The 72,089-nt window shown below is 41.6% G+C and overlaps 1 protein-coding gene across 1 annotated transcript; it reads right to left on the minus strand.

Annotated features, from left to right (window-relative positions):
• Window positions 1-1,229: 1,229 nt before the first annotated feature.
• LOC135320592 (anoctamin-6-like) lies at window positions 1,230-53,871 on the minus strand. Its single transcript, XM_064483757.1, has 9 exons — window positions 53,455-53,871; window positions 51,385-51,579; window positions 50,324-50,610; window positions 49,001-49,088; window positions 47,658-47,772; window positions 42,611-42,710; window positions 14,922-15,019; window positions 8,207-8,330; window positions 1,230-1,601 (listed from the first exon to the last, which is right to left on the minus strand). The coding sequence occupies exons 4-8, from the start codon at window positions 49,014-49,016 to the stop codon at window positions 8,207-8,209; spliced, it is 453 nt and encodes a 150-aa protein (XP_064339827.1). The 5' UTR covers window positions 49,017-49,088; window positions 50,324-50,610; window positions 51,385-51,579; window positions 53,455-53,871; the 3' UTR covers window positions 1,230-1,601.
• Between the last annotated feature and the right edge of the window lie 18,218 nt (window positions 53,872-72,089).

Consider the following 72,089-nt stretch of genomic DNA (forward strand, 5'->3'; position numbering starts at 1 on the left):
ACACACTGTCAAATTCTTGTGCCTGTAGCTTTGATACCTGGCCAAGTCTGGGCAGCCAATTTTATTGATGGTGCATAATGAAGATAACTAACATTCCCTGAGGACCAGGTTGTGTGACTTCCATGCATTGACTCACTGAATTCCCTAAGCACCCTTTGTGGTACATAACAGTCTTAAAATATGCAGCAGGGGATTATTCTGTTTGCAGATGATAAAATGAAACTCTGAACTGTTGAAGCCTGGCCCGAAATAATGCAGATGGGAAGACGCCGTGCTGGGAGCTAAGCTCGGGCCAGGCTACAGAACCTGAAGCTTCCAGCAAGTCCCCTCACCCAGGAACCTGGCCCACAGCCACTGCCTGGCCCTGTTCTATTTCTATGAGTGCTCATAGGAAAAAGCCAGGTACTCAGGGTCAATGCGACTTGATTAAGAAATTCAAACTGGGATAGCCTTTTGTTGGGGACTGTAACCTGGGAGTGAAACTGGCAGTGAAGTAAGGGAGGAAACATCTCTGGTTGTAAGAATATTTCTAGGGAAGAAGGTTCCCTGATGGGCTGGCATGGGAATCGCTGTGGTTGTGAGCCCCGTGTTGCACTGTGGGGTTGTGGGCAGGGAAGGAGAGAGGCTGTTCATACTGGTCAAAATCAATACAGTTTGTAAACAGCTGAGTTCTGTTCCCTCACAGCTCAGACACATGCAGGACATGAGGATGCTTAGCAAATGACCAACAGTAGGTATCAAAGACCAAGAGTGGGGTGGGGAGGAGAGATGGGGCCACCTTCTGGAAGAACCGCTGCCCCAGGGGACCAGGAAGGTAGTGAATGATTGGGGATGCACAAAGGGTTTCTATGGCCTCATGAGGTATTTCCTATTTTAAACTGATAGTCTGGAATATATGGTCAAATGCGGTGGAATGTCTGCTCTTATTTTAAGTTCTACAAACACTTAAACGGATAGATTTCTATCTCCATTATACAAGCACTGCTGGGTGACCTTTATAGTCAATGTGAGGATCAAAAGAGTGAGTACTTATTAATGCTATTACCATGCTTCTTCTGAATTAACACTTCAGCAACAGTATAACGGCCACGCTCCTTAACAACTGCCTCTGTAAGGGTCTTGTAAGTCACAAATAATAATTATAAAGAAAATATATTAAAAATAATAACAATTACAGTTACAACAACTATGTTGTTTATAACGATGATAGTGTTAGCATCTCCCTCTCATATTAAACAGTACCCAACACTAGATTCCTTAGGAAACAACGCCAATGCATTTTTGTACTTTTCTAAGTCTTCACCCAATGAAGCCTTTTTATTCACATTGGTCCACCACAGCCAGAATTGCTGTTCCTTGCATGGTGGGCTGCCATGCTGTGATGTTCTGGGCTTTTTCTGGCACAATGCGTCTATACTGGGTAGTCAAGGTTCCACGTACCCACTCTGATTTCCAATATATTGTTCTCCAGAGCCAACAGAGGGGCCACTGGAAAGAGGCCACATATACTGTGGTGAACCCAAACTGAATACCTGTTGAAGGAATGGACACAAAACATGGAGTGGTGGATGGATGGAAGGACAACATAAATTCTTTTACTCCTGTAAAGAGAGAGGGGAAAATGGTGAAATAAATCCCAAAGAGAAAAGACGTTCATGGTAATAATAATTTTCAACAGTGAAAGAATCCAAACAAAAGGCAAATATAAAATCTCTGGGAAGAAGACTCATTACAACCTGTTTCTTTCACATATATACCCTTAGTAGGAATAACATACTTAAAAATCTTCAACCAACCATAATTATTTGCTCATAATAAACTTGGGAATCTTGAAGCATATTATTCACTCTCAGTGTTGAAATAATACAATCTTGGAAGATGATTTGTATTTGAGGATTAAAAAAAAATATTGTGGATGTATCTAACAATTTAAATAGAAATAAGAAATGTACCTTTGGGAAAGCTATGCATAGAGAATGTTGGAGGAAATACACTGAATATAGGCAAGTGAGCAAGCTCCCTTGAGTCTGGGAAAGTGAGTGCAGCACATTCAGAGAGTCTATGAAGTTATTACAAGCCACAGAAATGTATGCAATTAAAGTGTCTTCCTAAGCAAAATATTCTTCTTCAGGAATTTTTATCTTGATATTTCTATGGTCTGTGTGGTCACAGGAAGTCAAATTTATGGTGGTGGCTTAGAAGTTCTTTTCTCTCTGTGTGTAATTTACAGGGCAATGCTACAGATGGGGCAGCAGAGATCTGTGGTAAGCTGTTCCATAGGGTGGGGGAGCGGTTAGAAATGATAAGGTCAGAGATCTAAAAGACTTTTAGACCCTCCCCTCCTAACTGGCAGACCTTTAAAGTAAACTAGCACAGGTATGTAACTAAGACAGTGGATGAGAGGCAAATTTATAGTCCCTTTAGTGTTACTGCTCAGTCAAGGGGTAGGGACCACTCTGGCCAGGAACGGCAAGACCGTGAATGGGGTGGATGCGTAGGAGGAGCTGACATTTGCTTCTGACCTGAGAGGCAGGCGTGTGTTGCAGAAAAGCCGACAGTGCTGGAAAGATGCAGTAGGTCCACAGCCCAAAAGGAGCTGTCATATTCAGGGAGGTCAGAGAGCAAGAACCAGAGTTAGTGATGCCACAGGGTCAGCAGCGTGGCAGCATTGATGTCAGTATCTGTGTCCATAATCCACCTAACCCTACATGAGCTCATCTGCCTACGGGGGCAGGTAAGTAGCAGAAATGCTTGGAGTGGGTGCAGCCACTGGCAAATTGGCAAGTGGACATCCTAAGGAAACGCAATGCTCAACATCACCATATTGGAAATAGGGCCTCACAGTGTCAGATCTCCTTCTCATTCAAGAGAAGCCAGAAATTAAGAGTTTATTAGCAATCAACCCAGATCAAAACCCAGAAAAGATATCATTTTATAATGACAAAGCAGGCACAGACTATTCAGAAATAAATTAATGAAAAATATTAAGAAGATTCTGATAAATGATTTAAAAAAAGAAAAAAAAAAGATGATTGAATGAACAGTAGAATGCACCACCCTCTTCAGTGGGCAGACTCAAATTTGGGGGACATAGAACATTTTTTCTCCAAAATAAATTTAGTATCTGAATGCAAATTTAGTTAATAATCCCAAATGGATTTAAGAAAAAAATCTGAAAGGTGATCCTAAATGTATTCCAGAAATATACCTATATATACAAATAAAGTAATGAGGAGGGATGTTTGAATTTGTAGTATTAGGGATATTCTGGAAAAGGATAAAACAGGACCAACTCTAGGAGGTATTAATCTATGTTCATGGAAACAGTATAGAAATAGTGCACTGAGAGTATGAATGAAATACATTACATTTCAAGAATAGACGTGGATATTTATGAGATTTTAGTAATATTATAAAACTGACACTTCAAATCAGTGGATTCAAGTTCTGCAGTAATTAGCTAAATCATTGGAAGGCCTGGTAGACTGTCCTCATTTATGACATTAAAATAAATTCCAGATAATTTTTTAATTAAAAAATAAAACACCAGAAATAACCCAACATGATTTAATCTGTTCAGATTTTCAAGCGAGAAGAACTTTCTAAAAAGCTTTTGGAACAAAGACCAAAAAGAGCGAAGGCCTAGCAACTCAGCAAGGCCAGAAACGCCCACTGTAAAACAAAACTAACCCTCGCCCAACCATCTCTCACGGCCCTGTATTGCTCTCTGATATGTTCTACACTTTCTTCTTCCCTTTAAAGTCCAGTTTCTTGGAGAAGTACCTGCGCTGAAGACACCTCAGGGCTCAGAGCCCTGCATCCCCCACGGCCCTCATCGCAGCACTGAGACAGGAGTTGTACTGCCGGTGGCTGCGTGTTTCAAACTAGTCAGCATTTTCAGCTCGTGTTTATTTGATTACCAGTTAGCTTTTGCCGTGGACAAATATTTTCCTCTCAGGGGGATGTTTTCCCCCCTTAATTTTTGTTTTACTTAAATAAACTTAAAAAGCCCAGACAGAAAAGTTTGTGTGCACATATGCACACACACAGATACACACAGATCTGTTTTTTAAAGTCTACCTAAGTATAGTCCTCCTCCTCCTTTTCCCCAGGCTTGGCAATTAAAGGTGGGCTGTAGCTCTTGCTTTATTGCCCCACACACACACCCTTTCTCACTATGCTCCTTTTAGTCAGTGTTCAAATCCCTCTTAAGCCAGGTTACAGCCTTCTCTGTGTTGCCTCAACTAGTTTCTCCCAACTGCTCTGCTATTCTTCTTTCTCTTGGTGGATTTCTCTTCTCCCATGTGCCATGTACATGGCCATTTTCCCCAGGGCCTCGTCCTCAATCCTCCACTTGGCAGGAATGAATCGCCCCCACGGCCTCACCCGCAGCTCCTCTGAGCTCCTGACTGTTGAATCCAGCTTAACAACGGGCATCACTCCTCAGATGTCCCATAGACACTTTGCAATCAAAATGCCACACACAGAACCATCTCCTCGAAAGCATCTCCTCCCCTTACACTCCCACTGCAGATCCACTCTCCAGATGGGTCACTGGAAAGTCACCTCAGCAGCTCTGCAGCCCGCCGCCCCGGCCCTGTAGTCCCCTCTGCAGCAGTCACCACTTCTGCCGCCCACGACTCTCTCCCTCAGCCAAGGGCCTCTCTGCAGGCGTGTGTCACATGTCTGGATTACCTGGGGTGGCCCCCGAAATATCCTTTCCCCCCAAAATGTGGGCCTCCCCCCAAAAATGTTATTATCCATTCTGCTGCCAGTATAACCAGATATACTTTAACATAATCAATATGCAATTCTCTTGCTTACATATATTCCAATATAGCCCTGTTTCTTTAAGGATACATTCAAGTCTAATCACACAAGACCCATCGTGACAGTGGCCTTGTGCACCTGATATTCCCACCTGTGGATACTTTGTTCTAACCCTACTTGTTGTTCTTCAGTCTGGCCAAGCCGCTTCATGCCGTGTACTCATATGTCTCTACCTCTCTGCATGAAGTGTCCACTCCCTCTACCACAAATTAGAGAGCTAACTTCCTTTCACCTTTCAAAATTCAGTTCAAATATTCCCAGCTCTATGAAGTCCAATGTGTGTTCACCTGCTTAGCAATCCATCAACTACTCGCCAAGTCTCGCCTGCCCTGCGGAGTGCAGACACCAAATCTTACCTGTCTTGTTCTCCCCAGCAGTTGATACAGTGTTTGGCATAGCAGGTGCTCAGTGTTTGTTGGATAGATAAATGAATGAATCAGTAAAGAGATGAGAGGTCTACAATCCCCCCCAGTTACTCAGCTGCCATTTTGGAAAGTTCATTCTCTGGAGTTAAGGAAATGTCAGTGCAGGTGGTGGGCAGACAGAACAGAGGTGAGGGCGTGGGGGAGAAAGGCCTGGTCCTGGAGAGCGCAGGAGAGGCGTGGGTGGGATAACAATGGAGAGAGAGGGAATGGAGTGGGCGCATGCAAGGAGATGTTGAAGAACAACTGATATTAACTGCAGTAAATTAAATGGAGAACATAATATATGAAGGGAAGATCAAGTTAACACAGCAAGGGTGGAAAAGGCAGTACCAGAGACGAAGAGCTCTCACTTCATCACTCACTGCATTTCACTTACGGCACCCGCCCTCTGGGAAGGCAGCGCCAAGTTCTTGAGAGACTGGTGTTTGTGCTGTGGGTGCTCTAAGTACAAAACGGTATCTTATGGCTTCCAGATTTTAAGACTGATAGATTATTTCTCTTATGTCCCGTGTCTGAGTTCTCAAACAGCATGATCTTTTGCTTCTGGGGGTGAGTTATTGTGGTTAATAACTAAGGGTTACTCCAATAATCTCAAAGGACAGTGGGGAAATCACTAGAACAAATAAAAGAGAAATTTCACTCAGAAAAAAACATATGCCCTATAGAACCTTGTGGGGGCCTTGGGGGCAATGTTACCGCCAACTCATCTAACAGTTGTATGTGAGCGCATTAAAACTCCAAGCTCAAGTCACTTAAACACATATGAGAACCAGGGTCCAGGCTGTGGTGCTTCAGACATGCACGGGAAGATGAAAAGCCTGACTATTGCCTCCGACAGGATCAGTCCAGCCGGGGAGAGCAATGGACACAGACATGATCAAGCACCATCAAGACAAGAATCAACTGCAATTCATGCTTAGAGAGGAGAGCCTTAAATCTCTAAAAAGTTGAGGGTTTGCTGCCAAGGCTTGGCAAGAGCCCTTCCAGGCAGAAAAGCAGAGAAAGATACTTCTGGCGAAGGAGTCTAGGGATGGTGGCAGGGTGCGAGGCCTAAAGAAGCAAGGGTGGAGGGCTCCAGGGTCATCTGTCAGAAGCTGTTCCCCTTCAGCAGCTAAGAGGCCTAACTAAAAAGGCAGGTGGGGTGTCATTAATGATCATGGGGAAAACTGGGAGGAGAAAACTGAGGTCAGGAGATCACCACCAAAGGCACTTTATTTGAGAGGAACAAAAATAATTCAAAAAGCACTTGAAAATCCTATCTCCCATGAACGAAAAGAACACAAAATAAGTTTCACTCCAGCGTTGAATACAGAATAACAGACTGCCTACTCTCAAAAATGGATTGAAATTTCTAATTCATTAGGGATTATTTAGAGAATAGGAAAACGAATAAATCTGAACAATCTCTCTAGAATAGCTGTTACTCCATCCTGTTATGTAGGGTAGAGTTAGGCTGAATTATTTAATTAGTATTTTAATGAGACTATAAAGTTGTAAAAGTCCTATCAATTTCTCCCAAAAGCGTACAACTTTTCCTTTCAATGACCTTTATTTGACTTAACTAGAACAATAACTATTTTCCAAGGCTTTTTTCGTGTGTGTTAAAATACCAAATGATATGCTGCCCTCAGAATGTTGTTGTTATTATTAATGCTGATAATAGCCCCAATAAGAAATATTTACAATTATGACTCATTTTGGAATAACAGGTCATTGGATTAAAGTCCTTTTGAAAATAAGCAAAAAAAAACGAACATAATTTCTACACCAGGGACAGGAGCTGCACCCTTAATCGAACCTGGTCACTAAGCACAACAAAAGCAAAGATGAAACTCAAATCAGACACCAGGCCACAAAGCATAGCTGACTGAAGATGCCACAAAATGACCTTTCATTCACCTAGGGAATCAGATGCGTTTCTATGTATATTATATATTTTAAAAGCAATTATTATATATATAGCATGTAATTTAGGAAAAAGAAAACTCCCTCTTTCTGTAGACTTATAAACAGGAAGCCCAATGGGGTGTCTTGCAGACATGAACCCGCATGCATAAATGCAAAGCCTATTGACAAAAATACTTTCCTGTCTCCTAAGCTTAAAAAAAAAAAAGTAATTCAAGGCAGTGGTGAGCTCAAAGGTCTCAGATACAAAACGTGCACATCATCAGCCTTCTAGTAGATAAAAGTGCGCCATGCATAATAGAAAAGATGAAGTTTCCTATGGAAATCTATTTTGAGATGCAACAATTTAAAGGCAACCGAGAGCTCAAAACCAAGTTCAAACAAAGAGAAACAAAGGCCAAGCAAATGTACAGAAATGGACAAAGACATTGGAGAAGGAGGGGATCTGTGTTCTACCAATACTCCAGATCAGCAAATTCATCCTGAATTCAAGCCAGTGATGTGCCATGAGGTCACTCAAGGAACCAGGCTGAAACCATCGGCCAGAAGAAATAGGAAAAATGTCAAAGGCAGGTGTGAGGTGTGGAAGGGGTGACCCTGTGACCCTTGCTGCCATGAGGCAGGATGCTCTTGCGGGCTTTCTGCACAGGCTGGCGGGCTCACATGACTCTGTTTAGAAGGATATCAGCCAACAGCTGTGCCACACGGGCTGCAGCCCGTGCTGAGTCACATCTAGTAACGGTTCTGAGTTCATCCTTAGACGACGTGACCAGAAGGATCTGAGAATCAATGATGGAGAATTACCTGAATGAGTATTCCATTTTATTCCATGGCAGTAAACCTTCAGCTTTGTACAACATAAATATTGACAAAGATATACACAGGCAACCTATTTGAAAGCCTGACTGCATAAGTGCATCTAATTGAGAAAAGCAGGCTCCGTTTCGGTATGCTAGGTCTTTGTTTGGCTCGGTAACCGATGCTTCTGAGACCCAAAGCATATTCTAGTATAACCGACAGCACAGAAATCCCCACTGATGACTTACTCATTTCAGGGTATTCATAAAATAACCCCAGTTTGCCCGTTGGATACAGATGGTTGTCCCATTCCCATCGTGGGGTGGTCTGTTCTGCTCCCGAAACTGTGGCATCATTAGATTCATGACCCAGCTGTCAAACAGATCAAATTATAAGGCAAGATATTATCAGACCAAGGTCATAAAAGTATTACTGACATTTCAAGCTGAACACATCATCTTCCCAAGAATTTAATTTCTTGTTCTCAGGATAAATTTCTTTTTATTGCTGCCTCCCTACCCTCAAGTATTGTGAAAACTAGTCCTGACTACGTACCTTGGGTTTACCAAAATTGTAACGACTACTACTACTTTATCTCCTACCTCCTTTTCAGGTGGGCACTTTAGCTTTTAGAAGATACCTACCCTCATTTGTTTTTTCCCGCATTTCTCTGCTATTATCCACCATGGCATTTTCAGTCTGTAAATTGTCAGAGAAAATAAGTAAAAAAGAAATAAAGGGTCGGTGAGCTGGTGATAAGTGCTGCAGAGGAAAATAAAGGAGGGCGAGGAATGTGTGGTAGGGAGGAGTGTGGATGGGGCAAGTGACCTTTGAATAAGGCAAAGACGGAGGCAAAGGGGTGGGCAGAGGGAACAGTGATCACAGTCCTTGAGGTCCCTCACGCTGGACAGACAGCATGGAGGCTGGTGTGGGCCAGAGTGAATAGGAAATAAGTGGTGGTTTTGGGGGGTGGAGCCTTAGAGGCTGCCGTGAGGATGTGGGCATTTTTCCCTCTGAAGGAATTGTGGAACAATGGAGGATCACTGAGCAGAAAAGTGATACTCTAACGTTGGATCGAACAGGTCCAAGACCCTAATTTAAGCTGAACAAATCAAGGGCCAAAGAAGTGACATGCCACCTCAAATTCAGTGCAGAGCTTGAAAGAAACAGCCTCGACTCGCAGCCCAGTGCTCTGCACCCTTCTGGATGTTGTCCCACAGAGATGTCTCTAAGGTTAAATTTTTTCCTCACTCAGAGGCTTGTGGGACAACTGAATGCTTCCCCCTTTTTCAAATGGCAATTTGTCATGAAAGGAATTCGGAGTTGGCAGTGAAACAAGGCATGGACCTGTAGACTACAGAGCTGTTTTTCCTGAAAGCAACAGCTGGCGCGTGGTTTACTCGTGGAGTTCAGCAGAAGAGACAGAGCAACAACAGACAACTTAGCATCTGGCGGAGCTTCGGCTGACTGCACTGCACGTTTGGATGGATTTCAAATTTGGACAGTGAGGCGGCTTCACACGAAAGGCAGGTGTATACATCATACATGCCCACACGTCTGTATGGACACACACGTGGACACACACAGAGTATATGATGTGACTTGTAAAGAGCTGCCCCTGCTAGGTTTCCCACTGCCTCTGATCTCAGCGTTAACCTTTCCCTGGCCATGCTCCCAGGGTTGCTACGAGAATTCTTTGCAATGGAACATGCCCTTCGCTTCACAAACTTTCCCCAATTCTTTCAATGACATTAGGGGAAGAGCAGGGAGCTCTGTGAGGGGGTGGGGATATGGACTCGAGATACCCCTGAATCTGAATCCACACTTCATGGCTTATTTGTTATTTAACTTTATTTACATTCAAAATGCAATTGTTGCAGATCTCAGAAGTTGATTTACACTCACTGCTGTGGCAGAATGTTGCGGTCAGTAGACCCACCACTGGATCCTCTTATTCAACACGTCCTTCCAATAATTCAGATATTACTGTATCACAAATGCCATTTCTATATTTTGATACATGCTTTTCAGTATAATTATCTTCCTTCTTTATTCTCTAAATCTTATGATTTTTAAACATTTTTCTGAGAAGTGTTCCACAGGCACTTTACATATGATAAGTTGATAAAGAGATCCTGGAGCTCAAAACCACATTTAAATCCTGAGATAAACTCAACTGTGCCGTATACATGGATAGGTTTAGTCTGCTTCCTTTGTTACTTTGTTTAGTAATTTTTGTTTCAAACAAGATCCTACTGTATAGCACAGGGAACTACATTCAATAACTTTTAATAGCCTATAGTGGAAAAGTATATGACAAGGAATATATATATATATATATGTATGTATATGTGAATCACTATGCTGTATACCAAGAATTAACACAATATTTTACACCAACTATACTTTCAACAAAAAATGTTGAAATAAAATTGGGAGGTGAAACTTCGACTGCCCAGGCTGCTGTCAAGATGAAACGATTCAAAGCAGGCCAGGTATTAGCAAACCCCCTAACACATCAAAACCCCATATGGGATCTTCTTTTTGAGCAGCACAGGCTAACCAGCTGTGGTCACCTGTAAATAAGGTTGAAGTCACTTAGACTCTTGGCTTGGGAACGCCGTGGCCACCGGGGTGGGGGTCACTGCAGCACCTACGAGAATGACGGGGACAGCCTGCTCCTGACGCCGCTCCCCAGGCCGCAGCCCGGAGCACTGCAGTCAGGTCTGAGGTCCGGCCGGGAGCGCACAGCTCCACAGCCACTCGGAGCCCTGCGGTGCGGGTGGAGCTGGGACCGCGCTCGTCCATCACCCTTCCAGGCACCCAGACTCGGGAGTCCCCTGGGGGAATTTTTCTCTGCCTCATAATTCCTGTCTCAGCCTCTTGTGGAATGCGGTCCATGCCCAACGGAAGCAGGGCTTTAACCCTCCGGGACCCAAATCCATCACGGTTTGGACCCAGGATGTAACTTCCATGTTAACTCACCTGGTGCTCGCTTCTTGTGCTGAACTGCCCTACCCCGTCGATGATATTAGGTCGTATTAGAAGTCCCGACTTGCTTGTCCTTAGCTAAGACTCTGAGCCTCTTGCTCAGTCTTCCTGACTGGAACCACTCTTCTGTGGCAGAAAAGCTTGGGCTGTCGGCAACCCATCATTGTCCTCGGTCTTTTGGGTTTTCTGTTGGTTTATGGTTCTCATGCAGGGATACCAATTTGCACATGAGAAACACCTGTAGACATTTTAAAAAATACAGACACTGGATCCTTCCCACTCTTCAGCCAAGGCTGGAAGCTTTCTCCCTCTAGCAGGGGTTACACAATAATTTGCTTGTGAATTGACCACACATATTGGCATAGTCATGGTAAATTGCCCTTTACTCAGTGCTTCCCACGTGGCATTTTCTACTTCATGTTGTCTTTGTACTTTCATTATCACATTTAATCCCTGAATTATAGATAATCACCATTTCTTTTGAGGACACTCCTACTTGCTAATCTTGAATACAAGTATCTTTGATTCTCTTAATCTATTTCATTCCTGAGTTTCCTGTTCCTGGATTTAAAGAGTGAATTATGGACACATGTATTTAAGATTCTCTTAATATATCTATCTGACTCATCCTCTAACCAAATCATATCTGGAGAAGAGAGATTTTCTCTTTTAAATATTTGCATTTTCTTACTATATAGTAGTGCGTACACATGGTGGAAAATGTAGAAAGCATATAAAGTAAGAAAATTACAGCCATACATTATCTAAACACCAAAGGACAGTGCTATGTCATGTTGGGCATTTAACCATTTTTCATAATATTTTATCATAAAATTTCCCTAGGGCAAGTTACTTAACCCTGGAATTGTACTAGACTTTTGTCAAGTACAGAATAACATTCCCAGAAATGACCCCAACATCAAAATAGTACGTGAGGCTGGGAAGGCCATAGGGCACTCAGCTTATTCTCTGAGTCCTACAAAGAATGCTGTTAATTCACTGATGTTACTCATTCGATGCCTGTGAGTCACTCACTCACTCAGCTGGCTCGGACTGAGACCTACTTTATACCAAATGCCGATCCAAGTGCTGGGGAGACCCCAGAGAGAGCCTGGATCACGGCATCACTGTCCTTCTTCATTTGCTCCCAGAATCCTACTCAACAAACCCACATGGGATTGGGGGGTGGAGGCAGGTGAGATATGGTAAAATTCATTTCATTATGTTCCTTTAGACATATTTAAATAGCATGAAAATAGTCACTAACTTTGATAAGTTTTCTTTTCCCTTCCTATGTATTTTTGAGGATGGGTATAGTTTTGGGGCAGCAAGAGTAATTGATAGGTCTATAGTATGTTAGGATTTTATATGAAAAATTAAGAAGGAAACTGGCACCTTATACAAAGAGAAGAGGCAGTGAGGAAAACACAAGCCACCCTCAAACTTGGCTACCATTCAGAATTTCTGGTATTCAAAAAAGGGAAACATAATTCAAAATATTTTCCCTAAATATTTTAGCCCAGATTAGAAATACATGTAGGCAAAGTTCAGCTAACTGGAACCTACAACAATGTGCTTACTTAAGCGAAGGTATAAACAGACCACAGATACTATAATGCATCCTTTACTTTAAACTAGTTAATGTGAGCAAGTTTCATTTCACATGAATTGCTCAGTACCAATTTAGGAAATATATCCTTCTTGATTGGTAAAAATAGCTCACTGATAACCAGATTCAACAAAATTTAGTGTTAAATAATTAACCTATTTCCTTCAGGAAATGCTTTTGAGTAATCTGAGTTAAGTATTTCCTCTATCTGATCTATTTCTTTTCACAGAGAAAAGTAGTATTATTTGCACATGAGCTACTTTTACTCCTCTGGAGAAATCTGATTGTGAGCTCAGGGTAAGAGTTGTCTACTGCACAGTAGGGAAAAAAAAGATTCATTTCACAGCAAAGATCAGAATCTTTTTTTTGAGGGGCATGGTGAGCTGGGGGACAAGGGAAATGCCTTTGTTTAGAGACAGACCACAGTAATCCATCCTGAAGCTGAAAGATGAAGACCTTGTGAAGAAATGTGGAAGGACACACTGACACACAAATGTGTTCACTCTGCAAAAACAGAAAGAAGGAAAGAAAAAATAATTTAACTGCCCTATAAAGAGAATGGACAGAAAATTGGTAATAAGGGAGAGTGAAGGAAAGTTAGGGAAGGGAGGAGAAACAGTGAAAGGGAACTTGGATGCGGTGGGCAGAGTAGCAGGTTTCTAGAGCTTACAATGAAGGATGATAAGAAAAAAAGTAAAGTTTAAAAAAAGTTACAAAGTTTAAAATAGTTTAAAAATTAAAAAATGAAGTTAAAAAATAATTTTTTTTATAGTGGCATGGAAGATTTTAAAATGATGGAGGTTTTTATTTCAAAATTCAAGTTGTTTGAGTTTCTCCTCCATGCTCCAAACAACAGTAAGAATTGCTTGTGTAATTGGTTTTGGGGGACACCACAGAGAGTGGTGAGCAATGCAGTTACGTTGGCCAGGAGCAGAATGCTTTTGTGGAAGGCAAGACAGAAGAGAGATCAACAGTTTCATGAGGACAGAAACTCAAAGCCAGAAATTATCTTAAAAAGCTTAGTGTGGTGGGCAGAAAAATGTTCCCCCCCAATATGTCTATGTCCTTATCACCAGAAAATAGGAAGAGGTCAGTTTCCCTTGCAAAGGGGGTCTATGATTTCAGATGCGGTTAACGTTGCTAACCAGCATTCTCTAAGAGAGACGAGCTGGATTATAGAGGTGAGCCCATTGTAATCACCAGGGTCATTAAAGTAGGAAGAGGGAGACAGAAGAGGGGAGAGAGGAGAGGAGATTTGACCACAGGATCAGAGTCAGAGGCACACAACCATGCTGACCTTGAGAGAAGGAAAAGAGGTCACAGGCCAAGAGACGTAGGTGGCCTCTGGAAGCCAGAAAAGTCAAAGATACAGTTTCCCCTGAGGCCTTCAGAAACAGCCGTGCCAATATTTTGACTTCAGCAGGCTCCTGCGTTCAAGAACCCTACGAGGTTAAATTTGTGTTGTTTAGTGGAGACTATTTCTTTTTTCTTCCTACTACCATGTCATTTGGGGATACTTGTTACAAAAGAAAGTGAATACACTAAGCTCCTTGAAATGTTCAGAAATTGCAGATAACACTGGAATGTCCACTTTGATATGGGATAGGGCTTATGTGAAAATCCAAAGGACAGTGTGACCTTTGCTAACATCTGCTTTTCTCATTTTTAGGAAGAGAACAGTAAGTCAAAACCTCTGTAGTTATTATTTTAGACAAGTGTCTCTTAAAACATTATGTAGCCCTGTGCCTTAGGACACCAAGAGAGTCTCTGTTCTTAGAAGAACATGAATTCCATGAGATAGGGTCTTACATCTGAGTCCCACAGTGGTCTCTTATTGGCAATGAGAACTTGGGCAAATCATTTACCCTCTTTAAGCCACAGGATCTTCATTTGAAAAGGAAGATAAGAATAAGGATTGTTTGGGTGATTAAATTGTACACACACACACACATATATGTACAACATTTAATACAGTGACTAACACATACTAGGCACTCAACAAATTCCTGTTATGGATTTTTAAATGCATGTATAAAAGGAGGAGAAAGTTGCGGGAAGTTGTGGGAAAACTTAGTTCACGGCCCCAAAAAGGGCCATCTCTCAACGGGCTCTGATCAGTCAGTCCCCAGTGATGGGCTAATAAGCAGAAACTATAGCACTTGAGGATTTAATTTAAACATAAAAAGGAAGGAATTTAAACATAATTATTAAACAGGAGGTATGTTTACACTGTTGGCTGGATCATCTTATCTGGAGAGCTTTAATAAGCAGAGAGTCTCCCCTGTTTTAGAGATGGGCATGCAGGAAAATTACTTGGATGGGTGGGCCGTTCTCACCCCAAGATCACATGACTTAGTACTCACGGAAGTAACACCTCTTGTATGTTATTCCAGATGGACTGTCCTCCCATGATTATTGTCAGCTGCATCATCAGTTCAAGGAGACAGCCACCTGGGTCACACTGGAATATTAGACAGAAAATCTCATTTAAATTTTAGATAGCTCTAACATGAAATAAAGTCATTATTTTATGCCTAAAAAAATCTAAGGAACAGAGAGTAAAGACACTCTTCATTGGGCAACTAAGAGAAAACATGAAACAGGTTAGACTGTCCGAACACAAAGCTGTATTCACACGTCTTCATTTCTGTATTTTCACAGCCAATACACCAGATCTCCAGGATAAGTCACAAATCTGCCCTTAAAGAATGTGATGTAGAAACACGAGGAGTAGTATTTGACAAACTGGAAGAAGAACACCTTCATGGCTAGGTTGTTCCCACAGTCAGTCTGGTCCTTGGGATCTCTGCAGCTAGAATAAAGAAAAGTTAAGTCTGTAAAACTGTGAACAGCTTTGAGACCATAATCAAAGCCACGGACACATGAGTTAACAAGCTAAATATGTATATATATATATATATATATATATATATATATATATATATATACACAATTCACACTTTTTTCATATAAGCTGTTTTGAATTCCTTAAAATAACTACTATGTTAATTCCAACTGTACACACTGTTGTAAGAGTTTCTCCCACTATGAATGCAATATCACACAAGGCAAAAAAAAACCAAAGTCACCCGTTCCTTAAAATTTATAAGCACAACAGTATCCAATGGGCAAGAACTGTCCTCTGTCAGGTGTAAGTTGAAAGAAAGCTACTTCTACACATCCTGCTAAGTGAAATTCTCTTGTCTCCCTGAACGGCAGGAAGGTAGGACTATTGAAGAAAACAAACAAAACATGGGGCAACTTGCTAGAAGCATTTGGGGAACATAAAACATCCTGCTAGTTCAAAATTTGAATTGGTCTTAGTGTTTTCAGAAGATGACCACTGAGCAGACAACTGGGAGAACGACCCAGCCACATGCAGTGTGTGGGAAGCAGTTAACTAGGGCCACTAAGCCGCTGGCTGGGATACAAGCCAGAGAGAAGAAACATTTGTTATAGAAGCCACAGCTGATGAGAATGGAGCTACACTAACAGGAACAGCATGGGGGGAGGACACATAACAGTGTGATTACTTGTCCTCTCCGTAACGCACAAGCAAATCTGCCACTGGAACCACGACCCTCTTCCACTTATTTGCAATAGAGAGACTATTTACTTTCAACAATAGGGTACATGATCTAATGTAATTGAAATTATTATTAAGCACTGACATATTTACACAGAGCTTGGACATTCTAAAGCTTTCTTTGTCCCTTTTACTAATGCATAGCTGCAGCTAATTCACTTCTCATATAGGCTAGAGAAAATACGTTTACACTTGAAGTTTTCTAAAGACTGTAATGTACTGGAATTGAAGTGCCTAAAAGATAAAGTCTCTGTTTTGACCTGGTTCTAAAACTGGTGTAGAAATGACCTCAGCTGCAGAAGGAGCTTAACAGACTCAGTCATCTTGATTGCCACTTTCTCATATATGGCGTTCAGGGTCACGATGATGTTAAAACTGATGAGGGAAGCAGTGATGGGCGTGGCCCACCTGCACAGTCAGGTACTTCTGGATTGGGTCTCTTCCATTCAGGTTCTTGGGAAGTTCTGCTGAAAATACAATGAACACTGAAAGTCCGTAGACAATGATCCCAATAACTGAAGCAATGGTCAACAGGACCTGACAACCCAAAAGCCCAGCAGCATAAGGCTCACTAATGATCATATTTTTACACAGAAAACTTGCCCCCAATCTACGCTTAAACAGACAACATGCACGTGCTGTAAACCTCACATAAACCTGAGAAGTGATGTAAATCGCATGTAAATGCCACAAGAGACGTGAATATCCGGCATGTTAAATTTTAGGGGAGGAGGAATGAAGGATGTCAAAAAGAATGAGTACGTCCACTAATGTAACATGCTGACAGCAGGAGCAGCTGTGTGCAGGGCATAAGGAATATATGGGAACTCCACTTTCTGTGAATTTTTCTGTAAACCTAAAACTGCACTAAAGAAGGAAGCCTGTTAAGTATATCTTTAAATGGCTGAAAATGGAGTAACTGGTGGCATGTTCTTTTGGAGACAAGTCTGTGATAGCAGAACCAATGAAAGTATCCCTTCTACATCTATAGAATTATTTAGATTATGAACTAGTTGTAACCCATGAAGGGGATATGCTTCCTTTCAAGGGAGAACCTATCACTGATTCAGGAGTCAGCAGGTGCAAGCTGTCATCTTCATTCTGAATAGGACCAGTGAAGCTGTGGACATGCCCTGAGGGAAATAGTGGAAGTGACTGCAGGTCTCTGGTGATGAAAGCTTCACATGCTTTTCATACTCCTTGAGATCTTAAAATGGCAGGTACTCCTACTCCCTGCATTTGCACAAGATTCATGTCCCTGATCCATTGTAGTTCTGACTGTGTGGACTCAAGGGCAACGGGAGTGTCTGAAGCATAATTTGCACGTGGCAGGTAAGGCTTCAGTTCCTCACTAGGCAGGTATTTTTCTGCCCACTGAAGAATGCACATTAAAGGTACCATTTTTAAACTGTTTTCCTTCCATCTACCTTCTTGGTCATAGTCCAGAAGCATGTACTCAGGGTCCCTGGCTGCTCCTGATGGCTGCCCCAGAGAGAAAGCTACAAAGAATGTGAATTTCAAGACTAGGTGTACCACATCATGTTATTTACAGTAACAGCGGGAGGCTGGCTTGCACCTGCAGGGGAGAGCAGATGGAGTGTTTACAAGCCCCTCCTGGAGCCACACTCCTGCATCTGGATCCCAGCTCCGATGCTAGCTGTGGGGCCTTGTGCAAATTTCTTAACTTCTAGGGGCTTCAATCTCCTCACCCATATAATGGGGGGATAATAATAGCAATTTATAGGACTATTGTGATGAGTCAATGATTTACTAATTGTGAAAACAATTAGAACATTAACCACAGGCATGTGAAAAACTATACCTAAGTATTAGCTATGAATATGGTGACCAAAGTCTTAAAAAGGTGTTTTTCTTAGTTTTTAAGCCATCACTTTGTAGAGAAAGCATTTTATTTTCTCCTCTACTCTCTTTCATCATCCTTTTCTTCACAGTAAGTCTTCATGATTGTGAAAGGAATAACTTTTTGGTGTGTGTGTGATTAAATGTGAAAATTAGTTAAGGCTGTGAAAAATGTATTATACAAGGTATATTAAGCCTTCCTCTCTTGTACAGCACATATAGGCTATTTAAATACTATGCATTTTTAAAAAGTCTGCATAATAATTTTTTAATTACGTATTAAGTAAACTTAATAGTTAAGATTCTTTAAATGCTTACTATTGCTTCAGCACACATCTATTTTTCTAAATCCTCACAATCACCCTGTTGGGAAGGTAATATTATATCTCTTTTACAGATGAGGAAATAGAGCCACATGGAGATGATGCAATTTGCCCCAAATGAAGCAACTATTAAGTGAAAGAACTGAAATACTCAAAGAGCCCAAAGACACACTAACTGTAGAGCACTGTCTACTACATGGTCTGTGAAATCAATTGTAATTCATTTCAGAACTTTTACAAACTTGACACATTTCCATTTTTCTTCCAAGCACTTAATGGGTTCAATATTTCTTATGAAACAGGAAAGCTTTCCATTCCCCTTCCTCAAGTTTCTTCTTTTTTATCATCTTTTCTGATCATAATTTTAACATTTGCTCATTAAAGATAATTTGAAAGTACTCAGTACTGGACAGAACTGTTGTCCTGGATCTGTCCCCAGTCTTAGAAGAGGGCCCAGAATTTGCTTTAGGATAAATAACCTCCCTTTTGTTTTTAGTCCTGTGATTTAAGCTCAATTAACCAACTCATTCTGAAGCACCAGAGGTAGATCTCAGTTGGTTTAAGACAAATAATACCCCTCATTGTATTGGCCTCACACATGATTGGAGAATTGGCAAATAACCCAGTAAGAGCCACTATTATGTGAGGAGATACGTGCTTGTGCCCATGTGAATGATAAGCTTCCTCTATCAAGAGAGGAAGCTGCCAAAGAGACCTCTCTTGGTTTGGATGGATGATCTGGGATGCTGAGTGCCTAGAAGCAGCATGCTGAGACATCATTGGACACAGAATGAAGACAGGACAAGACCAGCCCTTGACATCATCTGGGCTAGAGTATCTCTCCTTGACTGAATCCAGACCTCAGATCTGAGGTTTTCATTTACAGGAACCAATAAATCCCATGCATCCCCAATTTTGGGTGTTGTTTAAACACATTGGAAATTGATTTTGTCACCTACAATGAAAGGACTCCAACTCTGAAAATGAATAAAAAATAAAATAAGGAAAATGCTTCTACCTATAGACATAATTCCTTCAGAAGGGTACATTGTTTGTATATTACAAATCATTTTATATATTAATTTTATTCTCAAGCCTATCGTAAGTGTAACACATTGACATGTCATAAAATATTTTCATGGACACACTTTTTCATGGCTGCAAACTATTCTACTTTGTGAACGTTTGGAAGAATATTTTGGCTGAGATTTTATATATATATATATACATATAAAAGTATGTCTGTGACTTGCATCCGTACTGACTTTTCCCTGCCATTTTGAAATACTTCCTGATTAAAAGTTTTTCAAAGCTGAATTAGTTGATTAAAACATAGGAATATTTTTGACTCTTGATATCAACTGCCAGACTGCTTTCTAAGAAAGCTTGAGGAGTACACCAGAAATTAACACAGCATTGTAAATCAACCATACTTCACAAAAAATATCCAGTAACCTAGGCATGGGATTGGTGATCACTGGCATTTCATCCTCATAAACAGAGCTGTGTCACTTGAGAGGTGGAAAACTACTTCATTTTGATGTGCACTGAGTGAATTACCATTGGAGTGTGACATCTATTTTTCTTTGTGAATGTGTGTTCCTTTTCTCTGCCTTCTACGCTCCTGAGATTTTTTGATGTTACCTTTGAAGTGATCTGAACTCTCTATGTATTGAAGGAATTAGCCCCTTGTTGGATTTGTAAACAAATAACATCCTCTGGTGTTTTGTTTAAAATTAGGATGCTTCTGATGCATGGAAATCTTTGTATACTTTCCTCAGAAACTTACTGTTCATCTAGAGTTTGTGTAAACATCCATAATTATTCCTAGTTTTTTTCTAATTGTGTTACTTTTTAAATGTTTCTGGAATTTATCACAATATATGGTTCACTGTATGATTTCAATCTTTTCTTTTCCCCCCAAGTAGCTAACGAGTGTTCCATTCACTGAATAACCTTTATTTATCTCCCTGATTTGTAATGCCTTCCATCTCTTATATTAAATTATTATTGATATCAGAGCCCATATCTGGACTTCCTGTCCTATTTTCTAATCTGGCTATTCTTGAACTACTAAAAGTCTCATTATCTTATTAATTATTATATTACTAATATGATTTTATTCACAATAAACCCCAAATCAATTTTATAACTTCTGATATTTTGGAGATATGATCTTTTAATCTAGAATCATGTGATTAAAGCATCTTTTATATCTTTCAGTAGTTTTTACTTTTATTTTTTGATAGTTCCTACTATCCTTTTCTTAGGTTATTCTTAGACATTTTACCTTGGTTGTTACTCTTGGAAAATTTTAGAAATCTTAATGCCTCCATCTGGTCTCTTAATCAGACCCTGGAGAATCCTAAACCACTGATCTGATTTGAACAAATGAGGTGAAAAGAATAGGGGGAAGCACTGTGAGCAGAAGAGACTGTGGAACCTCCAGAGTGGCGCCCTGCATTGGCTCAGATGTTCTCTGGAAAAAGTTTTCTCTATGAGACTTCATAGTTCCCAGCTTGATTTTCAGTTTTCTCAGGATTTCACATTAGATTTTAAAAAGTCTGTGGCAGGTTCTTACCCAGAAAAAGAGCACTTGCACAAAGGGTTATATGTATAAACTTTCCCCAGGTGGTAAATGGAAAACTCTCTTCTTCCTAATTAAAAAAGCAAGTTAAGTCAATCAAGGGATTACACCAATGAAATGACTTTTCTCCTAATTGGTCAATAAATCCTAAACATAATTTAAAAAAAATAATTTTCAGACATAGCCTCATTATTTGTAATTGCATTGGTTTTTTCCTTTTTTTTGTTCTTTTCTTTTCCGTTAACGATGTCAAACAAACAACAAAATACGTACAGTGTTCATTTTAATACTATTTTTTGAAAATGCATATGTGAACAGTAAACTATTTCCCTGCCATGGTCTGAGCTTGGGGGTCTGGGTACCTGACGAGGCCTGAGCTTGCCTTAGATTTCAGAAGTGACGGTAGTGACAGCATAGAGTCCGTGCAGGACAGAATGTTTCACAGGTGTCGGCAGCTAACTGGTCTCCACTGTGTGTTTCTTGGTTGAGCTTTATGTGTTAATTAGCTACAACTATGAAGTTTTAGAGTTTACATTATAGAGTTTATATTTCGAATATTTTTAAGAGATGAAATCAGTAAGAATCAAGGTTTACCTGGATTATAAAAACAGATATAGTATAATAATAGCTGTCCCTAAGTATATGGCCCTTCCTCTGTGCCAGGAAGTCTTCCAAGTAGATTCTGTACATTACTTCGACCCGTCATTGCCACAGTCATGAAGAAGCAACCCTCTTATTCTTATTTTATAGGAAACTATGGCACAGAGAAGTTAAGTTGTCCAAGATCACTCAGGAAGCAAGCTGCTGTGTTCAAATATGAATTTAGGCAACTTCATTCCCAAGCTCTCACTACCACAACGCTGGCCTCTCTAAACAATGGAGCATACTTTCGCAAGTAAAGTAAAATGCTTCAATTAAAAAACTAAACAAAAAAATATTAGGCAATTTTTTAAAAAAGGAAGTACGATAAAGTGAAATGAGTTTTCACCTTCAATTTTTCAACAAGCATGTTCTAATGAAAATTTAAACTTATTAGCTGGCAATTTTAAATTTAAAATTGGCAGTTTAAATGACCAAAAAACTTTTCTTCAGTATTTTTTGTATGCTGCCAATATGATACGTTTTTGTTTTTCAGGACTCAAAAGCATTATGAACATCTAATTTTGTCTAAGTTTCAGCTTTCAACTCTGAATGTACAGTCTTTTACCAACATATGCTTTGACCCCCATCTTCAGTTGTAAACAATGGGAAATATTCATAATGGGGATTATTAGAAGCTTATTACATTGTAAAAGACAAATGTCACTTTCTATTGGTAGCTGAACCTCATTTTTTTCCATTTATAAAAAGAGGAGTTTTACCTGCTCCCTCCAGAACTTTTCAGTGCCAACATTCTGTAGATCTGTGATTCAATTTATTAAATCGATAGTTGGAGACGTTTTCAGATGCTCCTAGTAAAAGCATTTTCTTTCCAAGAGTTATTCATGTTCACAACATACTGTCCTGCTGCTGCTGACTGCAAGTACCATCAGCTCTAAATTATCTCAGCTGATGGAAAGAAGCAATAATACAGATGACTCAAAAAATCATCTTTTCATATCTCTGGAACGTTGATACAAAGATATATATTATTATTTTTTAATTTTGCAGCAGGAGTGGCAGCAATAAATTTACATTTCCAATTATATAAAATGCCTAGCTCAAACACTGCTCAAACACTGATGGCATCTCAACAAATGTTTCCCTGCTTCTCCTAACCTTTCTCTGACTTTAGGATGAGAGTCATGCTGCTTTGTGCACATCCCAACCGGAAGTGGGAGCAGTGACCGGGACTTAGTTAAAGACAAATGGGCACCTAGTCTACGATGAAAAGGAGGCGGCAATAATGAAGGCACATGTGAAAAAATGGGAGTCAACTATAAAAACCAATGTGTCTTTCCTCCTACATCTATGTCATAGCAGCTAATTTATATTTTGCATTTATTTATTGGTGTTATGAAAGGATAAAAGTCAATGCCTCTTTTCTTATACACTTATACAAGACTTTTTCTTTTCCCCCTTTTTACTGTTACTATGAATGAAGGACCACACTTCTCTTCTGTGTACACCATTCCAGTCAGTGCTCCTTCAACTTGGCTGCACATTAGAATAACCAGAGGAGCTTTAAAAACTTCCCTATGCCAGAATGCACCAAAGGCCACTAAGTACCATCCGAGTTAGCAGTGATGGAATCCAGGCACCAACATTTTTTAAGGTACCCTGGTGATTCCAACATGCAGCCAAGGCTGACAAGCCCAGAAGTAAACAGACTAAAGTGCATCTAAACAGCGCCCGCTTTTCCTGGGTAATCTCATCTGTCTCCACGTGGGGACACCGCGCCTCCTATTCTGGCTGGACTTGTTCTTCCTGTTCAAACGTGTCCCATTTTTACTCAAGTTCTGCCTGGCGCCGCTTCCAGAACTCCAGAAGTAAGGTGACTAACAGAGAGAGAGAACAGCAGAATGTGGATCTTCAGTGATGACTGATGCTTCAGAAACCAGTACTTAATATTTATTACCGTTAACACTTTGGTAAACGGTTAATAAAATCACATTTATTTATAGGCGATACTAAAGAGAAACATGAGTTAATGCCTTTTTTTAAGAAAAAAGAAAATGTAGATTATTTATTGAACTTTTGGAAACAGACTAGCTCTCTAGCTCAAGAAAAAGTTATTAACGTGATGGTCAGACGCAGGTGACTGTGTCTGATGCTAAAGTACCTGCTACCAGCACATTATGCCCACTAAAAACACAAATATCAGAGGGATGGGTATAGCTCAGTGGTAGAGCACGTGCTAAGCATGTACAAGGTCCTGGGTTCAACCCCAGTACCTCCATTAAAAAAGAAAATTAAAAAAAAGTAAAATTAACTGTCACAATTTAAAAGCAGTGCACGGTCCACCCTCCAAGCCTTCTCCTCACATCCCTGTCTCTTCTGTCCAAAGGACCTGAGGGTGGGGAAGGGGATAACAATGCTTTAGTAACCCTTGCATTTCTATTTTCCACCACCCCAGTCACACAAAATTAAAATAATATTCTTAAATATGGAAAACTGCCATTTTCCTCAATCTTCGGTAAAGTAATTTTTAGAAATCGTCAATCTGTTTTAAGACTCGTAACTTCAAATAGTAGACAAAAACAACATGAAATGTTTATTGAAAAATGTGGCTTCAGGGTAAATCCCCTAAGCCCTTCTTCCAACCAGACTGTTACCCCTAGGCCCTAACTCTAGAGAAATTCCAGAATAACCACTGTTCCCTCCACCATTATACCTGAGTCTCTACCATGCTCTGAGAATAAAGAGAAAAAAGACACAGTCCCTGCTTCCGGGAGCTCCTAGGTGCACAGGACTCATCATGAAATGATGGCTGAGGAGGCTTGTTAAGACGGCTTGGATAACAGTCAGCAGTGGGTGCTCGGGGCAGAGAGCCAGAACTGTAGCCAACGCTCTCCCAGAGGAGGAAACCACTGTGTTGAGTTCTGAGATGCCCTAGAAGTGATCAGGTGAAGTTATAATGTTAAGGCCATTTCTCCCTGGGGAGCTGCACATGCAAAGGAGGGAGGCCAAAGAGAGCCAGGTCACTTCCAGGAACTGCAAATAGTCTAGAAGTGAGAACAGGGTGTGGGAGGCAGGTGAGGCAACCAGGTGGAGAGATCACAGGTGCACATCACACAGGACTCTGTGTGCCTCCAAGGTAAAGGAGACATGCAAAGTGATCTAGAAAGGAAAAAGATAGAGGCAGGGAGACCTATTGGCAGGTTCATGTGAAGGCCTGCTGAGGCCCCGCTAGGAGGAGAGAGAAGAAAACATTTCAGCAGGTGGACGGATTGGCCACAGATGTGATGGAAGGGCAGGAAGAGGTCAAAGATGCCGGCCAGCTTTCTGGCTTTGGCAGTGTCCTAAATTATAGTGCCATTTCCTAAAACAAGAAGGGCAGGAAGAGGAGCAAGTCGTGAGAGGAGACAACTGATTCAGTTCTGGCTGGGTGCCTGTGGGCTCCAGGAGAGATGTCCAATAGGCAAATAAAAGTCTAGAAATCGGGAGAAAGTTCTAGGCTGAGCCAAGTAGTTTTCCTGCTTCAAGAGGCTAATGGTTGTGAGTGGACAAGCTCACGAGAAGAGATGTAGAGGGGTAGCTCTCACCGTCCTGCACATGGGAAGCATCTGGGAGCCTTTAAAACATAGTGCGCCCCAGCCTGGTGTGGGGCCTTTGTACTGTTTATTGTTTTTTAAATACTTTCCTTTTTTGGGGGGGTAGTTAGATTTATTTATTTTAATGGAGGTACTTGGAATTGAACCCAGGACCTCTTGCATGCTAAGCAAGTGCTCAGCCACTGAGCCATACCCTCCCCACCATTTTTTTGTTTTTAGACATTAGCTCTACTGAGCAGTCAGGGTTGAGAATCAACCTGTAGAGAGCAGAGAGCCTTGGGGTAGAGATCAAGGAGAAGCTTCCCAGAGCCCTGCAGACCCCAGCAAGGGCAGCCGGAGATGCAGGGAGCCTCGGATGGGCTGTGAGTAACGTGAACTCAACACTCCCCAATGACAAACATGTTTCAAGCACCCACTTCCCAGCAGTGTTTCTTCTGAGTTTACTAATTTTCCAGTAATACTGGGTGAGAATAGAAATAATCTGGACAAAGGGATCAAATTCAAATGCTCGTTCTGACCATTCTTAGGTGCGTGATTACTGATTAAAAGGTTACCGGTCTGCCACGTGTAAACTGGGGGACCTAGAACCGTGCTCGTGGGCTGCTGTGAGCGTAATGAAATGACAACTATAAAGGCACTCCTGACTCTCAGAGGTAATTGCTACTATTGTCCCCATTTGGGACACCAAGAAACAGAGTCACAGAAAGCTTCAAACATTTGCCCAAGATGAAGGTTAGTGTCTGGAATCAAGCCAATGACTTCGTGGATCCAGAGCCCAGGATCTTCTTATGAATAACACGGCACTGCCCAGGTTCCCTGCTCCAAAACCCGCCTCCCTTTGGCTCAGTTCCATGGGCCCTGCGCTGCACAGATGTCGTCACTGCCTGCCTGCCCGCCCGGTGTCTGACCCCGGCACTGCTCCCTCCATCTCACACACCGCTTCCTTGGGCACACCAACCCTCACGAGGCCATTGCTGTGGGTACTCGGATGTTTACACGGAAACGCAGGTGGCAGCCCAGCTTTTTGCTATAGATGCTGCTGTCAGTGGAGGCAAATAGCTCACAGTTGGTGGCGGAGGCCACTTCTGGTATCCTCCTTGGCTGGAGAGCTGGATGGAATCCAGTTTCCCTCTGCAACTTAGACATCCAGCATGAGAGTTATGTAAGGCCATCTGGCCTCTCAACATAGAAATGATGCCCCCGCAGTCGTACTTAATATTGTAATCTCCTGGCTCCACCAGGGAGCAGAGGCCATGGCCTGTTGTCCAACAAGTTTTGTTTCCTTACACGACAGCTACAATGGGGTGAGTAAACACCGGACCAGAAAATCTACAAAGCCCTCGTGTACTATTTCCTGACACTTGCAGGTCACCCAAATACCCCAGATCCTCCAAGTAAACAACTAGAAAGAGGAACTGAGCTGGCTCGTCTGTCAGATCCCTGATGGCAGGACGGATTTGTCCTCTCCTGCTCTCGGGATCTTCCGTTCTCCTTCTGTGTGCCCTTCCCCGATTGAAGGAGACTGTTCTTTGTTTATGGGCTATGGAGTATTTGTGGCTGTCTGACGAGAACCTTCGAAACTAGAGCTCTTGGTGAGAATGGAAGCATGGCACCCACGTCTCATGAGCTCAGCTACCGAACAGCCTCATCTAGCCAAGACTGTGGCCAACACCAGGGGTCCACGCTGTTGAGTGTTGGGTCTGGAGAGCAATGCCTCCACCACTGAGAAGCTGCCCCACCACTTGTGCCCTTGTCCCCATCCAGGGGGAGGTGACGCATCCATGGGGTGAAAGCCTTGAGGGCACTAGGTGACTGTGGACCAAGCTGTGACTGGCTGGTCCTGCCCCCCAAGTGACCCATGTTACCCTCACATGCAGAAAATCCCCAAAGAGACCCCTGCTTGAGGGAATGGGTCACCTATAAGCCAACTGTCCTAGGGCCACCTAAGAAGCAACACAGTATACACAGTGAGCCACCCACTCACTACAGTATCCAAGGCTCACAGTTCCCTCATGTGACACCATGTACCCCCAGCAAAAAGAAGACCGTTACTTTGTAATTGACTTGAGAATTCTACTGAAAACACTGCCTTCCACCTTCCACTTATGAAGTTCTTTCCACTGTGTCCCCTGCTCTGCAATTGTGCAATCAGTCCAGAGCTCCCTCATAAGAAAGGAAGGAAGGGGCCGGGCAAATCCAATAAAGGAATGGCACAGCCTTTAGCACCAAGATGGTGGAAAAGTCAACTCCCAGTAGATCTTGAGCTTCAATACACACTCACCGAAATACAGCAGGATGTTAAATGTCACTCCCACAGGTCCCAGGACAGGTTCAAGGCTGACCATAAAATGTCAATGTGTGAGTGGTGGCCCAATTTCTGGGAATCCCAACACCTTTCCCAAAGCAGTTGGAATATTCCTCCCACTTATTAGCATATGAAGATACTGAGTGCATAAAATCTAACAATCCCACACCTCGTGGTTGCTCTCTCTGCTGAGATAGACAGCCCACACACTGTCTGTGGAGTGTGTATCTACTTTTACTTTAAACTGGAGCACCCAACCCCCATGCCTCATGGCATTTCTGTTGCCTTCTGAAACAGCCCACTCTGTCTATGGTGTATATATCTCTCTGAATAAATCTACTTTTACTGAACTGTGGCTCTCGAATTCGTTGCTGGGCAAACCAAGGACCCACACTTGGTGAGGTGCATCCCAGGGACCCAAATATGACCTGGGATATGGCCATCCTCTCCCCCACATTTTCCTGTATCATACATTCCTTCCCAAAGGATCTCACCTTGTGCACTCCAAAATAGACAGCACTCATGTGTCCTGACCAGGATCTGCTCCTGTGTGTATCATTTCTTATTTCCACTAGAACATCAACTTCAGGAGGACAAGGATTTGGTTCTGTTCACAAAGGAAGCACCAGCACATCACAGGTGCTGGAGAAGTATTAGCTGAATGAATGAGCTGTGGGAAGTCCTGGGATTTCCACCTGGAACTCCTAGCCTCTTGGGTCCCAGCTGACTACAGGTGCTCCCTGCTACTCATGGCTGACCTCTTGCCACCACTCTCTGCTCTGCCATCACCTGAGCTGGGATGAGCTGAGATGGGCACACACCCCGGAGAGCATGGCGCATGGTTCATGCCGTTACAACACACTCGCCCCTTGACTGTTAGATGTTACTTAGGGTGGACAAACTGAAGGCAGCACCATGTGCACCGCCCTACCCCACAACTCACTTGAAGCACCAGGACTGCACACAGGGGAAACGCTGGCCCTTTGCAACCTAAGGAGAGGGACTATGGGTGAGAAGAGGGTCTCTGTCAACTAACAGTCTCTTTACAAGCCCAGTCTTAGGAAAGCTCTTTAAAGATACTTTTTGTATCATCCTTGTGTTTCTGTAATCCCTCTAGATTTTGTCATTTTAATCTACACATCAGAAATACAGATATTCTTGAAATCTCTATTGATTTTCAATGAAGAAAATCCTCAATTTCCTACACTGCTAAGAAAATTACTGCACTTTATTTAAAAAAAGCAGCTTCCTTTCATGACTTCCTATCTTCAAACACCTAATTTCACAAGAATCAGTGAAGCAGGACATGAAAATCATGCTATGCTTTATCACCTACAGGTGGGCAGGGATGAAATGAATGAGTACTGATCTCATGAGACGGGTGAGGGTGAGGAAGGACCAAGGATGAGAAACCAACATTTTCTAACCCATTACTCTTTTTCAGAGTCCCAGACAAAACAGTGTGATTGTATCAACTAAAACAAGAATATCTGCACCCTTCTAAATGCACGCTACAACTTTACTACTACACACGGCACTCTGTCACTGACCTAAAGGCTGATGACAGCCAAGAAATTTGCAGGGATCTTATTCTGTGCTCATCCCTTTTTGTCTTTGGAACCTCAGGATATTTGCCTCCTCTCCCTGAGTGTCATTTTCCTCATCCTTCAAATGGGAGTGTAACAGTCATTCATTTGCTCAGGGTCTATTCGACAACTGGAGACGGCTTATGAAAACAACAACAACAAAAAAAGCAAAACAGAAATTCTGATCTGTGCTGTCTTCCTCCTCCTCCCTGAACATGAATGGCATCTTTCACTGAATCCCGAACTTAAGGAGTAGTTCTGATGAGGAAGTCACAGGACTGCCGTTTAACTGAGAAATGACCTGGTGTAAAAGAATGAATTGCCAGCAAATCCTCAAAACCCATAAGGGTGGAAACCCTGGGAGCTACAGGCATGGGTGGGAGTTCCTTAGTACCCCATTTCACAAATGGGGAGAATTTTGCAGGGTCCATGAAAGACACAGATAGCCCAGTAAAACCACACCATGTTTTGGAGTACACCAGGGCCACGTCGATGCTGACCTGTACTTCTTCATGTCCCAGAGCAAGAGTCCTGGGCAGGGGTGACTGTGCTTGAGGCTGGACAAGAACTTTCTGTTCTGTCTCTTTTGCTCTCTCTCTTCCTGCAATAAAACAACTGGTAGGACTCTGGTGGGGAGCAATATACCCACATTCTCTGGCAAACCACACACCAGGCAGCTCTAGCTGATCTGAGAGAGGACTCTTCAATGAACATATATACATCAAAGTCAGGCAGAAGGCTGCCTGTGACCTTGGGAATCCAAACCAGCTTGTCCTCTTAATCAGGATATTAGACATCTAAAGAAAGTGTGCACCAGATGAAGACGATGCATTAGACAGCGTTGGTGGTTATGGCCAGCAGTATCTAAGGACAAGTCATGCTCTGGCAAATGGGAACATTTTGGTTGCTTTAAGAGTTTGCTACTGAAGGGCTGGGACATTTCATTGGGCCTTGAATCTCCAGACCTCTTTACTCACAAAGGCAGAAAAGTTAGGTGAGCCAGCTCAGCCTTTATTCCAACTTCCTAACCAAAATGCTATGAGGTTGAAAATATATTTCTCAGACTCTTCTGCAGCAAGGGTTCCAGATGTGGCTTTAAAAATGCCCATCAGAGATTGAGATTTACAAATATTAACTACTATATATAAAAATAGCTAAAAAAACTAAATTTCTTCTGTATAGCACAGGGAACTATATTTAATATCTTGTAATAACTTTTAATGAAAAATAATATGGAAAGGAATTCATACATATATATGTGTATATGAATGACTGGAACATTGTGCTGTACATCAGAAATTGACACATTGTAACTGACTATACTTCAAATAAAAAAAATATATATATATATATATATATAATGCCCATCAGCAGCTTCTGAGTGTCACTTAAAGCAGAAACCCAGATGATTGGAGGCAAAGGTGGGTGGAGGAGCTACGTTATTTTGCTGGGGTGGATGCAGCGGGCCTGGCAGAGATCTAGAAGGAATGCTCACAACAGCCACTTACTGATCTGCAAGTGAATTTTGGTAATAGCTTCCTGAAATCCTCCCCACCCCTCCTGATGAGCCAGGTGTCTGGCGTTTCTCTGGAAATCACTAGGCACAGCCTGGGACTCAAAGGTAAAAATTAAAAACTGCAGTAAGGTAGCGAAGAGGCTGGCAGGACGTGTTGGACAAAAGTAGGTCAGAATCAACAAAGAATGGGGAGGGGATACAACGTGGGCTGAGGACCCTGACTACAGTTGTGGATTGTCTGTGTTAAGGACTCTGAGTCAGTATGAGTAGATGGATTGGTGTGGACTAAAATGGTGGCCATTGTTCAGATAAATATGTGATTTGGACTTTATTAATTAGAGGAGGGATTTTTTTCCCCCTTCAACATTGATCATTCCTAGGGAGCAGAAAAATACTCTGCCACACAACATCTAAGTGCAAAAGAGATGCTACGGGATGGTGGTGGTGTGAAAAATTTTAGTCCCGCAGTTCCAAGGTTTCCTTAATGAGGTTCACAGCAGTTGGTACTTAAAATAAAATAAGGTACTTATAATAAAGACATCATCATATGTACATATCCTTAAAGATACACATATGGTGCTATAAGTGGGCCTGAAATGTGTTCTACATTCTAAAATCCGATGAAATAAAATCAGTAGCTCAATATGCCTCTCGGCTCTATAAACATGATGTAGCTAATGATCACAGAAAACAAGATCAGCTAGTAAATTTGAAATTTGTCTTTTCCAGTGTCAAAGATAATATTTTTTGCTTTACTTTAAAAGCATTTTTTTAATTAGGACTGTCAGTGTCCATTGGTATATGGGGTTCAGTAGATATGTTCAGATGTTCTAGACAGTGAATCAGAGCAAAGACTGAGGTTTAGGCAGTAGTTAAATGCCTCACCCGTGTAATCAGAATCCACATATTGCTATACTGAAAATCCTTAAAACTGAGAACTTCATTAAAACAACTGAAAGAAAGGGAAAAAAATAGCCACAGTCTAGTGGAAGATTTGTAACGTGTAAAAATGACAAAGGGCTATTCATGAGCATATTCTTAAAAACCCCTACACTTTAATAAGTAAAACAACAAACGGACAACAGGTTGCACACTTCTCCCTGTAGGAGAAGCCATGCAGATGGACTCTTATTTGAATGGGGCTGGAGCTGTAGAATTAGTTACTCTTGCAAGTAACTCAGTTAAAAACAAATGCAAATGGGATACACTTCTACAATATCTGAGTAAAAATCTTGGAAAACTTACTCCTCTGTTAAGCAATGACAATGGGAAAATTTGTTAAAATTAACCTCTGCAGAACTCTGGAAATTTAACCAAGGCTTCCAGCAATAAGGGGAATGTTTATTTGAGAAAAAATAACAGCTAAATCTCCATAAAGATAGTCAGTTTTGTCATATCGTAACTTGAACTACCCCCATCCCCGTATCCTCACCTAAATGGTGGCCTTTAAAAGCAACAGTCTCACAATCAAGGAAGGGGCAGAAGTGATTTGAAGTTACCCAAAAAATCCGCCCCCAGAGAGCTGTCACTTATTCACCTATCTCAAACTCATGCTGTGCAAACAGCCTGTCCCCAGAGTGTTTGTGGAAAACAATCAGCAGTGAGTAACTTTACAACTGCATGAGGCAGTGGTACCAGTACAGGCTAATTAGATGCTGACTAGGAAACTTAGAAGGCAAAATTGAGTATTGAGACTTTCTGGGGGTGGAGGTAGGGTTAAATAGCTCCAAAAAATTCTGAGAATTGTAGAAGTCCGTACACATGTGTGGCATATGGCAAGGAAAGATCTGAGAAAATCTTAAGCCTTCAACTCTGGCTGAACTTGAGGTTCTGCATAAGCAAGAACTAAAGGCTACAGAATAGCTGCAGACTGCCTGCCGGTGCTGAGGGCATCCCTCAGCACGCAGGCACACAGCCACCTGGCAACAGCTCAAACGATTGGCTCCAGGCATTGAAAGAATTCACTGTCCAATCATTATTACAGTGATGACAACTAGGCTTTCTGCACACATACAGATCTCATGGCCATGCATGATAAAGAATACAGACTTTACAGAATTTGTTCAGGAAAGTAACTAAATAAATATCTGCAGCAGCAATGACAATGGAAACAATGATAAACCCTGGAGATGAGGAAAATCTGGCTTTCAGATCTGCCATATTGTAATATTTTAAATGTCCAGTTTTCAACAGAAAATTACAAGATGTACAAAGAAACAGAAAAGTTTGGCCATAACACAGGGGAGAAAGTAGTCAATAGAAACTCCCTGAGGAAACCCAGACACTGGACTTACTAGACAAAGACATAAATAAGGAATTACACATATGATCAAAGAGCTAACCGAAACCATGCCTAAAGAATTTAAGTATGTGAACATCTCATTGTACAGAGAATATCAATAGATAAAATTTACATTAAAAACCAACTGGACATTCTAGAGATACAAATATATTGACTAAAATGAAAAATTCAATAAGAGATTTCTCTGTAGATATGAACTTGTTGAAGAAAAAGTCAGTTAATTTAAAACTACTGAGATTATCCAGTCTGTGGAACAGAAAGAAAAAGGAATGAAAAAAAATGAACACTGTGTCAGAGATAGGTTGGACACCATCAACAATACCAATACACATATAATGTGAGCGCCAGAAGGAAGGAGAGAAAAAAAGGGGTAGAAAAAGTATATAAAGAAATAATGGCTGAAAACTTCCCAAATTTGATGAAAACATTAATTTGTACATCCCAGCAGCTCAACAAACTCCACGTGGTATGAACGTAGAGACATCGAAAATAGGCACATCAGACTAAGTGTGTCAAAAGAGAAGAACAAAGAATCTTGACAGCAGAAAGAGAAAAGAGGCTCAACATATTCAAAGGCTCCTCAGTAAGACAGTTGATTTCTCATCAAAAACCATGGAGACCAGAAGGCAGTGGGATGGTATCGTCAAAGTGATAAAAGGAAAATACTGTCACCAAGTATTTTATAGCCAACAAAATGATTCTTCAAAAAAAAAAAAAAGAAGAAATTAACACACTCCTACAAAGTCTGAAAGGATAAATTGCTAGCAGGCCTGCCCTACAAGAAATACTAAGGATAGTCCAGCAGGTGTAAATGAAAAGACATTCACCTGAAAAATAAAGAGCACTACTACATGAGTAAGAAAATAAAACAGTATAAATACAGTATTACATGTACGTGTTTTCTTCTATTTGATGTAAAAGACAACTACATAAAACAATACTTATGAAACAGTGTAGATGCACTTATAAATGCATAAAGGTGTAACTTGTATGACAGTGACAGCATGAGGAGGGGGAGGGAAAAGATTGACATCAAAGCAAAGTTTTTGTGTACTATTGAAATTAAGTTGGCATTCATGTGAACTAGATTGCTTTAAAACAATATGTTAATAATAATCTCCAGGGCAATGGAGGAGAAGGAGGAGGAGGAAGAGGAGGAGGAGGAGGAGAAGAAAAAGATAAAATAAACAACAAATTAAAATGGCACACTTGAAAATGCCTACTTTGTACAAAAAAGTGTAGTAATAGAGCATTGGGGAAATAAAAAGTCATATAGAAAGCAGATAGCAGATGTAACTTCAACCTGATAAGAAATTACATTAATGTAAATGAATTAAATATTCTAATCAAAATAGTAAAGGCAGAAATAAATGGAATAGAGAATAGATGAATAACAGAGAATAATCAACAAAAAGAAAAGTTGGTTCTTTGAAAAGATCAAGAAAATTGACAAATTTTTAGCTAGTACTGAAGAAAAAAAGGGAGAAGGTTCAAATTACTAAGATGAGAAATGAAAGGAAGGATGTCACTACTGCCCTAACAAAAATAACAAGGAATATAAGGGAATACCATGAATACTTGTATAGCCAATAAATGAGATAATCTAGATGAAATGGATAAATTCCTAGAAGGATATGTGACTAAATCTAATTCAAGGAGAGATAGAAAACTCAAATAATCCTACAATAAGTAGTGACTGAAACAGTAATCCAAAACATTCCCACAAGGAAATGCTAGGCCAGTATGGCTTTGCTGGTGAATTCCATCAACTACTTAAAGAAAAAACAAAAACAAAAAACAAACAAACAAAAAATGCTTCACAAACTCGTCTAAAAATAAAGAGGTGGGCACACTTCCCAATTCATTCAATGACACGAGTATCACACTGATACCAAAACCAGACAAAGGCATCACAAGAAAACTAAAGACTATCTCTTATGGATATAAATGCAAAAGTCCTCAACAGAATAAAAGCAAATCCAATCCATTAACATATAAAATAGACCACAATTCAGTGGGATGTATCCAGGTATGCAAAGGCACTTCAACATACAAGTCAATTCATGTAATATGCAATATTAATAGAATAATAGATAAAAACTAGGAATAGAAGAGAACTTCCTCAACTTGACAGAGAACATCTATGAAAAACCTGGAGCAAAGATCATACATAATGGTGAAAGACTGAATTATTTCCTCCCAAAATCAACATTGTACTAGAGGTTCTAGTCAAAGCAAACAGACAAAGAAAATAAAGCCTCTAGATTAGAAAGAAAGAAATAAAACTATTTCAATTCCAGATGACATGATATTATACATTGAAATCACAAGGAATCCACAAAGAAAAAAGAGAGAGAGAGAGAGAAAAAAAAACTATTAGAATTAACAACATAGTTTGACCAAAATTGTAAGACACAAATCGATATATAAAAAAGTAATTATATTTCTATACAACAGCAGTGAATAATCTAAAAATAAAATGTAGGAAACATTTTCATTTACAATAGCATCAAAAAGAATAAAATACTTAGGAATATTAAGAAAAATATGTGGAATACTGAGGAAAATGTCTGAAACTTGTATATTGAAAACTAAAATACTACTGATAGAAGTTAAAAATGACCTAAAATAAATGGAAAGCTCTTCTGTGTTCATGGATCAGAAGCCTTATCATTGTTAGGATGGCATTTGTCCTCAAAATGACCTATAGATTCAATGCAAATCTGGCTTTTTGTGAGAAATGAGCAAACTGTTCCTAAAACTATGGAAATGCAAGATACCCAGAATAGTCAAAACAATCTTGAAAAAGAACAAAGTTTTGAAGTTTCCAAATTCAAAACTCAGTAACAAAATGGTAATCCATACAGTGTGGTACTTGCATAAAGGACACACAAATAGATTGAGAGAAAAGAACTGAGAGTCCATAAACAAACTCTTACATGTAGCCAGTTAATTTTTCGTAAAGGTTCCATGACAATCCAACGGGAAAAAGTAATTTTTACAAAAATGATGCTGGGACACCTGAACATACACCTGGAAAGAAAGAAAACTGAACTTTTATCTTAACACCATTTATGAAAATTAACTCAAAATAAATCACAGACCTGAAATTATAAAACTTTTAGAAAATGAACAATGAGAAAATCTTCAGGATTTTGAAGTACAAATACTTCTAAGATATGACAGCAAAAGCACAAACAACAAAAGAAAATATATCAAGTGAACTGGACTTCAGTAAAATTAAACACTTCTGTGCTTCAAAGGACTTCATCAAGAAAGTAAGAAGACAATCCACAGAATGGGTGAAAATATTTCCAATATTTTCCCTGATAAGGGACTTTTTATCCAGAATAGACAAAGGAGACTTAAAACATGAAAATACAAAGACAAATACAATTAAAATGGGCAAAGAATTTGAATAGATGTTTCTCCAAAGAAGACATACGAATGGGAAATAAGCACATAAAAAGATGTTCAACATCAGTAGGCATTAGGGAAACAGAAATCAAAAGCACAATGACATGCCACTTCATACCAAATAGGATGACAAATATATATGATATATGATATATAAATATGTATCTATAAACTCGGTAATAAAAAGTGTTGATGAGGATGTGGAGAAACTGGACTCCTCATACATTACTACTGGAAATATAAAATGGTGCAGTCACTTTAAAAACTACTTTAGCAATTCCTCAAAATGTTAAAAGTAGAATACATCCCAGCAATTCCATTTTTTGATATATCCTGAGAAGAACTGAAAATATGTGTTCACACAAAAACTTGTCCATGAGCATTTACAGCAGAATTATTCATCATCAACTGATGGATGGATAAGCAAAGTGGTGTATTTATAACAATGGCATATTATTTGAACACAAAAAGGACTTTGGGTACTGATATATGCTACACCATGGATGAGCCTTGACAACGTCACACTAAATGAAAGACGACAATCAAAAAAGGCAGCATACTGTATGGTTCTACTTATATGAAATGCCCAGAACAGGCAAATCCGTAGAGACAGAAAGTAGAGTGGTGGCTGCTGGGGTCTAAGGGAAAGGAAGTTTAGGGAGTGACTTACTAAAGGGTACTGGTTCTTTTTGGGAGTGATGGCTACAAAACCCTGAAATGTACTTAAAATCCTAATGCACAATTTCAAAGGCTGCATTTTATGGTATGTGAATTATATCTCCATAAAGCTGTTACTTTTGAAGCTGAGCCCACATATGGAGCAACTGGCCCAGCACTGACTGCAGCATCTGGAGGGGGAGTGACCCACCCACCCACCACAAAGGAAAGGATCACCTGACCCAGTGTTGGAGGGGTGCAATCTTCTTGCCGAAAGACACTGTGAGCAGCACAGACAAGGGGGCAAACAGAGCAAGGTGAGTTTGTGAAACAGGGCGAAGACACAAAGGCCTCTCAATAAAACCATTAAGAGCACACAGTCTCTAGGAGAACACATCTTTGTTTTTAAAATCTTTTTATATCTGTTTTATTCCTATTACATTTTTAATCTTTATTTTTAAACAGTCCTATATGTTTACAATTCTCATTTCATTTATATTCTCTTGGTTTTGATCTGTTATTTATTAGTCACAGGTTTCAAATATTGTATTTTGAATTTTCTCTTCTTTTTATTAAGATTCTTAAAAGATATCTCAACTCGATTCCTATTCTGCTTCAACTTGCTCTTCTATTATTGATTATACACTGTTTTCAAACCTTCTTTTCCTCCATTCTTTTAAAATTCTCTCTCTCTTTTAAGTTTTATTCCCACATAGGCTTTAGATAGATAAATAAATAAACTCCTTTAAGGACCACAATAGATAACTGATACTCCAAAAGCCACAGGGCCAGAGAGATATGAGCAGAATGAAGAAGCAGAGGAAGTCCTGCCAATTAAAATAGCAAGAGAAATCCCCTCAAAGAACGATCAATAAAATAGACATTGATGGCCTACTAGATCAAGATTTCAAAAAAGAAGTGATCAAATTACTGAAGGAACTAAAAGAGATAGTCTTTAGAGACATAAAATATATCAAAAACAAAATAGAAGCTATAAAGAAGAGCCAAGTAGAATTGGTAAATTCATTGGCTGAAATGAGATCTGACCTAAAGGCTGTACAAAGCAGGCTAGATAATGCAGCAGAACGAATAAGTGACCTAGAAGACAGGACAACAGAAAGAACCCAATCAGAACAGCTGAGAGAAAAACAAATATAAAACAATGAAAACAATATAAGGAACCTATGGGATAATATAAAGCATGCCAATCTATGCATAATAGGAGTTCCAGAAGGGGAAGAAAGAACAAAGGGGATGGAAAAGGTAATTAAAGAAATCATGACTGAAAACTTCCCAAACCTAAAGAAGGAATCAGACACCCAAGCACAGGAGGCTCAGAGGGTCCCAAACAGGAAGAGCCCAAAGAGAAACACGCCAAGATATATCATAAATCAAGATGGCCAGACTGAAGGATAAAGAAATGATCCTAAAGGCAGCAAGAGAAAAACAAAGAGTGAGTTACAAGAGAAGGCTCTCAGCTGATTTCTCTACAGAAACACTACAGGCCAGAAGGGAGTGGCAAGATATATTCAAAGTCCTGAATGAAAAAAAAAGATGCAGCCTAGGATACTTGCTCCAGCAAGGCTATCCTTTAGAATAGAAGGAGAGATAAAGAATTTCACAGAGAAGCAAATACTAAAAGAATTTAGCAACACTAAACCCATGCTAAAAGAAATATTGAAAGGTCTACTCTAAATAGAAAAGAAGCAGGATGCTACAGAAATGAGAATTCATGACTGTGAGAGTATTATTCCTTTCTTCTTTTTTTTTTTAAATCTTTTTCTCAGTAGGATGGGTTTGAGATTACATTAATATCTGTTTAGTACACACAGTTACAGTAATTGGTTAACAGACTTACAAAAAAGTGTAATCACAAACCAAAATCTTACAAGTGAGTCACAAAAACTAAATACAATACAAAGGAAAATTACCATACCACAAAAGGAAGAAGAAAGGAACCAAGAAGAAATACCAAATCAACTGCAAAAATAAGTTCAAAATAGCAATAAACTCTCATCTATCATTAATTACTGTAAATGTTAATGGTCTAAATGCTCCAGTCAAAAGACAGAATAGCAGACTGGATAATAAAGCAAGAACCTTCAATACACTGCATACAAGAGACACACTTTAGGGAGAAGGACACATATAGATTGAGAGTGAATGGACGGAAAATGATATTCCATGCAAATGGAAATGCCATAAAAGCAGGTGTAGCAGTATTGATTTCAGACAAAATAGACTTTAAAACAAGGGTCATAAAGAAAGATAAATAAAGACATTTTATAATGATTAAAGGATCAATACAAGATGAAGATATTACAATCATTAATATATATGCACCCAACATGAGCACCTAAGTACATTAAACAACTACTAACAGAGATAAAGGGGGAAATTGATGGGAATACAATCATTGTCAGAAATTTTAACACCACATTAACATCACTAGACAGATCTTCCAGACAGGAAATAAATAAGGCAACAGAGAAATTAAATGATACAAGAGAATAATTGGATTTAGTGGATATTTTCAGAGCATTACAATCCCCCATAACAGAATAAATAATCTCTTAAAATGTGTGTGGAACATTTTCTAGGATTGATCATGTACTTAGTCACAAAAGAAGCCTCAACAATTTTAAGAAGATAGAAATTATCTCAAGCATCTTTACTGACCACAATGCCATGGAAACTAGAAATCAACTTCAGAGAAACAAAGGAGAAAGAAAGGAAAGCATTGAGATTAAACAACATGCTATTAGAAAACCAATGGGTCAATGATGTAATCAAAGTTGAAATTAAAGAATACCTTGAGACAAATGAAAATGAAAACACAACCACACAAAACATATGGGACACAGCAAAAGCAGTGCTAAGAGGAAAGTTTAGGGTAATGCAGGCCTTCCTCAAAAAAGAAGAACAATACCAAATAAACAATCTAACCCACCAGCTGAAAGAACTAGAAACAGAAGAGCAAAAACACACAAAAGTCAGCAGAAGAAAGGAAATAATAAAGATCATGGAGGAAATAAATAAAATAAAGATTAAAAAAATAGAAAAAATAATCAATCAAACCAAAAGCTAGTTTTTTGAAAGAATAAATAAAATCGAAAATCCTCTGGCCAAACTCACAAAGAAGAAGAAAGAGAGAGAACAAATTTGCAAAATAAGAAAGGAAAATGGAGAAATTACAACAAATAACATAGAAATACAGAATATCATATGAGAATATCATGACAAACTACATGGAAAAAAATGGATAACCTAGTGGAGATGGACAAGTTTCTGGAAACATACAGTCCACTAAGACTGAATCAAGAAGAAACTATCCACTTCAACAAATGGATCACTAGGAATGAAATTGAATTAACAATAAAAAACCTCCCTACAAATAAAAGTCCAGGACTGGACAGCTTCACCGGGGAGTTCTACCACACATACAAAGAAGAAGTCATACCAGTCCTTCTCAAACTCTTCCAGAAGATTGAAAAGAAGGAATATTCCCAAACTCATTCTATGAAGCCACCATTACCCTGATACCAAAACCGGGCAAAGACACCACCAAAAAAGAGAATTACAGACCAATATCACTGATGAACACAGATGAAAAAAGTCCTTACCAAAATACTAGTAAATAAATTCCAACAGCACATAAAAAAGATAATACATCATGCTCAAGTGGGGTTCATCTCAGGGACACAAGGGTGGTTCAACATATGAAAATCAATCAATGTAATAATTCACATCAACAAGAGAAAGGACAAAAACCACATGATCATCTCAATAGATGCAGAAAACTTTTGATAAAATTCAACACCCATTTATGATAAAAATTCTCACCAAAGTGGGTATTGAGGGAACATATCTCAACATCATAAAAGCTATAGATGACAAACCTACAGCCAGCATAGCACTCAACGATGAAAACCTCAAAAGATTCCCACTAAAATCTGGGACAACTCAAGGATGCCCACTATCACCACTCCTATTCAACATAGTCTTGGAAGTCCTGGCCACAGCAATCAGGCAAGTAACAGAAGTAAAAGGGGTCTAAATTGGAAAAGAAGAGGTAAAAGTGTCACTATATGCAGATGACATGACAATATATATAGAAAACCATAAAAGGTCCACACAAAAACTACTAGAGCTGATCGAAGAATTTAGCAAAGTAGCAGGTTACAAGATTAATGTTCAAAAATCAGTTGCATTTCTTTACACAAATGATGAGTCAACAGAAAAAGAAAGTAAAGAAACAATCCCCTTTAAAATAGCACCCAAAGTAATAAAATATCTAGGAATAAATCTAACCACAGACGTGACAGAATTATACACAGAAAACTATAAACCATTGGTGAAGGAAATTAAAGAAGACTTTAAAAAATGGAAAGGTATCCCAAGCTCTTGGATTGCAAGAATCAATATTGTTAAAATGGTCACACTGCTCAAGGCAATCTACAGATTTAATGCAATCCCTACCAAATTATCCTGGACATATTACATAGAACTAGAACAAATCACAATAAAATTTATATGGAACCATCAAAGACATAGAATTTCCAGGGAATAACTTAAGAAAAAAAGAAAGAGGCTGGAAAAATAACTGTCCCAGACTTGAGACAATTCTATAGAGTTACAGTCGTCAAGACAGCATGGTATTAGTACAAAAACAGACATACAGCCAAATGGAACAGAATAGAGAGCCCAGAAATGAGCCCAAATACTTTTGGTCAACTAATATTCAACAAAGGAGGCAAGAATATACAATGGAATAAAGATAGTCTCTTCAGCAAGATAAACATAAGACAAGATACAATAAACCTCCTAGGAGAAAATACAGGCAAAATATCTGACATACATCTCAGAAATCTTCCCCTAGGGCAGTCTACCCAAGCAATAGAAATAAAAGCAAGAATAAACAAATGGGACCTAATGAAACTTACAAGCTTCTGCACAGCAAAGGACACCTTAAGTAAAACAAAAAGATAACATACAGAATGGGAGAACATTTTTGCAAATGAAACTAACAAAGGCTTGATCTCCAGAATATATAAGCAGCTCATATGACTTACTAAGAAACAACCAAATAACCCAATCCAAACATGGGCAGAAGACCAAAACAAGCAATTCTCCAAGGAAGATATACAAATGATCAATGGGCACATGAAAAAATGCTCAATATCACTAATTATCAGAGAAATGCAAATCAAAAGTACAATGAGGTATCACCTCAAACCAGTCAGAATGGCCATCATTCAAAAATCCACAAATGACATATGCTAGAGAGGCTGTGGACAAAGGGAAACCTCCGACACTTCTGGTGGGAATGCAGTTTGGTGCAGCCACTTTGGAAACAGTATTGAGTTTCCTCAAAAGACTAGGAATAGAATTGCCATATGACACAGGAATCCCACTCCTGTGCATATATCCTGAAGGAACCCTACTTCAGGATGACAGCTGCACCCCAATATACATAGCAGCACTATTTACAATAGCCAAGACATGGAGATAGCCTAAATATCCATCAACGGATGACTGGCTAAAGAAGTGGTATATTTATACAATGGAAAACCACTCGGCTATAAAAACTGACAATATAGGGCCATTTGCAGCAACGTGGATGCTCCTGGAGAATGTCATTCTAAGTTAAGTAAGCACCGTAACAAGGAATAAAGAGAAGTTACCTCTAAGTACAGTTATTTTGATTAAAATATACATACAGAAAGCAAGTCACCCCCACGACTGCTGCCAGGAGGAGCATCTGAATGTAATAGCCCAGCCCAAGCAAAGTAGATTCCGACCTTCTCTCCGTAGAATTTCCTGTAGAAAGACAGAAGGTAGTTTCAGAAGACACACATATTCACTCTGTAGCTTCATCCTCATGTTAATTTCTTTTTTCTTTGTTTTTAAGGTGGGGCATAAATAGGTTTATTTATTTGTTTTTTAAATGGAGGCATTGGGGATTTAACCCAGTACCTCATGCATGCTAGGCATTCACTCTACCACTGAGTTATACCCTCCTTCCATCATACTAATTTCTGATTCTAAATCAAGGGGGCTTTAAGTTTAAACCTCTGACTCAATTCACACTTAAAACATATGCGTTTTCACAGCAGCCCCCAAATTCTACCGTGAAATAAGAAGTATTTTACGTATCATAGAAATACAGATCACTGGTTCACCTGCTGAAGAGAGATAAATGAGAACAGAGCAAAGGAGGGGACGAGGCCGACTCCGGAGCAGATGCAGGGGATCATCACCACTCACTGGACAGTCTGGCACATTCAACAAATCCCACCAAAGATCATTCTTAACAGGCTTGACACAAGTGGACTTCAACTACTGGCTCAGTCATCTGAGTCTGCCTTATCTCGGGAACTTCCCTGGAGCAAATGCATCGTAAACCACAGATAATAAGGAAATGGCTGATAATGATAACAACTGGGAGTGCAATGTCTCTCTGACAAAATATTTATAAAACTCATGTAGGAATGGGAGAGGGCAGGAGGGATGTGGCTGAGTAAGGAACAGCCCTGTATTCTTTGTATCTAGCACGTCGGCTGTTCCTAGGTTTCAAAAACACTTCAATGTTACTCAGTTAAGCTGGAGTAGACGGAACAGGCCAGGGAGGCAAGATTAGAAGAAAGGAGGCAGGGCACGAAGCGGTGCCAGGCTGGTCCTGAAAGGGAGACAGACACAGACAGGCAGACACAGAGGGCTTAGGGATGAGGCGGAAAAATGAGGCAGCGGCTCAGGTGTGTTTGCTGCTGCTGCTACTTCCCTCAGCTGGAGCACTGCTGACGCGGCAGTGCTGGGTAAGACCTGTTACTTTCCTCAGCTCTGAGTTCTCTCGGAAGCTTCCGGCTCAGTCTGGAGCTGAGATGAGCTCCGAGGGCTTAGCCTAGGGGGGACTCAGCTCTGAGAACAGCCTGGAGTCCTGAGAAACTTCACGCAGGAACCCCTAGGGCTGGACCAGCGCTCACAGGGCTGCTGTGAGACCAGCTCCATCGTCAGAGACCTGGGCGTGGACTATTCCATGGGGAAAATGGCTGAGCCCGATGCCAAATCAGATAGGAGGGACAAAGTGTGTTCATTCTCATGTGACTGGTCTTTGTGGCCTGGCTCACAGATGGCAGGCTCAGGATGGTGTCTGGCAGAGAAAACCCTGGCAATGGGTTTGAGATGTTTTGGACTCTTTCTTGTTAAGCTTTTTGTAATACATTCTTATCAACTATCCATCCTGAAAATGCCACATTCAAAACTGAAAGAATGTTAGAAGTTGCTTGCTCCAACTGGCCAATGGTAAACACACCCTGCTACAGTTAGAGAGCTGGTCAGGTAGCCTCTGCCTGCATATTTACAATGACGGAGAGTTCATTACTTCCAAAGGTTACATGTCGGCAAGAATGTCAGAAAGAATTTTTGAACCTTAAACAGATGTCTGCCCCCTAGTCCTTGCTGAAAGGCTAGAAATAATGAGGATCCCTTCAAATGTAGTTTTGTCTGATTGTTATCTCTCTCTGTCAAAAACACCCCAATTCTTAACATCAATTTTTCAAAATTCAGCTTTGATTTCTTTTTATCAAACTTATACCATACATTCATTAAAGAGTCAAACAGTTCTCGAACACCGATTGTAAAAAGGAGCAGTTCCCAACAACCACCCCATTTCCTGGTCAGAAGCAACAATGTTCAGCTCCTACTGCTGACTCTTGGAATAAAAACTCCCTATTTCTGACTAATATCCTTGTAACACAGCCTACTGACTTTTTCAGCTTTATGTATCACCTATTTAACTTTCTATTTTGGAAAATGAATATTAAGCTCTCTTTCAAACCACATCTCCTCTACACATCCAAACCTTCATTCTTCCAACCTTTTGATACAAATACATTATAATTTTGATCAGCTCAGTATCCTTGCTTTACATTATTAGGACTCTGTACAGACTGTTCACAGCTGTAGCAAGTTGTCTGCTAGGCTTACTTTTTTATTCCCTACTTTGTTTTTCCTGGAGTTAATAATTGTCTTGGTGGTTCATAGCTTAGATTTCTCTGCGCTTAACAATTCAACCCCATACCTTCTCCTAATGAATAACTTTCTCAATACTTTCCAATTCATTGTCTACAAATTTCATCTCCTTGAATAAATCTCTTCAGATCTCCTTCAACCTGGATTAACGACATGCTAGTCTTGTCACAGAGCTCAAGGGGCCACTAGTGGGAAGCAACAAGGGAATACATGGACCAGGAGAAGGGAACAGATCAACATAATTTCCTTCACAAAACATACTTAAAATAGTGGGAAAATTGTTTTCTTTACAAACACAAACACACACACCAACCCCAAAATCCCATAAAGAATGATTAAATAGCCATCAAACCCATTGCCCTGCCATCAAATTCTGTATAACATAAAACAAAAATAACAGAAGGAATATATCATATAAATATGAATCTCAAGGGGGATGGGGTACACTCAGTGGCAGAGTGTGTGCTCAGCAAGCATAAGGTGCTAGATTCAATCTTCAGTACCTCTATTAGAAAAAAAACATTAGAAACAATAGAAAAATGTATCAACTTTAAATATTTACAAATATATAAACTTCCTCTTTTAAAACTGTTCTACAGGATAATCCGGGTTAATGAGAAAGTGCCTCTTCATGACTGTGATCCTGCTGATAATTGTGGGAGGAAATTAGAGTATGACCACATGAAATAAAATCCCTTATGAAATAATGATCCCGGGTGACAATCATTATTGGCTGCTGTCATCACAAAAAAGAGAGTCAACTGGACATTATGTACCTTATGACAGGAGTACAAAACTTCATATAACAAATATTCTTGCACAAATTTGAACCTCGTTCAGATCAAGCTTTTAGGGGAGGATCAAATCACTTAGCTAAAGCCAATACATAGGATGGAGAAATAAGTCTAACCACAGGGGAGAATGAAATCAACCAAACAGGAAATAGAGAAATCCCTCAGCAATTTCAAGGAAAATGAGAAACAGGAAAATTATAGATTAGAACCCAATTGAGAGATATGCTAGCTGCAATGTGTGAACTTAGTCTGGATCCTGATTTCAACCCCAAAACTGCTTAAAAGTGTATTTTTGTGACAATCAGGGAATTATTTTGTAACCCTAAAAAAAATGAATATTCCAATTGTATTTGAAAGAGACCTTGTCATTTCACTAATGAAAGGTTAAGCTACGTAGGATTGCCTTCAAAATGATCCCGAAGTGGGGGAGGGGAAGAGGTGGAGATGAAAGTTGCAACAACAGTGACTCTGAGTTGATAATTCTGGAGATGGGTGACTGATACAGACAGGCTGGCTGTGCTGTTCTCTCTACTTCTGTACGTGTTTGAATCTTTCCATAAAATGTGAAACAAACAAAAAGACTTCAGTGATTTAAAACCCTCACTTGGAAGGTTAAGAGGTTTGCCCAAGTAGGTGGGCATCTGAATGGGGCACTGAGATTAGGAAGATCAGGCACCTGGCTCCAGGCCGACCTGGGGCTACCTTGACCCTTCTCTTCTCCTCACCATCCACAGCCAGCCCATAACTGCATCCTGTCAGCTCCACTCCCCAAACGCATTCTCCCTGGCTCCCACCATCTCTCATCTGGCCCACTCCAAGAGCCTCCGACCAGGCCTCCCTGCTTCCTGGGTCCCTGCAATTCATTCTCCACATTATCTTTGCAAATTGTGAGAGAAAATTACCTTAGTGCTTAAACTATCATGACTGCTTCTCACTGCACTTAGAGTCTACACTACTTTCCGTGCTCCTGATGCCCTTCTAAAACTCGCGTCTCATCACTCTCACCAGCGTTGGCTCCAGTATCTCCTCAAACCTGCTGAGCACATTTGTGCCTCGGGGCAATGGACAAGCTGCCTCTATTCCTGGGGTGACTTATCCCAGATCCTCAAAGACCAGCCTCCTTATCACCATCTCAGCTCACATGTAACCTTCTCAAAGATAGCTTTCTTGACTCCATTTCCCCCAAGTCTCCCATCTCAACACTGTATTATTTCCTTCATTTCAATCTGAAATTGTTTCCTTATTAGCCCGATTATTTTTGTTTGCTCAGTTGTCCTTGGCCTCCCTCCTCCCAGCAGCCTTGCACAAACAGCATAAGCTCCCGGGGAGCAGCCGGCGCTGATGCTCTGAGAATACACATGCTGAGCGCGACATTACAGTCACGTGGTGTAGTGAAACGGTGTCGAACAGCAGATAGAGCTAAGCAGTGAGAATACTTCTCTTATTTTATAATTTAAGTGAAACCTAACATTTACTCCTGTTTAATGAAGAATTTGGTAGGTCTTTGTTCCCAGTTCCTGGACGGCAACCCCTAAAGCCTTGAAATTTCCCAAGATAGGAGTGTCTTTACTATTCATGGTGGACCCTTGGATGGCTTGTGTTCATGAGATAACTCAGGATGGGGACTGGCCAGCCAGAGACACCAACCATGTGATTAGAGGAGTGGGGCTTTGAGCTTTGTGACAAGTGACTGACCATCAGGAGAGGTAGGGGCTCAAATGTTAGGGCTTTGACTTACAGTTAGTGTTTGGGGTAGCCATGTCAGTAGTGACCCAATAAATCATGTCTTTGTAATAAAGTCTCCAGTAAAAACTTGGGGCAACAAAGCTCAGAGCTCCTGTGAGCTTCCTGGTTGGTAACACTCTTGGAGGACTGTCACACTCAGAAGCCATGAGGGCAACCCTGAGCCCTTCCCACTGGAGTGCTCTCCACAACAGCTCACCTGATGAGATCTAAGGGCTGCTTCTTGTCTATGCTTCGAGGAGGAGCACATTCCCTGTACAGAAGGCCCTGTTCGCTGGGGCAGCTGAGGTCCTCTGATGGAGGCTGAAGTTGCACTGGGAAGCAGAAGCAAACAGGTGAGCGTCACTGTCACCACGTGTTCACATGTTCTGCTAATAAAATGTGGTGCTAACACTTTGTGGTCATTTGTAAATAAGGGGCCCTCCTTTGCCAGAAGGGATGGAGGTACCATATAATTTTTCATAATTCTCACCGAGGATTAATACTAACCCCTTGAGGGTCATTTGCAAACGTGGCTGGAAAGGAACACTTGGATGTTACAGTCCTGGGACCACCGTGGGTACCTGGTGAGGGCCTTGCAGATGCTTAATGTCCTACAACCGGGCCAGTCTTCCACAAAAAAAACTACGCCACCCAAGTGCCCAAACTGCTTCAGTGGAGGCAGCAGCCCCCTCCTTGGACACCCAGAGGAACCTGGACTCTGGCTGTTTAGGGGCAGGGTCAATTCTAAAACCCAGGCTTTTTTGTCCCCACAATTCAGTAGTTATTCGGTGACAGCACATGGAATATAAACAATAAAGAAACTTGACATGATGTTATATATTTAGCTTACTCAAGAAACAAAATTTAAATCCAGTCATTCTCCTTCCCACCTGACCTACTTTCCTTTCTCCTGTACTAGAACCAGATTATTACCCACCCAGCCTTAGCATGGGTCCTGACTCCACTTACCTCCCTCCCAAACACCACATGAGATGATTCCTCAGCCTGGATGTGGAACCAGCAATTACAACAGGCTTTAGTGGAAAAGAAATGGTTGTGTGCAGATGCCAACTAAACACTGTAGAATCCTGGTGTCCCACATTAGTAATCATGACAGCTGTTTGCAAGTGTCCCCAAAGTTCATTTCAGACTCTCACTGCTAATTTTGCTGGGATATAAATATAAAACATGTGGACTGCTGGGCTGGACTGCTATGCTGAGTCTCTGATCCAGGAAGCTCAGTGTCTGCTCCCTGCAACCAGCTCCCTGTTCTGTTCATGCATGTGCATCAAGCAGCTGTTTAGTGTCCATTTTAGTATCTTAGACAGTGCATTTCAGTATGGTCTTCATCCACAAATACGTGTACCACACAGTAGTAATGATCAATCTCAGTCTTTGCTTTCTTTTGTCTTAGAGAGTCAGATAAACGGATAGCAAGGTAACAAAGTCATAGAGCGCTATAATATAGTATTTCCTTTATTTCAATGACAGGATTTATTTAAAGAGCTTAGATATAACATCTTTGCATTTATGGCATCATTTAGCGTCTGAAGCTCTTACATTTTACAAACTTCATTTCATGCGAGATGTTGTCAGTTAGAGAAGTGCTTCTGAATTTGAGGGGTTGCTGTCATCTCAGATGGAGTCCCTAAAAAATGTCAAAACTCTGCAGTATTGTCATCATGACAAGAACTCAGACAGATGAAATTTGGAAAGCCCTGTGATTTACTAGTGCACAGACAGAAAATGGTATTTCAGAGGGAAAAAGCCTGAATTACAGAAAATGATAAATGAAATGGTCTAACATGCATTTCCCTTACAAAGAACTAATACTTCTTTGGTTGATAATAACATCTGTCAGTAATTATGAAAAGAGCTGGCAAATGCATAGTACTTACTATTAGCCAGGGCTGTTCTAAAATTCAAACAGATTCATTAATCCCCATAGCATCTCTACGAGGTGGGTACTATTATTATCCCCATTTTATTGATGAGGAACTTGATAAACACAGAGGCTAAATGACTTTTACAAGGTAGACAGTGAGAAACCAGCACAAGTGTTCCAGCCTGAGTCTATGCTCTTGGCCACTTCTACCTTTTTTTTTTTTTTTTGGTGGCAGGGAGATAATAAGGTAATTCTGGTGGGGGGTGGGGAGGTAATTAGGGTTATTTGTCTATTTTAGAGGAGGTGTTGGGGGCTGAACCCAGGACTTTATGCGTGCTAAGCATGCGCCCCATCACTTGAGCTGTACCCTCACCTCTCGAGTCTATGCTCTTAGCTGCTAATCCACACTGCCCCACATGGTAACTCTGGGGGAACTACAGTTCATTCATTCACCCACTTGTTAAACTCAGCCTTCCTGGTGCCTGGGATTCAGCAGTGAACAAGACAACATGGTTCCTGCCCTAAATGGGCTTGTCGACTCCTGACATATTATCTTCATTTTACCCAGGAAGTAACAAGGTCAAGAAGACTCACCTTTTCCTGTTAACACCGGAGGATACATGAAGTGCTTTATTTCATTTCTGCCATTTGACTTACACCATGGGAAGGGAAAGCTGCCTTGCAGATCCCGGAGCTCACAAGCCAGTTAATCCTGAATTTTTTTTTAAAACTGTCCCTTACTTGATACTTGATCTGAGAAAGGATGAAGTAAACCTAAATAGATTCTAAGAAAGCGTGTGGTTTATACAGGGTAAATAACCAGCCACTGTTTACTATCCTAACAGGAATCTGTAGGCATATTTCTTTTCTTTCTCTTTTTTCATTTTTATGGGCAGCTTTTAAAAACCAAACCAAACCAACAAAACCAAATCACTTATAATTCAACAGCAGGTTCTAAATCACCCCCAAGACAGCAGCTAAACTCGGTTTAGACTTACAGTGAGGCTCCTGGTGGTTGGATTGATGAATGTATCTCTATCCTGAATATAAAAGTCGTTCACGCAGCTCTTCTCAAATAGGGCAATGAAAAACTCTTGTTCCGGTTGTTGATACTTTCATCCACTTGGAGGACTTTCATAAAACAGCTGAAGGTATCAAAGGCTGAGGACACGGTTTTCAGATGATTGGGATTCAGAGGCAATTTTATGTACAGTATCTCAGCGTATGTACAGAGCACCTCCCACAGGGTGTGTACATTTGCAAATACAAGCTTGTCATCCAAAACCTATATTGGGAGAATGAAAACACAAACCAGGAAACTATTTTCACATTTTTAGTACACAGATTTTTCTTACATTGCTGGTAGTTAAAGCACTTGTGCAAACACACACAGATATGACACTGGTAAAAGTGAAGATATAATGAAAATAGATTTGCAAACCATCATACATTTTTGCCTTAAAGTTAATTTATTTGTTGAAATTACTGAAAAGTTATTTAAAATCCTTACAATTCATTCATAAAATAACCAATGTTTTAGATGAAGAAAAGTAAACTTGTTAACTTTTAGTCCAAATTAGTAACTAAAAATAGAAACACGAAAAAATTCTTTGCAGGGGCATTGTAATGACAATTTTTTAAATTTCTTAAACCTAGGACTATTTACATATCTGTTCAATATAATGTTAAACAGCCATTAAAAGGGATTTAAAAGAATTATATTTATTAATATGGAATATATAATAAAAGGAAAAAGAAAAAAATGTGAAATAATAATTTTCATTTTTGGAAGGGAAAAATATCTACATTTGAACAAAAAAATGTTTAGAAGGATTTTAAGATTCTTTATGTATAACTAAGGTACAGATGATTTTTAATTCCACTGTTTTTAATTCCATTGGATTTTAATTCCAATGTTCTTTCATTTTCAATTTTGGGGGAAATTTTTATAATAAAAAAACTTTAAAATTGTTCTTGCATAAATACATTAATAGATATATTTATGACTACATTCTCTGGCTATTAAAAAAGATCTCCTAGCTTTGGATCTGAAACATACATTCCATAATGCAGATTCTGACTGACTCGCCTCCCAGTCCAGAGCAAAGGCACGGCTAGGGTGACATGTTTCAAATATCATTCCAGGGAACATGCAGGCTCCCAGCCAACGGCTGCAAAGGGACTGACACTGATCTGCTTGCTCCCAGCTGCAGACCATCACAGATGAGTTTAGATTCATAGGCTCAAGTTTTCTCTGTCAAAAGAAATCAGAAAATGTTAGACTTTTACTTTCACCACGGGAACAAGAAGTTGTTTGATTTTCTTTTATTAAAAAAAAAACAACAAACCAATTTGAACCTGAAGAAAAGACATTTGCTCAAAATACCACAGTAGCAATGAAGGTGCTCTGGCTGGCAGGGACTTGTTGGATTCCTGTGAGTGCTGGACTCCTCACATGGAATTCCCTTGGCACTCCAGAAGGCCTGTGGTTGTCCCCATGGGTTTGTGGCCATATGTGGTGCACAAAAGTCTCTGGCTTTGCCACAATTTCAAAGCCTTTTTTGGCTTATGAAAGGCTTTGCACTCAAATGGAGTTTTCTTGAGTCCACTCACTGATGTCATTCACAAGAGTTATAGTCCAGATCTGATATTCTAGACTCTTAAAATCTTGCAGACATTCAAATGTTTCAGGTTTGGATGTGTATTCACCTCTGCAGGCCTGGACCAAATTCCATAAAGCCACCCGGACAAGTTCAGCAAAATGCAAAGACATTTTTCCTTCTGCAAGACTGAAATGTCTGTGAAGCTATAAAAACTTCTGCATCTACAAAAATAGGGAACCAACTCATCAATAACATATCTATCCATAATGCATGGACATTTGAAAAAATACTGTATTTACTCCTATTAAATTCTATCTGGCTTTTGCCAAATTGTGTCCTAAACTGTAAGGAAAGTATATAAATGTAGAGAATTTTTGACCTTTTAAGAGAAAAAGGAACCCTCCTACTCGGTTGGTGGGAATGTAAATGTTGCAGCCACCATGGAGGACAGTATAGAGTTTCCTTAAAAAACTGAAAATATACTTCCGTGTGATCCAGCAATCCCATTCATGGGTATATGTCTGGAGAAAAATATAATTCAAAAAGACACATGCACCCCAGTGTTCACAGCAGCACTATTTACAATAGCCAACACACTGAAACAACCCAAATGTTCACTGGCAGATGACTGGATAAAGAAGTTGTGGTATATTATATATATATGTATATTTACATATATACACGCATATACACACACATATATACACATGAACACACACACACAATGGAATACTGCTCAGCCATTAAAAAATTAAATAATGTCTTTTGCAATAACATGGATGGACCTACAGGGTATTATGCTAAGTGAAATATGTCAGAGAAAGAAAAACAAATATTCTATTTATTAACTTATATGTATATCTAAAAAATAAAACAAATTAATTACTATAATAAAACAGAAATAGACTCACAGGTACACAGAACAGACTGGTGGTTACCAATGGGGAGAAGGAGGAGAGGGAGGCAGGAAGGGGGTAAGGGATTGAGAGGTAAAAAGTACTATGTATAAAATGGATAGGTTATAGGGCTGTATCATACAGCACAGGGAAATATAGCCATTATTTTATGGTGACATTAAATGGAATATAATATATAAAGATGTTGAGCCTCTGTGTTGTACACCTGAAAATAATATGATGGAAATCAACTACTCAATTATAAAATACTCAATCAAAGTTTTTTTCATATTATTTGCAATAAGTTAGAAGCCAGCACTGTCAATAGAAACATAGTGCAAGTCACAATTTTCCAGTAATCCCATTTAGACAATAAAAAGGAACAAGTGTACTTAATTCCAGGAATAATTATATTTATCCCAAAATATCCAATATACTATCATTTCAAAAGTGATTAACACTTTGAAAACTTTTAATAAATATTTTACATTATTATTGTTGTACGAAGTCTTGAAAATCTATTATGTATTTTCCACTTATAGAACATCTCATTTCACAATAGTCACATGTGGCTGGTGGCTACCATACTAGACAGAGCAGATTACACCATTCACACTTCTGATAAATTACCTGCTCTTATTTATTTAAAAAACTTCCAGAAAAGGCTTTAGATATTCCCTATATCTAACAAAGCAACCTTGACGGGTGAGGAATATCTTCATTATAAAGTGAAAAATAAAGGTAAGAGAGCCATGGTTACATGTAAGTTAATGTAACAATTCCTTCTTAATTCATTCAGGACTTTACAATCTTTCTTCATATTCCAAGGATTCACTGTCACTGTGCAATGTTTTTCACTATAATCATCTTTGGAATTGAGAGGCTTCTGATGACCCTGCTTTGTGCATCTGTACATAAAAGAAAATAACAAAACAGAGAAAAAGACCTTATTAAAGATAATTTAGGGGGGTATAGCTCAAGTGAAAGATCATATTCTTAGCATGCACAAGGGCCTGGGTTCAATCCCCAGAACTTCTTATAAAAATAAAATAAATAAAAACATAATTACCACCCCCTGCAAAAAATTAATTAATTACTTTAATTAAAATTTAAAAAAAGATAACTTAGAGAAGCCTTATCAGGCTACAAGAGCTACAATGAATGCCCCTCCCCCATTAATTTAGAAGAAGTTTCACAATATTTCCCAACATAAAGGCTAAAATATAATTCGGAACACTTCCTGATGGTCAGCATCATTTTAATAAAAATGTAGATAATTACTTCCCTGGTGTCAAAGCTCTGTCAGAGATGGGCACAGAAAATTTAGTAAAAATTATTTTGCAACTACCTTTGAAAGAAATGCTGAGAAATGATCTTTTCTGTTGGAAATTAGCCTGCTTTTATATTCTGCAGTAGGCATACGTGTTTACAAACCAGGCAGGAACTGGATCATATTTTACACATACTTTAGAAACTGATTTGAATTTTGCTCTCTACCTGCAAGGCTATTTCTTAGGTAATAACATAAGCTGGCCACTATACTAAATTTTGTTTCCCTGTTTGCTTAATCCTCACAACTCTGTAAGCTGCTATTATTACACCCATATAACAGACATAGAGCTTGAGACAGAAAATAATTTGGGTAACTTGGTAAATGGTGGAGCTGGGTAATATCGCAGCCAGTCTGACACTCAAGTCCATTCTTCTCACCGATGTCTGATACTGCTGCCTACATTCAGCAATGACTCCTGATTTCATATTTAAGTGTGTCATTTCTAAAAGTGCAAAGCTATATTAGTACTGCTGTGTAAATTATTCTTTTCAGATGTGATTGCCAAAAAAACAAAAACAAATAAAATCAGGGTGCCACTGAGGGGAGGGCGAACTGCATAAGGATGGACACAAGGGGACTTTATGAGGACACAGTTGCACAACTCTAGAAATAGTTAAAATGGCTGACTTGTACAATTATAATATGTGAATTGTATGGCCTGTAAATTACACCTTAATACAGCTATTAAATTAAGAAACTGAGATACCAAATTAAGACTAAAACACATATATATATATCATACATAGTACAACAGGCAAATATCATTATTTACTGCACCATTTTCCTTCATGCAGCTTCCTTTCCTCACCTGTTAATGAAAGGATGATTCATTTTTAAAATAGCCTTTTAATTTATTCAGCAAATAATTTTTGACGGCCTACAATGTACCCAGGACTACTCTAGGCACTTGGAATAGATCAATAAACAAAACAAAAGTCCTGTCCTCACGGAGCTTGGTTGGAGTCTAGCTGGGGTGGGGGGTGGAGATGACAATACACACAACAGAGCAGCAGAGGAGGTGGCATGCTAGGAAAGAGGAACCATGGAAAAAAGTAAAAAGGGCAAAGTAAAGAGAGTTGAGGGTATAGGATGAGGGTGATGTTGTATTAAATACCAGAGCAGGGCACACTGTGAACTGAGGTTAGAATTAAGACTAGGAGGTGAGAAGTCCCAGGAGGACGGAATAACCATCACCAAGGCCAGCGTGACCTCGCATGTTCCAGAATGGGGGCACGGCTGGAGCTGCGGAGAAGGGTCAGTGCAGATCCTGTATGGCCTTGGAGGACATTGTAAGGACTGTGGCTTTTACCCGGAGTGAAATGGGGAGGCACTGCAGAAGGACGACACAATCTAACTTAGGTTTTCAAGGCTCACTTGACTGCGGGGTGAGAATAGTGCAAACGGGTCAGAGATGAAAGGTGGGAAGCTACTGAGAAGGGCTATGCAGGAGGAGAGGACAGTGGCTCAGGGCAGGGAAGCAGCAGTGGAAGCAGGAGCCATGGTGAGAAGTGGCTGGGCTCTGGATATGTTTTAAAGGCAGTGTCAAACCAGATCTATTGACAGAATTCATGTGGTATGTCAGTGAAAGTCAGAATAACTCCAAGATTTTTGACCCAAGCAGCTGGAAGGATTAAGTTTCCACTAACTGAATGGGGGAGGCTGCATAAAGAACCAGTTTGGGGGGTAGGAGGACAAAGAGCTCAGTTTTTACACATGTTGGTTTTAAGATATCAGAGTTCCAAGTGAAGATGCCAAATCAGCAGAATATTATAAGAGTCCAGAGTTTGAGAGAAAAAGTCTAACGGGAGACAGAACTGTGGGAATCATGGGTCACACAGGTGGTACAGGAAGACATGAAACCCAGGTACTCAAACATTAAGATACCCTGGCATTAACCATAGAAGTTATCCTTGAGGGCTTGCCTACTAGGTGAGGATATCAGTCCTATTTCCCGACCACCCGAGTTTTAAAAAGGAACTTACAAATGAATTCGTGCAAGACACTGCCTCCAGTGTGTGGGATCAGAGCTGTAGTCAGAGAATGGGATGGTGCACGCTACTCCCTATGGCACATTGTGTGTGTGTGTGTGTGTGTGTGTACGCATATTTGTGTGAGCAGGGGGATGAGTTACACCTGTCTTAAGAAAAAGAGGTAGAAATTCTAGAAGCCGAAAGATGAAAGAATATCCAGATCTGGTAGAGGGAACAGAGGAAACACTGTGTACTGTAAGACATATCCCCATAATGCCATTTCCCACCATTCTTTTATCAGGAACACAGTTGGAACCTGGGGAATTATGTAGATACGTGTGATGTACACAAATTTTCTGACTATGTAACACTAAATATCTACATATGTAGCAAGTTAATGATATTTATATCTCCTTCAAGTTTAATAACAAGTTCACAACAGAAGGAAAATAAAATATTGAGGACTGGTAGAATTATCCTTGAAGGCCTTTCAATGCTCAGAATGGAAGCAAAAGCGGCTTCACCCCACAAAGTATGTCATTAAGAGTCAAGAATGTTTTTTATTTGCTTAAGAAATTGAGAGTTACAACTTCCTGCTTTAAAGAGTTAACTTTAAGACAGATACCATACTATAAACAACATCTATACTGGTGCTTTCTTAAAGCTATTTTTAGTTCCTGCTTGTTCTGATGTACTCCAGAAACTCTGCAAAGAAAACCTTCTATTCAAAGGCTTAAAGGAATAAAAAAAGAAATAACACCGCATTCTTTTAAGTGTTCTCTGTACTGAAAGTCATTTGCAAATGCAGCACTCTGCCACATATCTACATTTTTAACAATAAAGACTTTTGTGCAATTTTTCAATTGCTATGTGACTTTGCGTCAGTCTCTCACTCAGAAGCAGAATGGAGTACCAGAAAATGACACATCATGTCTAAAACTACAGATGTGGAATATGAACTTACACCAGGAAACAGCTAAGTGGGAGGGTAAGGTTTACCTTTTAAGTTACCGTAAGTGCAGTTACACTTTCTCCCTGCTTCCCCTGTGAAGTGAAGAACTAGTCTTTTCCAGGAAAGCTCTCATTCTGAGTACTGTTTTCTTTAAAATATTTGGAGATTCTTTTTTAAGGTTCTTTCACTTTTAAGTCTTTCCCCAACTCTACATCCCATAACAAGTGTTAAAATTATCCAATAGCCTATTGTTACCGAATATACTCTACAAAAGCTGAGGTTTCCCAGGGCTTGGATCCCACAACTCTGCTACCAGATAATCCTAAATCCTTCCTTCCATAACTGACTCTTCTACCAATTCCCAGCTGCGGGCAAATTCGGCTTCTCAGCCCAGTTAACTTTCTAACTCTGCCTACGAACACTCTACTGCCAGTAAGGGAAATCTAAGGGAGCCAACAAAGCCCCTAGTGAGGGTTGCCTCCTTCAAACAATCAAGAGGCCATCACCAAGCAAATATTTAAACCTACTGCAAAACTTCCGAAGACATCTTACAAACAATATAGTTTATATAGATTCATACTATTTGCTCTGGAATAGTGATTTCCAATGGAGGGAACAAAGGACCACATGACCCAAGCAATTATTTAAAACTGCACATAACTATCCCTCTTCACGTGAGGATTCAGGTAAGCCTGTCTTATAGGTCTAGGTGTAACAGAATGGCAGCACCCCTAGCAGTAGGGTGAAAAGCAGCGAGGTAGACTTTTAGTGAAAGGGAGTGATGTAATAGGACCCACCGCCCACTTACCTCCCACCACAGGACAATCATCTCAGATCGAGAACAAACAATTTGGGAAACAGAGGTTGTTTATGTTTTTATGGTATCTGGTGGAAATAATGCCCTGAGTCACGTGAAGTTGTGGCTGCAAAATTGAACAGGAGACCAGACATTTTCACATTCAGGACACAAATAATCAGCCCCCGAGTGGTCACCATATCTGCTCTCCCCTTTGCCTGTTCACCCCAAAATCTGCAGGACTCTCCTTCTTGCAGTGACACCCACCATTTCTCACAAATTCCTGCCAAGTTCACGTCAGCAGCTGGTGGTGTCAAAGTCAACATTTGTACTGCTCTGAAGTCTCTCCATTACTTTATATCCTTCTATTTTCTCTGTTGTCTTCCTAGCTACCCTTGCATTCAGAAGCTGGTTAACGCACTAACATTGACTCTGTAATCAGTCCAGGATATAGGAAGCAGAGATTCAACTGTAACCAGTCCCAGAATACTTGTCATGCCACTCTAGTGTCCCAACAAAATACTCTGGCATCCCTCATCTCACCCAAAGAACCACTGAATTACTTAGAGGTTGTAAAAGTAGAGGGTTTCTCTACTGGGAAACACTGGCTTGTGGTAGAGTCTTGATTTCAGTTTTTGCAACTAGTTACAGGCAAAAAGACATGGTCCACAAATTTTCTTCAAGCGTTTGGAATTTAAACTTTTATTAGATACAGAGCCGGCGGACTAACCGTAATCTATGAACATATGGTCATATTATAAAATAATGTCCATGTCTGCCTTACAGCCATGTAAGAAATTGAATTACACCTGCATCCTGTAGGCCTTTAGAATTGGATGTGAAGCATCCTGTGTTAAAAACCTCCTATCCAGTCCCAGAACACCTTAAAGACAACATCACATTAATGCCACTGAATACATTAGTATAGAACTTGTATGGTTAAGTTACATCTCCAATTTCCCAGAGCTGGAAAGCAGATGCCTAGAAAGGCTGGAAAAGCCCAACTACCAAAACAGCTCAAAAGTTGAAGCAGACTCCTGCACCTCCCAGGGCGGAAGGCGGAGGGTGGAGGGGGCATTGCCAACCACACTGTCCTCCCCCAGGACGTGGCATGTGGGGAAGCAGGCAGGAGTGGGTGGCTGGGACTCAGAGGTGGAGAGGTGATGAAAGCAGGAGTGGAACTGCTCTGGTCCTAGAACAACAGAGCTGTAAAAAGCTCGGCTTCAGTTCAACCCGCTTTGTCTCCCACTTCCCCTCCCACCTAAGTGACAAACAGAGCACAGTCAGGCACTTTCTGCCCATGACGGTGACTACTAGCAGGAAAGGGACCAGGATAAAAGCATGTCCTACAAAAGATCAGTCTGATTTTAAAGACTGTGTTATAATCAATGAACAGCAGTGTCAGAGAGGGACACTTGTGAGGTGCTCAAATAGGGAGGAAGAGGCTGAGGATCCATTTCCAGCACTTCCATGTCTTTTATCACTCCTATTTCTGACCTTTCCTTTGCCACGTTTTGTAGCACTGCCATCACTGGCAGGTAAAGGGGCAGCAATGAGACTTGGCCGTTTGGCTGATGGGGCTACATTTCCCAGCACTGGAATGAAAAGGCACTGGAAGAGGAGCAGCTGGAAGATGTGAACCGCGGTCCTGGCCTGTGCCAAACACTAACCAGGTGACCCTGGTTTAGGCTGTTAGTCTCTCTGGGCTTCCAGCTGTTTACTTATAAAAGAAGGTTTTGTCATTGCACAAATATATCCAATATGAAATGTAACGTGAAAGTCAAACATAATGACAACTCACCTGCTTGCCTCAGGGAACAGTAAAAGCACTGAACACTATGTGAATGTAAACACAGAGTTAAGAAAACTGTTGAGGTAAAGCGCTAAACTGAACATGGAGATAAAGTTTTATGGATTTTCTTGGCTTTCTTTTTTAATTGCAACACTGAATTAATAGTTATTAGCTATACTCCAAACCACCACCCCTGCGAATAAAGTAGGTTAGCACTGCCTGGATGCCTGCTATTGCCCGATGCTAAGCAGGGTGAAGGTATAAAGGAGGCTGAACAAGGGAGTCTTCTCCAGTTACCAGCTAAGTGAGGAGACACATTGGAAACCAACCGGCAATGGTACCAAGTCAGTACTCAAAGACTAGATTACAGGCTACCGATCATGAACAGTGCAGAAATACAAAGAGGAGCTAGAAGTATTTGGAGTAAATAGGGAAGAATCAATGAAGGGGATGGGGCTCCAACTAGTTCTCAGGGCAATTCTAAGCTGTTTTAACTGAGGACTGGATAGGAAAAGACTGGTGACTCCTGGATTTTAATAAGGCACAGGTTACCCTAGGAGGCTAAGTCACATAATGATTGGAACAAATAAGGTAAGGCCAAAGTGATTAAGGGTCGAGACTACCTGGCTGAGATCTGGTTGTGGTAAGTCTTTGACTTGACTCTAGATGTTGGAGGGTCAAAACTGAAGGTTGACTGAAAGGAGGGGAGAGAATATCCAAGAATTCAGCAGAAGGAAAAATTCTTGTATCAGGGATGAACGCTCTTCATCAGAGTATCAGCAATCAGAATAGACATTTGAAACCAAAAACATACAGTTCCAGAAGCCAAGAATATGTGGAGGGTTGTGAGAGAAATATAAATCAAAGACCATTCCAAGCCTTTGGGTATTCAAGACTAGAAGAATGATTATGCCACTGAATAAATGGATACGCTGCAAGAAAAATGATTATGAAATCAGCTTTAGACATGTTGAATCTGACATATGAGCTAAGAGTAGGTGTTCTCTAAGAAGCTCAAAATTCAAAACTGAAGCACAGATCTAGAGTACAGGCTTAAGATGCAGATGGACAAGACATGATATATCTCCTAAAAGAAAACATACGCAAAACATTATCTGACATAAATCTTAGCAACGTTCTCCTAGGGCAATCTACCCAGGCAATGGAAATAAGAGAAAAAAACAAAAGGGACGTAATTAAACTCATAAATTTCTTCACAGCATAGGCAACCATAAGTAAAACAAAAGGAAACAACAACCTACGAATGGGAGAAAATATTTGCAAATGATACGACTAACAAAAAAGCCTTAATTTTCAGAATATATAAACAGCTCATACAACTTAAAAACAAAAAAACAAACAACTCAATCCAAACATAGGCAGAAGACCTAAACAAGCATTTCTCCAATGAAGACACAAATGGCCAATAGGCACATGAAAAAATGCTCGATATCACTAACAAACAGAGAGATTCATATCAAAACTACAATGAGATATCAGCTCACACCAGTCAGAATGGCCATCGCTCAGAAGTTCATGAATGATAAATGCTAGAGAGGCTGTAGAGGGAAGGGTACCCTCTTACACTGCTGGTGGGAATCCAGTTTGGTGTAGTCATTATGGAAAGCATGGAAATCCCTCAAAAAACTAAAAGTATACTTACCCTATGACCCAGAAATCCCACATCTGGGTATATAACTGGAAAGAACTCCAATGTGAAAAGATACCTGCACCCCAGTGTTCATAGCATCACTGTATACAGTAGCCGAGACATGGAGGCAAGCTAAATGTAGCAACAGATGACTGGATAAAGAAGTTGTGGCATATTTATAGACTGGAATATTACTCTACCATGAATAGGACAAAATAAAACCATTTGAAGCAACATGGGTGGAGCTAGAGATCGTCATTCTAAGTGAAAGCAGCCAGAAACAGAAAAATACCAAATGATATCACTCATATGTGCAATCTAAAAAAATAGAGAAAAAGACACTGTGAACTCATCTACAAAACAGAAACAGACTTGCAGACTTAGTCAACAATCTTAAGGTTACCAGGGAAAGGGGATGGCAAGGGATATATTTGGGAGTTTGAGATTTACAAATGTTAGCCACTATATATAAAAATAGATTTTAAATAAAGTTTCTTCTGTATAGCAGAGAAACCTATGTTCATTATCCAGCAATAACCTATAATGAAAAAGCCTATACAGCCACCAACTGAGGAAGCAAGAGAAGAAAGGAGAGTTAGTTATGCTGGGCTAGAGCCCACTTCCAAAATCATTGTCAGCCACTGAGGCTGCCCCGAGGGCACTGAGCACTCCTCCCAGGGACAGACTGACATGACATGCGTCCTGTGAACCTGGGGCAGCAGAGGCCATCCACAGATCTGGCCCTGGGGGAGATGGGAGCAAGTCCACCTGATCCCCTTGGGGCAGCACCCCTCCCCGCAGACCCCGCCTCCTTACTGCACCGCTCCTGCCTCTCAGGAACCCACTGACTTGAAAACAAGTGATCCACGAACCTGGGGCAGCGGCAGGGAGATGGGCAGCGACCTGGCAGGCTGGTCGACTTGCCCCCTTCTCTCCCACGGCCTGTCCAGGGCTCGGCTTTTGCTGCTCCAGGCACGGTCCGCAGGTCAGCCTGCTTCTGGAAGGAGGGCGCGGTGTGGTCGAAGGCAGTGGCGGGTTATGGGGTCTGCCCATGAGAGCCCGTGGATTGGCTTCAAACTCCCCAGCGCATGGCCTGAGATTGGCCTCTGCTGCCCCAGATTCGTGGAACTCAGGTTACAGGCCAGCCTGCTCCTGGAAGGCAGGTGCTGTGCTGTCAGGGAATGGCGGCGGCTGCGATGGCGGGACTGGGGCTGCCCTGTGAAAGCGCGGGGTTTGCGACCATTTCCCGCTGTTGCTGCAGCCATCCCAGCACACTGATCACACTGCGCCCACCTCCCAGGGGCAGCCTGACCTGTAACCAGAGTCACAAGAACCTGGGGATTTAGAGGCCGCCCCCAAGGTCAGGCCGCGGGGAAGATGGGAGCAAATCCAGGGGCTCTCATGGGGCAGCCCCCATTGCATACGAGGCCCCGCGACCGCACCGCACCCGCCTCCCGGGAGCAGGTCATGGTCTGAGGGCCAGTCAGAGATGCTTCGGAGCCGTCCGGTGCCCTCCCACCTCCCGGGGCAGTACCTGCTCTCCTAAACCCGGGTATAAGCGGGGGCAAAAACGCGGGGTTCAGGAACTACTAATAGCGGGGTTACCACTAACCACAGCGGCGGCTGGGAACCGCCTCAGGGTCCTAACCGGATGCGCGGCCGTGACCTCACCTCCGCACCCCTCCCTGTGCGCCTCCTCAGTCGCACAGCCCAGGCGTCACCCGCCGGCTTCGAGCAGCACGCCCCCACCAGCGCCCCCTTAACTGCCCGGGAGCGGCAGCCAAACCAAGGGCAAGCGGCGGCCCAGACCCCAGGCCGTGTTCCTCTTCCAGGAGCTGGTCCAGGAGCAACCGGCTGCCGCCAGCTTCCACTCGTTCTGGGCGGGTTCCGGCGTCCGCGCATCTGTCCGTCAGCGCGTGCGCGCCCCTCCTCCTCCTCCCTCCTGCAGCGCAAACTGCTCGGGTGGGTCTCCTGCTTTACCAGACCTGGCCACTGGGCCGGGAGGAGCCAGGTGGTGCCCCTCCTGCTCGTCCCGCCGGGTCTCCATCCCCAGAGCCTTCACCCCGCCACCGACTGGGTCCTGGCACTGAACTAGAACCACGACTTCCCTGGGCCAGGCCACACCCCACCAGCCCCACTTCCCCTGCTCACCTTCCCCTCCCTGTTACTACCCTCCCACCCCTGGCCAGGCCCAGTCTCCCACCAGACCTTAAAGACAGGGCTTCTTCTCCTCACACCGAGGTCTGTGCCCTGACACTCCGTCCTGCTTGGTCCTAACCTATGGCCCCTACACACTCATGCCTCACCAAAGGACCCCCAAAATCCTGAAACTATACTCCTCACCTCTCAGCCAGGTCAGTTCCAATCTGAGCGGCCCCACACTCCTCAACCTATACCCCCTCACCATGGGATCCCCTTCACTCTGAGTGCACCCCTACCCTAAGCTCACTCCCTCACCTCTAACCCTGTGGTTGGGGTGGGGAAATCTGAGCTCCAGTAATGATGACTACTGCCACCAGCGGGGGATCCAGCCTAGTGTGCACCTTCATAGTTAGTGTCTGAGGCTACAGGGTGAGGCAGGCTGGGCTGGAAGAGGTTCCAATTCCCGCCCTGGCACCCTGATCCCCGCACCCTGTGTCTCATCTGACCCGATGGGTCAGGGTGATCCCAGGCTGCCAGCCAATGGCCTGTGGGCCTTGGGTGGTTGATGGTCCTGATGGTGATCTGGACCCCTAGGGCGGAGGCACGCGGACCTTTGGGGTGGGGGAGTTCAGAGGGTGCATTTGAGCCCAGGGGTAGACAGCAGATGGTGGGCTGTGTGCATGGGGCTGTGTGCGTGGCCTGGCCTCAGCCCAGGTGGGTGCAGGTATCTTGTTCATTCACACCAGGCCAGAGGGAAGAGGGACGGGAGCTTTCAAAGCATCAATTTTAGGAAGCCAAGGCTGGAGAGAAAAGTAGGAATGTGCACTGTCCAGGCCACCATGGATCCCGCCGTGACGCTGGTCCCTTGCATCAGGGGAGACTGGCAGTTAACTGGCCAATGAGACATCCCCTGCTGTGGTATAGTTTACAGGCAATTGAAGGGATTTTGACAGGTAATTTTAATCCAATAATTGTCACTTTCTCTGCGGGAGATCAGGTCCAAAGTCATGGTGAATCTGGCAGGGACCCTGCCTGAACTGCAGCCTGGGACTTTAGAGGACCCACCCAGGACTCATCCTCTTAGCTCTCACCCAAAGGCACTGTAATAGAGAAGAACAAATCTGACTCCATATTGGATCTTTTCCTTTCCTTTAACCCTCTGCCGTGTTTTCTAGGCTTAGTCTTGCTAGCTCTGCAACTTTTGTAAAACAATGTTACCTTTAGGCTGAAATAAACAGAAGATCCTATTCTCAAAATCTGACCTTTAAGGATATTAACACTTTTGCACTCTTATAAAGATAACAAGTTGCAGAATAGAAAAAGTTTGTTTTGTTGCAGGTGTTACAGGAACACGGTGATCTGATTCACGTGGACAGCTGCAAAGGATTCAAAGGACAAAGAAATCCGACACCAAGAAGTTTGCAACAACCAACCACAGCCCCTCCCCTATTTACTAGAAAAGGAGCCTGAAGTCTGACTTGGGGAAGATGGTTCTCCAAGATATTAGTCTGCCATTATCTTGGTCTGCAGCTGTCAACGTAGACCAGGTCATAGGGCCTCTGTAAAACCTCTAACAAAGCAAAAGTTATTTTCTATTCTGCAACTTGCTGTCTTTATATAAGTGCAAAAGTGTTAATATCCTTAAAGACCAAAGACTTGAAAATAGGCTTTCCTGTATATTTCAGGCTAAAGGCAACACTGTTTTACAAAAGGTGCAGAGCTAGTAAGATTAAGCCTAGAAAATAGGGCACAGGGTTAAAGCCAAAAGGACAGATCTTCTATGGAGTCAGATATTTTTCTTTTCTATTATAGTATATTCTATTTTTGTTTTAAGTTTACAAGAATAAAGTTTAGCCTTTTCCCATTTTAAATTGTGCAATTTTAAGGAGCATTAAGTGCATTAAAAATGTTGTGAGACCAACACCACTGGTTTAGACAATTGCCTTCCTCAAACTAAAAGCTTGTATACAAAGCGCACCCCACATCCTACCACCCCCAGCCAATGAGAAGCACTAATCCCCTTTCTCTCTCTGTCTTAACCTACCCCGGATATTCCCTATCAATGAAATCATATAAAAGGTGGCTTTTTTTTCTCGCTGCCCTCATATCTTAAGTAGGGACTGGTGAATTTTTTGTTTGTTTGTTTTCACGTGAATTAGCATTTTTGTATTTTGAGAGGGAAATCCAGATGGATTAAAGATGAGACGTACCAAATGAAGCCCTTTTGGTAACTCTGTGCATAATCTCGTGGTAGGCACTGCTGTTCTAAGTGTGAAACCAGAGCCAGAAGGGAGATGCTTAGCTCTTCTTGTGGCAAAATAAAACCAAACTAAAGCAGAAAACAAAGGCCAAGAAAGACAGCTGGAAAGAAAAACCACAGCCTGGAAAAAGCTTTCCTCATGACCCAAGGTCGGAGAAAAGCTTCACATCGCTGTGGTGCAAAAACCTCTTGAAGCCCAGTGTTCTGAAAAGAAACAAAACACACACAGGCAGTTCCAACGAGAGGCAGTGCAGGTGGCCAGTGTGTGCTAGAGATGCTCCACCTGTAAGGTGAGGACATAGGCAGATGGACAGACTGCAGAGATAGCATTGGCCACCATCACACTGGCAGGTCTTTAGCCCGGTGACAACCAGCCCTGGTGACAACGTGAGCAGGCAGAGGCCCCAGGAGGTCCCCTGGAGGGAAGAGCAAATGGACGCTCCTCTCCGGCAGAACAAGGTACAGGATACACCAAAGTGCCACAGGAACATCACTTCCCTAGCAGTGCTGGTCCTTAGAGAAGATTCCACCAAAGTGCTTGCACAATTTTCAAAGATAATTTTTCTTTAGTAACATGAATTCAAAATAATCAATATGTCATCAAGGGATTTTCAGAAGTGACCTGCCCTGGGCCCGAACAATACACACACATAAATACACACATATACACATAAATATATACACACATACATACCGGAAAAGAGACAGACAGACTGAAACACAGAGAAGCAGGGGAGACAGAGAAACAGAGAGAAAAGACAGAGAGAGAGGCACTGAGAGACAGAGACAGAGAGAAGGAAAACTGGAGCTGGGAAGGAGTGGAACTCACGCACATTTTCACAAGTCAGTCTGCATGTCAGAACCTGGTCTCAAAGTCCATCCATCCTCCAGGGGAGGGTGTGGGGATCACAAAAGAGCGTGGGAACTGAAGGCAAAAAGTATGAAGACATTCTGGGGCAGTCCACCACAGAGGCCGAGATCAGACACTGGGCCTGTATGTCAACATGACAGAAAGACCTAGGAGGTTGTTTGCCAGAGCTGACGACGTCAGAGTTGTATTTAAATTTAGTCGCACGACTGGGAGCTGGGAAGCAAGCAATAAGGAAAGTGACTTTCTCCAGACCTCAGGGCAGACCCAGGCCTGTGTGGCATCTTCTCTGCGCTCCGCCATCCCTCTGTGGGGTCATTCCTTTGCTAAGTCTGTGCACGAGCTCCCTGTGATGCCAGCCCATGGGGGTGACAGATGCAGTAGGTGTTTCTAGGTCTAGAGACAGGATGGCTTCTCTAGGAAGCAGGGGCCAGAATGGTCCCCACTGTGCTGACGGGAGATTGGGGAGACCCTGAGAGGCACGTGGCTTTTCCATGGTGATAGAACTGTTGAGTTGGGGGAGCCATGTCTGAACCCAGCTGTATCTTCAGAGCTGCAGCACTGGCTGCATCCATGCCTCCCCAGGGCTATGAGGGGGGCTGAGTTGGTGTCACTGTGTGTGGACATGGCATGGAGTGAGAAATGATAGATCGGCAGCCCAGAAAGGTCCTTGGGGAGCTATGTGTCAGGAGGAAGCTTGGGTAAGTGGACCCCAGGAAGTGATCTCATTTCCCCAGCAATAGAGCCCAACAGAACTTGGAACTAAAGTCACCAGGCACCCACTCTGTAGAGAAGTCCCTACTCAGCTCACTTGATTGGAGACAGAGTCACGTTCTGCTGCATCCCAATATCCCGAGGCCACAGACCCCGGAAAGCCCGCAGCGAGGGGCTTAACCAACGCTGCCAGTGCTGGGTCATGTCTCACCCAAGGCGCCTCTGGACTTTTGGCCAGAGAGACCCAAAGGTAACACAGGGAGGCCCAGGGCAGGCCCGCCCAGGCCAGGCCACCACTCTGATCCCACCCAGGTATCCCGACGGCCCCGTCCTGGCTGGTGGAGGTGGAGCAGTCAATTTGGGGATGGGTTTCTGCCCAAAGCAAGAGCAGTTCAGAGGCCTGGTGGGCCGGTCACATCCACAGCCCAGGGCAAAGCTGGCTGGCTGGGATGTGGAGAGCCAGGGAAGGGTCCTGCTGCCCAAGGTGGAGCCCATGCATTCTGGGTATGTCTTTTCCCTCCCGGGTGTCTGAGCTGAACAAGGTCTCGGTCTGATCTGGCAGCAGAGGGTCGAGTGGACAGAAGCAGGAGTGTTCCTGGCCGGGCAGGGCTCTGAGGCTTCCAGGCCGGGTCAGCTGCTGGTCACTGTCATTGCAGAGCTAGATACCACATATTGAACAGCAGCTGATGAATAAGAAAACCAACGCCCCCTCCCCCAAGTGAAGGGCTGATGTGCCGCTCTTCTGAGGGCCAGCGCAGGATCCAGGTGGGTCTGGATATGGCAGGGTCCCCTCCACCGTGGCCCACAAATCAGTGGGGCACACCTCTGACCCAGAGATCACCCAGGGCTCTCCCCTGGTACCTGCCCGTGGATGACGGGTTGCTCAGCACACCCTGCTCTGACATGGAGCACAGTGCCCACCTCGCTGCAAGTCAGGTGGAGGACCAGGAGCCCCCAAAACAGAGCCCGAAGTTCAGGAAGGCAGGGCTGATGCGTGTGTGTAGGTGAGGGAGGGGCGAGGGCTGGGCCACACAAGGAGGTGTACCCAGAAGCTACTGTTGGGACCAGAGAAAAGAATGGCCTCAGACCACCTGTCTGGAAAAATTCAGTCACAGAACACATCCTGTGGGCACTTTCTGGGTGGGAGCTGTCTGGAAAGCTCTGGGAAGTTTTCTGTCCTTGAAGAGGCACATGGAAAGGGAGGCAGGTGGGTAAATTTTTCCTCTCACACAGCATGAGCTCTTCCACAAGACTTAAATCTCTCTCCACATCCAATAGTTACAGAGGAGGCAGGGGCAGGGGAAGATGTCAGAGACCAAAAAAAGGATGATCTGGATCCAGCAGGAGACCGCGAGTTCCCTCCTGCCGCTCCTGCAATTCCTCCTGAACCTGCATCTGCAGCTGGACTGCTGGACAATGGAGAAACAGTTCAGGCATCACCACCAACTGGGGTAGAGCCCCCTCTGCACCCACCCACACCTTCTTCTCCAAAATGTTCTCCAAATTCCCACTATCATTCCCCTCCCCCTCCCAAACTTGACTTCCCTTCCTCTGGAGATGTTTTTGTTTGGTTTTCTTTAGTTTCCTTTGTTTGTTTCACTTCATTTATGGCAAGGTTTATTTTTCTTTTTGGAGTTTCATTAATAAAATATAGACTTTTCCCCTTTTAAATTGTGCAACTGAGGAGCATTAGAAGCATTCACAATGTTGTGCGACCATCACTACCATCTAGTTTCATACTATTTCTTTCCTCAAAGTGAAACCTTGGATCCAGAGCGCGCACTCCCCTCCCTCCTCACCCAGCTCCTGACAACACCAAGTCCTCTTTCTCTCTGAGTGTCTTTAACTCTCCTTGGTGTTCCCTGTCAATGAAACTTTAAAAAAGTTTTCTTCTGTCCCTGCCCACTTGTTTTTAGCTGGGGCTGGGGATTTTTTTTGTTTTCACTTGAAACAGCATTTTTATCATTTTAAGGGAATATCCAGGGGGATTAAAGATGTGATGTACAAAATGAAGCCCTTTTAGTAACTCTGTGCATAATCTCAGGGTAGACACTGCTGTTCCCCCTGTGACACCACAGCCAGAAGACATAAGGGAGATGCTTAGCTCTTCCTGTGGCAAAAACAAAACCAATCAAAACAATTAGCAAAAGCCCAGAAAAACTGCTTGAAAGTGAGACCACAACCTGAAAAAAGCATTCCTCATAACCCAAGGTTGGAGAAAGGATTCCCATCCCTGTAGTCCAAAATCCTTTTGAAACGCAGTGTTCTAAACAGAAACAGAACAGACATGGGCAGTTCCAATGAGAGGCAATGCAGGTGGCCAGTGTGTGTTAGAGATGCTTGACCTCTCAGGTGAGAACACAGGCAGAAGGAAACTGCAGAGAGAGCACCGGTCACCATCACACTGGCGGGTCTTTAGTCAGGTGACAACCAGCCCTGGTGACAATGTAAGCAGGCAGAGGCTCCAGCAGATCCCCTGGAGGGAAGAGAGAAGGGACACTCCTCTTCAGGAGAACAGGGTGCAGGACGCATCAAAGGGCCACAGATGCAGCTCTTCCCCAGAAGTTCTGATCCTTACAGTTCATCCCACTAAAATCCTTACACACCTATTCAAAGATGCCTTTTCAAGGGTGATCATCACAGCACTGTTTGAAACAGTCTGAATTAAAGCAATACTAATGTTGATGAAGTGTGTATGGGGTCCATTTTTTCTGGTTCATGTGGATGAATGAATGCTGTGCAGTTGGAAAAGTGGGTGTCTGGTCTCAACCCAATGTCAAGGGAGGCCTCAGGTGGAAGTATGCAGACCCACTGTCTGCACCCAGGGTCCCATCTGCATGACCACATATGTGTGAAATCAGTATAGATGTAAACTGATCTGATTGTGAGTGTGCGAGAGACAGAGATGGAGAAAGACATACTGAGAGACACAGAGACTGAGACATAAGAACCAAATCATTCATGATAGTCACCTCTGTGGGTGGGAATTACAAATCTCTTCTCTTTTAGGCAATATTTCAATTTTTTGTACTGTGTCTATATTACTCTACTAATTCTAAAAGGATTAAAATCCTATCTTAATGTGACCCATTCATTACTCATCTAGTAATTAAAGTACATTAATCCTATTTTTAAAAGAATTTAAAGTCTTCTCAGGATGCAGTTCCATGTCAGCTCCGTGGCAGCAGAGGTTCTCCAGGAGGTCGTGTCTCTTCTGAATCAGCATCCAAAGAGGTGAGGAAGAAGTACCAGACTTGGACACTTAAGACTACAATAGATTAGAGATTCTGTTGAGAGAAACTAAGACCTACATTCACAGAGAATAATCCCATATTCATGGAGCAGAAGGCTTCATTCTACTTAGATGACAATAGTCCACGAATAGATCTAAGGATTCAAAGAATCCCTACCCAAATCCCAGGTGGTGTTTTGCAGGAATTGACAATCAATCTAAAATTCATGTGGTAAATCCAGGGGCTCAGAATACATGAGTGAATGTTGAAAAAGAAAACAAAGTTCGAGGAATGGAAAGTCAGATGGAACCCATGGTTAATACAAAAGCACTTTAAGCTGAAGACACCTGAGATTCAATAGATGTAGAAGAAAACCTGTCATGGAAGCCAATTCTCTCCTCTCCCTTTGCCCTATTAAGTTAGGTTGATAAAAAAGCCTTTAACTTTCACCATTTAACATGGTACTTACTTTTCTGGTTGGCTCCTGCTTGTGTATAAATAAACCGTTTGTCTCGTTCATCTCCTCCTTACTTCTGTGTGCCCTTTGGGAGGGACTCTGGATGATGGGGACCTGCTCTTTTCTCACCTTCTTTAGTGACATCTTTTGTCCATGGTGAAGTGCTTAAAACAAAAAGGCTCATTGGTTTTGGATCAGATTTGGAACATGTAAACCTTTGGAGAACCCCTGGAGGTACAAGGGGGTTCAATACTGCTGGGAGAATTTACTTGTCCAAATACTTAACAAGATACAATTTGCATAGTTGTTTGTTTTTTTTTTTAAAGATTCTTACCCTAAAACAAATACCCTATCTAAACCTCTTGGATGATCAAATAGATAGAAAAAAGAGAATCATGTCTGGCCTAAGAACTCTTCCTTAATAAAATGGAAGGACAGAATCAGATTCAGAGCAAAAAGTAAAATCCATTTATACCATCAACCCTCCCACTCTTTTGTACACTGTCTTCATGTAATCTGCCAGATGGCGCCCTGGAGAAGGCCCTTTGCCCGGAACTCGTGCTCATTTTCAGAGCTCTGCCAAGCATGAGGTTGGTCCCCAGGGCCTGAGAGGGGCTACTTGTGAAATCTTCTCTGCTGAGACCCACCGGACTGAAGGAAACTGTGTGCTCTGAGGGAGAGAGAGCACACCAAGCCTCTGTGGAGGCATCTCTGACATCATTCCAAAGGCACACAGCTCTAACTGTGGGCATGGGAATTTTTGAGTGACATCTTAGTTGGAAATCTCCTCCTGGATAGAAAGAAGCAGATTCAAGATGTTGCAATTGGATGGGCAGGTCGGCCTCTCGAATTTGTCGATGAGAAGGACACGCAATTCACTGCAGAATTAGGAACACCCATCCCTGCTCTGCTGACTTCATCTACAGAGAAACAGAGACGCGGCTCTAGGGGGAATTAAACACCCACCAACCCTTCTTACCGATGTCAACGTCCCCACTTTATTCTCCTTTCAGGTCTCTGCACAAAAACTGTGGCTCAGCCCCAAATATCACATACCCATCACCCTGAACCACTCTGTGTCTGTGTCCAACTCGAGC

Source organism: Camelus dromedarius, unplaced genomic scaffold (genome assembly GCF_036321535.1).
Source record: "Camelus dromedarius isolate mCamDro1 unplaced genomic scaffold, mCamDro1.pat HAP1_SCAFFOLD_161, whole genome shotgun sequence".
Taxonomy (NCBI): domain Eukaryota; kingdom Metazoa; phylum Chordata; class Mammalia; order Artiodactyla; family Camelidae; genus Camelus; species Camelus dromedarius.

Coding starts and splice junctions, on each gene's coding strand:
- LOC135320592 (XM_064483757.1), bottom strand. Junction 15,020..42,610: donor GTGGGGGTGACTTGCTTTCT/GTATGTATATTT, acceptor CTAATATTCCAG/TGTGACCCAGGTGGCTGTCT. Junction 8,331..14,921: donor ATACAAGAGGTGTTACTTCC/GTGAGTACTAAG, acceptor TCTGTTTGACAG/CTGGGTCATGAATCTAATGA.